We start from the raw sequence: 72089 nt of genomic DNA on the forward strand, positions 1-72089 counted from the left end.
AATCATAGTCCTTAATCAGTTCCAACCACCTTCTTTGTCTCATGTTTAAATCCTTTTGGGTGAATATATACTTTAAGCTTTTATGATCCGTATAGATATCAAATTTCTCTCCGTACAAGTAATGATGCCATAACTTCAAAGCAAACACTATAGCTGCCAACTCAAGATCATGAACTGGATATTTCTGCTCATGGGGCTTTAACTGCCTAGACGCATACGCGATAACCTTATCATGTTGCATTAGCACACAACCTAATCCTTTGAGAGAAACATCACTATAGATTATGAAATTCCCTGTTTCATCTGGTAACGCTAACACTAGTGTTGTCACTAGCCTCTTTTTCAACTCTTGGAAACTTTCTTCACATTTTTCAGTCCAAATCAATCTCTCATTCTTCCGGGTCAGCTTGGTCAACGGGGTTGCAATCTTGGCAAAGTCCTTCACAATTTTCGGTAATAGCCTGCTAATCCAAGAAAACTTCTAATTTCCGTCGGGGTCTTCGGTTGCTCCCATCTGGATACCGCTTCAATCTTCGCAGGGTCTGTCTTAATACCATCCTTACCCATTATATGACCTAAAAACTGAACTTCCTCCAACCAAAATTCACATTTTGAGAACTTAGTGTATAGCTGTTTTTCTCTCAACCTTTGCAAAGCAATCCTTCGATGTTTGGCATGGTCGTCTTTGGTCTTTGAGTAGATGAGAATGTCATCAATAAATACAATAACAAACTTATCCAGATACTCCTTATACACCCGGTTCATTAAATCCATAAAAGCTATTGGCGCATTAGTCAATCTGAATGACATCACTAGGAACTCATAATGGCCATACCTGGTTCGAAAGGTAGTCTTTGGTATATCTTCAGGCTTGATCTTCAACTGATGATAGCCTGATCTTAAGTCGATCTTGGAAAAATAACATGCTCCCTTAAGTTGATCAAACAAATCATCAATCCTAGGTAGGGGATACTTATTCTTGATGGTTAACTTATTCAATTCTCGATAGTCAATACACAATCTCATGCTTCCGTCCTTTTTTTTCACAAATAACACTGGCGCGCCCCACGGGGATACACTTGGTCTAATAACCCCTTTATCCAAAAGTTCCTGAAGTTGTTTAGCTAGCTCTTTCATTTCTACTGGGGCCATATGGTAGGGTGCCTTTGAAACTGGTTCTGCTCCCGGAATTAGATCAATAGAAAACTCAATCTCCCGATCGGGGGGTAATTTTGGTAACTCTTCTGGAAACACATCTGAAAATTCACTAACTACTGAAATCTACTCCAACTTAGGTACCTTCTTCTCAGTGTCCACGATATAGGCTAAGTACGCTTCACATCCTTGTCTTAACAACTTCTTTGCTTTCAGTATCGGAAGAAATTTCTTTTCCTGCTTCTGTCCTTGATAAATTATCCTTTTATTATCTTCTGTATATAACAAAACTTTCTTTTTCCTGCAATCAATATTTGCCTTATGCTGGGACAACCAATCCATTCCTAGAATCACATCAAAGTCTACTAACTGAAAGGGTATTAAATCCACTGAAAAGAAATGCCCACAAATTTCTAGTTGACACCTAGGACAAATCTGGTTTAATGAAACTTTATTCTGATTATCCACTTCTATAGACAAGGGCTCATTTAGATCCTCTAACATCAAATCCATATTACTTACACATTCTTTAGATATAAAAGACTTAGACGCTCCTGAGTCAAATAAAACTTTAACAGGCATGTAATTTAGAGAAAGCGTACCTGCAACCACATCTGAATCCTGAGCATTAGATCTCTTGGTCATCTTAAACGTTCTGGATCTTGCTGTGCTAGTTGCTGGTCCTTGAGATTCACTCCCTCCTACACTGCCTTGAGTAGCCATGTTGCAGTTTCTAGAGATGTGCCCAACCTTACCACACTTAAAGCAGGTGACTCCGAAGTTTCCTGTGTTACACTCTGACGCATAATGACCCTTTTTATCACATATAAAGCACTGGACATCCTTCCGGCACTGACCACTATACTTTTTACCACATAACTTACAATCCACAACTGGTCTGGTTGACTAAACTGGGGCAGAGGCAACTGAGGTGATACCGGAACTCATCTGATCCATGCCTTGCCTTCTAAATTTCTTATTCCTATTCCGGCCAAACTTCCTTGGGAACTTCTGACGAGATTCCTCCGGGTCTGCATTACCTATACCACCTTCAAACTTTCTCTTCCTATCACTCCTTTCCTTGGAGGCCAACTTCTGATCACTCTCAATTACCAGGGCGGCTTGAACTACAGAGGTATACGTCTTAAGCTGTAGAGCCACCACTCCACTACGAACTTCCGACTTCAGTCCTTGCTGAAATCTCCTAGCTTTCTGAATTTCAGTTTTCACATATCCAGGGGCTAGTCGGGCCAACTCCGTAAACTTGGCCTCATACTCAGCCACACTCTTCTCTCCTTGCTTCAATTCCAAAAATTCTACTTCCAACTGACTCTGCAAGCAATCCGGAAAATACTTCTCTAGAAACAACTCTGCAAATCTGGCCCAAGAGACAGGGCCTTCTCCTTCTAAGGCACGCGCAGATTCCCACCAAAAACTTGCTTCACCTTTGAGAAAGTAACTGGCATAATCCGACTTAGAATCATCACTGACCTGAATAAGGGTGAAGGCTTTCTCCATTTCCTTAAGCCAAATTCTAACAGCAACCAGATCTACCTCGCCCCTTAAACTCTGGGGGTTTAACTGACTGAAAAGAATTGAAGCTAACAGTCTGATTTGACTCTCCTGGCTGGGGTTGCTGTTGGAGCTGCAGCTGTTGTTGGATTTGTTGGTGTTGTTATTGTATAAATTGCTGCTGTTGTTCTGCTATTGCAGGAATTGTTGTTGCTGCTGCTGGAATTGTTCTTGCTGCTGGGCCATCTGATTAGACTGTTGGCGCAGCAAATCTAGTAATTCATCCATGACTTGGCCCCCTTCAGAGTTCCGGCTGAAGGAATTGGACGGGAAATTTTTCTTGGGAGATATTCTCCTGAAACATGACAAAAAGGTTTTATATGAAAATTGTGCCCCCGGGTAGCAACAGTTTTATGCATCAGGAGAATGCGGTCACAATTAAATATTTCCTTCCTTGTTCATTTGGGGTCCACCCATGATGCATAACTAAATTTAACAAAATCCAGCAACAAATAAAACAATAACAGTAACAACAATAACAAGAGTGCAATATGATAAAACCAACAACAGTAATACCATAAAAGAACGATAGTGCAACAACAGTACAAATCCATCTAACAACTACAGTACAACACTCAAAATATACTAGATACACAACAAAATTGGTTGTCATAGCAACCCCGCCTAATACAAACTACAATACATAATAAACATACATAGGAAAAACATCTACAGAACTCCTATAACTAACTCCAAGCTCTGTATCTCACTGCAGCAACTCTGATCTAGCCACTACCACCGATGGATCCTAACTCAAATACCAACCAATTCACGAGATCCCGGTACTGAACAACTCTATACTCGGAGCTAATGAGACGGTCAATGGTCCAGGCTCTTTCTACAGCAGCCTGAGTCAAGGATCACACTCTCTCCTGCACATCTGGTAAAGGGGCAGGGATGCCCTAGAAAGGCCCGATTGGAATCTGGTCAAGCTGTGCTGCTAACCCCGGGCTCTGCTCTCTAATCAATGACTGGTTCATCGCTCGGTGAACATGGTAAGGGATCGGGGAAGATGCACCTGAAAGAACGGATGGAGGAACAGGTAGTCTCGAGGTGGAGGAACTGGGACCACATCATGGAGGGAAATCCCTAATAGCCGACACTGACCTTCGTACCCAGTGAGGACGGGCACTAGGTCCTGTCACACCTCCTGGTGCAATTGGAGAAATGGGTGGGGGAGGCATGGGAGTCTCCCCAGCTACAACATCCAAAGTCCGCTCAGAATCTGAATCATCTGAATCTGACTGGTTCCCCCGAGAAGGAGAACTAGAGATCACTATGGGCCACTGTCATTCATATCAATATACAAGGAAGATACAACAAGGTTAAGGCAAGCCTATTAAAGTATTAATAGATGCCAGGGTAACGCCGTCAGAACCCTCAATTCACACTTAAGGTTGCTCCTCGATATGAGTTGCTGACTCACACTTTAGGACACACTTCCTACACCTTGTTGACTCAACTCTTAACCTAAATCAGGGACTTGAACCTGTGGCTCTGATACCAACTGTGACGGCCTCAACCCCGGGGTCAGGGGCTGACGTCACCAAAATATAATAAACTACAACATAAACTACTAAATAAACTTTATTATAACACACGACCCCAAACCAGGAGCCGATGCAGGTTCAAGTATTATTTAGGTTACAAAACAACAAAAACTTATTCAAGATCCAACATCCTAACTTATTACAGCAACTCATCAGACCTCAGGGTCTGATACAAACTACCTCAGAGGAGCCGGGACCGGAGGGGGCTGATATTCTACGTTGACCTGGTCTTCTAAACATCTGCAATAAATAAGTACAAAACAAGCTGCAAGGATAAGCAATCCATTGCTCAACAGTACCTCTATATGAATAACCAGTAAAACAGGATATATAAGAACAGTATAGTAAACAGATATCAAAACTAGTTTATGAAAAAGCCGTAAAATAGGTATAAAATGGATATCAAAACTAGCATGCTCTGCAAAATAATATCATCTGTAGTGTGCTGTGTCAAAATACCAGAGTCCAATTTTAGCATGCTATTTTCTTTCCAAAATCACTGTCCATTACTGGACCCATAAATCATCTGTCCCGTTACGGGGACCATAAACCATTTGTTCCGTTATGGGAACCATTAGCCAAAGTCAGATATAGAAGTGGATAAATTCTAGGGACATCTGATCAGTCTATCCCACCACAAATTGTTCCGGAACTCAAAGACTAGCTAGGTCTCTGTTATGCTGGACTAAGCGGCCTACCAGTGCGCGAATCCGACTTAGCCTCTTACGCAACCATGCTGGGCCGTTACCTAATAACGGGCCTCTTACGCCACTGACCATCCAATATCTGATTCATTTTTATCCAGTTTCCAAAATCATTCACACCTATCTGTTAGGTTACACACACTGTAGAGGGGGTGAATATAGTGTAAAGTACAATCAAATCGAACTTTAATATCTCAAGTAACAGAAAACAAACTTTATTGAAACAATAAACTCTGTTATAGTATGGAACTGTTACCTCTCAGTGATGAACAAATATCACGAGAGCTGCTAGGGTTACTACGAATAATCTTCTCGAATATGATAACACTTATAGTGTAAACCCTATGTCTGTGTTTATATACTACACAGTTACAAGATAATCACTAATTGATATGGAATATAATTCTGCTTCCTAAAATATATCAATCAGATATCTTTTCTTCCAAGTATTCTATTCTTCATAGAATTCCTTCTTCATGCATCTCTTCTTATGTTTATCTCGATCTTCTTTCCTTTAATCAGCTACTGTCCTTATCTGAATGTACTTCAGCACTTAAGTTCTGATATCCATCTTCTGATGATTATCTCCTGATAATATAAATACTGATATCCTTAAGTCCTGACTTCTAGTAAGTACTGATTTATCCTGTTTAAGTAAGATCTGAAAACTAAACATAAATCATATTGGCCATGACATTATCAAATATATCCAACAATCTCCCCCAACTTGTAAATTAGCATAATATACAAGTTTAACAGATATTTGATGATGTCAAAAACATTAAGTACAAATGCATGAGAATTAGACTAGATAACTATAACTTACAGTCCTTAAAGCTTTACCAATATTTAACTTCTGATAACAGCTTCAGTCTGTACAAATATCAGAATTTAATCAGTTGTTCTTGACTTGGCTTCATCTTCTGATCTCTCTGATGTCAGGAGTTGTTTTGAGGTAGTTCTTCAACAAACATCTCTCAGCATATCTAAGTTCATCAATCATTCTCCTTTTAGCATCTTTAAGCTCTGTATTATCTTCACCAATTTGAAAGATTGCAGCCCTGAGATCATTAATCTTTGCTTTTCTTATATCCTGATCCAGTCTGATCAAATAAGCTTTATCAGACTCAAGATTGAATTCCACAGCCCTGTAACCCAAAAAGGTAGTTATAATTTTAGCAGTATTGGGCTTCATTTCAACTATATCATCCTTGTGATCTCTGTACTTTGGAACATATGTGTTGTCAGACTTAATAAAATAAAGCCTTTTCTGTCTCTGAATCTGATCCTTCAAATAGTTTGCAGCACTTCCTGTCAATCTATCATCCACTTGAAGTAAGAATAGTACATGCTCCAATTCTTCAAAATACTTCAATGGAATGGCATTTTGCCTTATATGATAAACCCTACCATCTGTCATGAAGTACAGCAAGATGTGTTCTTTCAAGTAGGTATGGTAAACCATTTGTACAGATTCCAGTTGATCCAATCTCTCAGGAGTTGCTCCAATACCTGGTTCACTCAAGGAAGTTGGATCATTGGTAGTGTTCTGTATTCTTCTTTCATCAATACTTCCCAATCCAGTTTTATCTCGTGCTTCCTTTCCAGTAACTACTCTTGCTTCAAAACCACTTGCAGCAGCCTTTAAAGGTTGAGTCTGTTTTGCTTTAGTGAATTCTGGTAGGAGTGTCTTTGGTCTAACTTCTGATATCAAGTTAACTTGAGCTATGTCAGAGGTTACTTGCTTCTTTGGAATATCAGAACTTACTGTCTCTTGACTCTGAACAACTTGAGCCATGTCAGAGGTTGTTTTAAGAACTTTTCTTGAAGTCAGAGCAAGATCATCCTTTTCATCAGTGATTTCTTCATTCTCAGGAGGCACATAAACCTTGATAGGTTCACCAACCTTTTCTTTACCCTTGGATCTTGGATCTATCTGCGGTTGTGATTTAGTCAATGTTGCTTCAGTATTTGTCCTTTCTTTTATCACAATGCCTTTGACTTTTGGAAGTGTCTTTTTACCAGAAGCTTCAGATTTAGATGTGACTTTTTCTGATTTAAGTATGGCTTCTTCTTCCATTAAACTCTCCATGTCTATTCCTGGATTTTCCTGAAGAAATAACTGTCTTGACATTTCTTCATCAAGATCTAAAAGTTTATCAGAACTTATCCTTTTACCAGTAGCAGAACTAATTCTTTTCCCAGTATCAGAACTTGTCCTGTGACTTGTGATTTCAGCTTTTCTTGATGAGAAACCTCTACCTTGACTATGACCTCTACCCATTCCAGAGTTTCCTTGATCATCCTTTTCATCATCCTTCCCTTTCAGTGTCTTGCCAGTATTGCATTTGGACTTAATTACTTTCTCCCCCTTTTTGGCATCAGCAGGTAGTAGAAGAGAGACAAGCAATTCCACTGAGGCTTGGATTTCAGTAAGTTGAGATTGCTGAGAAGCTTGATTTTTCAGAATATCATCAATCTGAGCTTGTTGTTTCTCTTGAATCTTCTCAATATAAGCAATCCTGTCAAAGGTAGGTTGGAAGAACTTTTTCTTGTCAATTTTCTGAATTTGGTCCTGTTTGATGAATTCTTCCTGAATCTTGTGTAGCTCTGCATGAGTAGTTGAATGGAGACCTTGTAGATGTTTAGTACTCAATACAGTGACTCTAAGCTGGGTTTTGAAATCATCAGAAATTAACATTTCATCAGCTTTTGTCAAGTGCTCAGCAAGATGCTTTGCATTTGGAACACAGGAAACTGAGTTCCATTCCTTAGTCCACTCATGTCCTGCAGGAGTTTCACTCCAAGGCACTGGTGCTTCTCTGGTAACAAACTTCTTAACAAGTTCAGATTTAAGAATAGTTTGTTGAGGAGCATGTCCTGAAGGACCTGCTTCATCAGCATCTGTATTTGGAGCAGCATCACCAGTATCTCCAGCATTTGCAGCATCAGAACTTACAGAATCAGTATCTTCTGATAAAACAACAGTGTGAGTTGTAATGGAGGCTTCAGCATCCTCTAAGTGCTGATCTGGTTCTAAGTTCTGATCAACAGCCATATCCTAATGCTCACCTATATTCAGATCATCAGTATCGAGATGCAGAGAAGGTGTAGAAGAGAAGTCTGAATTTTGAGCAGCATCAGTAACATGTGTTGTTGATGGATTAGTTGATGTTGGAGCTTCTAGGAAAATTACTTCAGGCACAACCAGGTTCTGAACATCAATTTCAGTACTGGTGCCTGTATTAACAGGAGATACAGACTTTTGAACAGGAGACACAGATGGTGTGTTTGCCTGTTCAGGAACAGCGTCCTGAGTTGGAGTTGATGGAGAAGTAGTGACTTTAGCAAATTCCTTTTCTTATAAGATCAGAGATTCCTGATCTCCTTCCTTAGCTGCTGCTTCTTCATCATCTGAAACTGGCCTTTTTGCCCTCTGTTTCTTGTATCTCTTTGTAGATATGGATTCCTTGGGAGTTTCAGGAACAATCATTCTTCTAAGCCTCTTGAGAAGCCTAGATCCCCCAATTTCAGAATCCTTCTGAGAAGTCACTGTCTCAGCTTCTTGGACAACAGGTTCTGATGCAGAAACCTGTTCCTCACTGTCAGACTCATCTCTCAAAGCAATCTTCCTTCTCTTTTGAGGTGTTTAGGAACATTCTTTGTCCTCTTAGGTTTGGAAGATGAAGGCTTCACAGTAGGTGCTGAGGATGAGGGTTGAGCTGTCTGTGAAGTGGAGAGATAGTATTTGATATATTGCCTAAGGGTTGGTTGAGTAGTATGGGTGGTAGATGCTGATGGTTGTTGTGGTGTGAGGGAGGTGTTTGTTGGTTGGACATCAGGATAAACAGATCTATAGGAATCAGGATCAGCATTTACTAAGATCTGTTTCACAGACTGAGGAATCTGTAAAGGTCTAACCACTGGTTTCCTAGTGTCAGCATTTACCAGGTCATTAAAGTAACGTTTTGCAACTTTAAAAGGTGAAGTTAAGGTACTGGTTAGTCGAGGTTCATCAGTACAAAATGTATATATAAGTTGACAGAATCTAGCAAAGTAAACAACATTCCTATCCTCTGTCATCCTATCCCCAATAAAACCTATTATAGCCGTTGCAAAATCAAAATGAGTTTGGTTTATAATGGCATACCCGATGTGCTGACTCATTATGGGGATGGCATCAAAATTCGAACACTTGTTCCCAAAAGCTTTAGTGATGCAGTCGAAGAAGAAGCTCCATTCCCTTCTGATATGAGCCCGTTTCAACTGCCCAAGCTTTGCCAAACTCTGTTCATACCCCAAACTGGCCATTAACTCCTGAAGAGCTGATTCCTCTGGAATTGAAAAAGTACATCCTTCTGGGAGATGTAGAGCCTTGCGTATTGTACCAGGAGTGACTGCATATGAAGAATCACCCACTTCGAAAACAATACCAGGAGTACCATTTGGACCACCATTATCAAAGTGTCCAGTCCTCCAAAGTGTCAGAACTTGTTGGCTTGAGAAGATGGAAGGTTGGGTCAATGCATACCCGATGTCACTGTGTGCAAGAAGATCTTGCATAAAATGCAATTCAGACGGAGCTTCAGCATTATCAAGAATTGCAGCATAGTTGTTTGGAACAAATTTAGCTCCATCAATGATCAAATCCTTAGGTGCCATGAAAATAATCGAGATGTAAAAGTGCCTGTTAGGTGTTTGATAGAATGTCTATATGAAAAACCAACGTTAGAAGAGAAAAGAGGGTAAAAGCAAATAGAGAGAATAAGTATGAAAGGAAATAAAAGATTAAAAAATCCTCTCTCTATCTTACTTGTACTTTTGAAAAAAAAAATAACCGTTGGACACCTGTCAGACATGCAGTAAAAACAAATAGTTAATGGGCACGAGAAAACAGTAATCATTACTTTCCCACTTGCAGTTTTTCGAGGAAAAAAACCGTTCCACTTACCCAGTTATTCCATTAATCAAGGTGAATCAGTTTTAATTCAAAATTGAAACTGTTCCCACTTATTTAATTATTTTTCACTGCAACATCAATATTCTGAAAAAAAAATCCAGTGAAAATGACCATAATAAATCGGACGAGCAAGTACTGATAAAATAAAATCAGAACTTAAGTTAAAACATAATTTATATGGTCATCAGAATATGAATTTGTATCAGGATTTATCAATGCATTACAAAATATCTCAGAGACAAGATCTTGAAACAAAAACAAATTTCATTAATATATCAAGAGAATACATTCATGAAATTTAAATTACATCAGAACTTGTACAAGATTTCCCTAAGTTGTTAAACCTAACATCAACAGCGAATGTCCTAAGCTAAGAAGCCTGACAAAGCCGATGATGAAGAAGAACAGGAAGAAGACAAGAAATTATTTCGTCTTCCTACTCTCGACAAAGAGAATAGCAAGTCGTATTATTTGTTCCTGCTTTCGAAGGCGACGAAGGTTAAGTTCTCTTCGAACTGCCACCAGATCACGTTTAATAGCCTCTGGAAATTGAATCCAGAGATTGTGAGGGATGTTGGCGATAGGGTATGGAGTTGGAATCCCATTTAAAAAGACATGTACAGTCTCATCGCCATAGTTGTAGAACCAGCCAAATGCAGCCATTAGTGGTGGATATAAAACGAGAGGGAGTTTGTGATAAAAAAGTTGATGTGTAAGCTGATGTGAAGTGGTTGATTTTATAGGCAAAAGAATGCCAGGAGACGCAAAGAAATTTAATGCTGACAGGTAGAATTAATTCTACCTCGTCTCCCCAGACTTGGAAGAAGAAAAACAGTCATTGGAAGTGTAAGTCAGGGTTAATGCGCACAACTAACAAGAAAAATACTGTATGGGTATGTGAACCACTATCCCTAATGATATTGACTGTTAATATTCTACCCAAACATAGTCAGATTTAAACTGAAACTGTTTTTAGATTTTAAGCACAAATAAGTCAAGTAAAGAATCAGAATTGAATATCAGAACTTAGACTTATATCAGAACTTAACAGTTACCAGAACATAATTTCTTAACTCGAAAAATGAATGCCTATTTTAGTAAGTCCTCACACAAATTTTGATTTATATTCTTCAGAACTTAATCATCAGAATATGCAATCAGAACTTGTCCTCAGAATTTGTGAAATGTGACACAATGACTGTTCATCTAAAACAACATAGATCCCCACAGTGATTTTCATCATTCATATGGAGTGGTTAGTGTGTGCATTAAGCTAAATATCAGACAAAGAGAAAAGTCTGATTCACTTCAGTACATCTTAGAAATAAGGCATAACTAAAACTTTACTAAAAACCTGTCAATATTCTGAAACCTACTATTGAATGAATTCATGCATGAGTCCACCTCAACTATTTTGTGCTAATTTTGTGCATCTTTTTAAAATCTATTTTACAGTGGCTTCTCAGTGTAAGTGAGTCACGACTGCTTATCAGAATTTATGCTATTATCAGAGTATTTCTCCAGTAATCATAGAGTGTGAAAAGTCACCAAGAAAATATTTTATTTGCTTTTCTGATGCATATTGCTTAATACCAGCAATGCACTTGGGTCTTCCTTTCCACATTTTTACTCTAGATCTCAAAGGAGTACATGATTTTTAATCCTTGTTACTCTTTCTTTTTCTTTTGATAAGTGAGGTTTATCAGCACTTAGTACATTCAACAGATTTACTAGCATCAGAACTTAACGGATGAGTAGCATTATTCTAGTTTGTGACTTAGTAATAAGATAGACAAAGTAAACTCAACTAAGCTCAATTATCAAAATTTGCTTGTGTCAATAGATTTCCACAAAAATAATTACTTCTTACATGGGATCCCTTGTTTATTGAAGACTACTAGGTCAGCATCTAGCACAGTTATCCTCATAGGATTGAATAGTTACCTAAACAGACATATCACTATCAAAGTTTAGAAACATTGATCAGATAACAGTCAGTACTTAAACATATTTTTCAATTAAGCACAGAATACACAAAGAGATTAAATTCTGTAAATACTGATCATAAAGTCTGATGCAACTGAACAAAACTAAGCAGATTTAGAGAAAGAACCTGAAACCATTCCAAGTTCATTTACCAATCTTGTAAAAGTAGCTTCACACAATGGTTTTGTGAAGATATCTGCTAGTTGTTGATCTGTTGGAACAAAGTGCAATTCCACTGTACCTTCATCTACATGTTCCCTGATGAAGTGGTACCTGATGCTGATGTGCTTTGTTATAGAGTGTTGAACTGAATTACATGTCATAGCAATAGCACTTTGATTATCACAGTAAATAGAGATTTTGAAATATGTTAACCCATAATCCAGTAACTGATTCTTCATCCAAAGAATCTGTGCACAACAGCTTCCTGCAGCAATATATTCTGCTTCTGCAGTTGATGTGGAAATTGACTTTTGTTTCTTGCTAAACCAAGAAACCAATCTGCCTCCAAGAAATTGGCAGCTTCCGCTTGTGCTTTTCCTGTCAATTTTGCAACCTGCAAAATCTGTATTTGAGTAACCTATTAGTTTAAAATCTGATTCTCTGGGATACCACAATCCCAGATCAGCTGTTCCCTTAAGATACTTGAAAATTCTTTTCACAGCTGTTAAGTGAGGTTCTCTTGGATCTGCTTAAAATCTTGCACAAAGACAGGTAGCATACATGATATCAGGTCTACTAGCAGTTAGATAGAGTAGAGAGTCAATCATAACTCTATAATCAGTAATATCTACTGATTTACCAGTATCCTTATCCAGTTTTGTTACAGTGGCCATGGGAGTGGATGCACTTGAACAATCTTGCATTCCAAATTTCTTCAGCAAGTTTCTAGTGTACTTAGTTTGACAAATAAAAGTGCCTTCTTCATTTTGCTTGACTTGAAGGCCCAGAAAATAGCTAAGGTCCCCCATCATACTCATCTGATACCTTGACTGCATCAGTTTGGCAAACTTCTTGCAAAGTCTGTTATTTGTAGACCCAAAAATGATATCATCAACATAAATCTGGACCAGAAGTAAGTCCTTTCCATAATTGAGGTAGAACAGTATTTTGTCTATTGTTCCTCTGTTGAATCCACTTTCCAGAAGAAACTGAGCTAAAGTCTCATACCATGCTCTAGGAGCTTGCTTAAGTCCATAAAGTGCTTTATCAAGCCTGTAGCCATAATCTGGATGTTTGGAATCTACAAAGCCTGGAGGTTTTTCAACATATACTTCCTCCTCCAATTCTCCATTGAGAAAAGCACTTTTCACATCCATTTGAAAGACAGTAAACTTTTTGTGAGCAGCATAAGCCAAAAATATCCTTATGGCTTCTAACCTAGCAACTGGTGCAAATGTTTCATCATAATCAATTCCCTCCTGTTGAGAATATCCTTTTGCAACCAGCCTTGCCTTATTCCTTGTAATTATGCCATCACTGTCAGTTTTGTTTCTGAATACCCACTTTGTACCAACAATAGATCTATTCTTTGGTCTTGGCACTAGGGTCTAGACTTTGTTTCTTTCAAATTCATTTAACTCTTCCTGCATTGCTTGCACCCAATCAGCATCTTGAAGAGCTTCTTCCACTTTCTTTGGCTCAGTCTGAGAGAGAAAAGAATTGTAAAGACATTCGTTTGAAGTACCTGTTCTAGTTCTGACACCTGCATCAGGATTTCCAATTATCAAATCAGGTTTATGTGATTTAGTCCACTTCCTTGCAAATGGAAGGTTTTCTCTAGAACTGGATGCTCCCCCATGATCCATGTTGTCTTCATTTTCATTTTCTGATGCTCCCCCTGAAACTATGCTCTCTCAGTTGGATTCTTCAGAATTTAGATTTTCAGAACTATCAGAATTTGGCTTATCAGAACTTGACGAGCCAGATGTATGTTCTGATGCTTCTTGAGATGTGATATGTTCTTGAGTATGCTCCCCCTACATAGGCGCATCTTCCTTTGGCGTAGTCACCACAGTTTCAATAATATCAGAGTTTAATCCATCAGAGTTTACAGTATCTGAACTTAGACTGTCAGGATTTTCAGTATCAGAATTTGAGTCTTCATTTTCAAATCTCAGCTGATCATGATCAATAAAATCTTCAAGACCAGTAATCTTCTTGTCATCAAAAGAGACATTGATAGATTCCATGACCACTCTTGTTCTCAAATTATAGACTCTGAAGGCTTTTGTGGAAAGTGGATATCCAACAAAGATTCCTTCATCAGCTTTTAGATCAAACTTGGATAGCTGTTCAGGATGAGTCTTGAGAACAAAACACTTGCATCCAAATACATGAAAGTACTTCAGATTTGGCTTCTTTTTCTTCACCATTTCATATGGTGTTTTTCCTTGCTTGTTAATGAGTGTTGCATTTTGAGTAAAACAAGCAGTCTGCACAGCTTCAGCCCAGAAATAGGTTGGAAGCTTTGCTTCTTCAAGCATTGTACGTGCAGCTTCAAAGAGAGTTCTATTCTTCCTTTCAACAACTCCATTTTGCTGTGGAGTTCCAGGAGCAGAAAATTCCTGCTTAATTCCATGGTTTTTGCAGAACTCTTCCATTATCAAATTCTTGAACTCAGTGCCATTATCACTCCTTATGGTTTTCACAGAATCTTTGACCAATTTATCCAGATGTTTGACATGATCAATCAAGATAGATGCAGTTTCACTTTTTGTGTGCAAGAAATACACCCATGTGTATCTGGTGAACTCATCCACTATGACCAACGCATATTTCTTCTTTGCAATAGACATGACATTCACTGGACCAAATAGATCAACATGTAGTAGATGATAAGGCTCAAGAATTGATGATTCAGTCTTGCTCTTGAATGAAGATTTTCTTTGTTTGGCCTTCTGACAAGAATCACAAAGGCCATCAGGAGCAAATACTGACTTTGGCAGTCCTCTCACAAGATCTTTCTTGACTAGTTCATTTATATTGTTGAAATTTAAATGAGAGAGTTTCTTGTGTCAATTCCAGCTTTCTTCAATTGATGCTCTACTCATCAGACATATTGCAGAACCATCAGTACTTGTTGAAAGCTTAGCTTCATAAATGTTACCATGCCTGTATTCTTTCAGAACAACTTTGCCTTTAGCTTTACTCACAACTTCACAGTGTTCTTCAAAGAAATCAACATAATAACCTCTGTCACAGATTTGACTTATACTCAGCAAATTGTGTTTAAGTCCTGAGACCAGAGCTACTTCTTTAATGATGACATTCCCAAGATTGATATTGCCATATCCCAATGTTTTTCCAATGTTGCCATCTCCTTAAGAAACACTTGGGCCAGCTTTCTCCACAAAGTCTGATAGCAGGGCCTTATTTCCAGTCATATGTCCTGAACATCCACTGTCCAGAACTAGGATATTTTTTCTATTGCCCTGCAATCACAAAGACCACTAATGATTAGTTTTAAGGACCCATACTTGCTTGGATCCTTTGGCCTTATCAAGTTTGTTAACATTTGCAGCGGATTTAACATCAGAGTTTATGTTAACAATTTTCTTATCAGAACTTACACTATCAGACTTTGAATCAGAATTTACACTAGAAGGAACAATGGAAACTTTCTTCAAAGAAGGTTTTATTTGATAATAATCATAGTACAAACTATGATATTCCTTACAAGTATAAATGGAATGCCATTAACTACCACAATGAAAACAAGGATTTTGTGGTTTGTATCTAACAGACTGACTCTTAACTCCTGACTTTGAAGGTAAGGAGTCTATGTTCTTATTCTTCCTGCAACAAGAAGCCAGATGGTTAGAACTTCCACAGTTATGACACGTTTTCCTAGGAGCTTTAGGAACAGGCTTGTAATTATTGCTTTTATTCACACCTTCCTTTCCATTCCTATTTTTCCTAGGTGATTTTACCTTGTTTGCATTCTTAACATCTTTCAGCTTATGCTTAAGCTGCTTCTTAATCATTAAGCCTATGTTTACTTCAGCTGTCTTTTCTGTTTTAGTTTGTCAGAAGTTAATTCCACTTTAACTTCTGATTTCTCATTATCAGACTTTACAGTTACAAACTTAACAGGTTTTAACTTTGATTTTTGCTTGACAACAACTAGCTTAATTTCTACATTTCCTTTATCATTCTTATCATCTCCATAACCTAAGCCCTCTTTCCAATTTTCACTACTTAGCAAATTTTGAGTTGTTCTGCCAGAGTTAGTCCAAGTCCTGATAATCTCTCTTTCCTTTTCTAACTCAGTTTTTAGAGATTCATTCATTTTTAGCACTTCATCCCTAACATAAAAAGCATCATCTCTATCCTTCTGAGTTTGATGGAACATAACTAACTCTTTTTCTAAGAAATCATTTCTTTTCTTAAAAGCAAGATTTTCAGAAGTTAATCTTTCACATGTTAAAGTTTGATCTCTATAACTAACAAACATGGTTTTAAGATATCTTCTCAACTCATTAATATCATCAGTATGAAAAGCATAAGTAGTCTGAGGTACCTTTGTTTCAGCAGCTTCAGAACTGCTCTCAGCACTTTCTTTATCAGCATTTGCCATCAAAGCATAGTTCTCCTCACTTTCAGAGTTTGAGGTGTCTGTCCAGCTTTTCTTCTTTATGACCAGAGCCTTTCCTTTGTCACCCTTCACTTTCTTGCAATCAGGAGATATGTGGCCTTTCTCACCACAGTTATAGCATTTGACATTGGTATAATCTCCTCTATCAAACTTTCCTCCTCTGCCCTCAGATCTTCTGAAATTCTTTTTATCAGAACTTGTGCCTTTCCTGGAAAACTTCTTTCCCTTCCTGAACTTCCTATATGCAATCTTTGTGATCCCTTTCACCATAAGAGCACACAGCTTCATCATCTCCTCATCAGCATCAGTCTCAGGCAAGCTTTCAGAATCTGAGTCATCATCACTTTCAGAACTTGATGACTCAGTATCAGACTTTGTGAAAAGAGCTTTACCCTTGTCTTTCCTTGAGGTAGCTGCCTTGGGAGATTCTTCATCAGCCTTAAGAGTAACTGTCCTTGACTTTCCTCCTTTCCTCTTGCTTCTTTGTTCCATCTCAAGTTCATGAGTTTTGATCATTCCATAAATTTCATCAAGAGTTGTTTCATCAAGATTGTAGTTGTCTCTTATTGTTGTTGCCTTCAAATCCCAGCATTCAGGAAGAGCTAACAGGAATTTAAGGTTTGAATCTTCAAGATCATACTCCTTATCAACCAATGACAAATCATTCAAGAGTTTGACAAATCTATCATATAAATCAGTCAATGACTCATTAGCCTTTGAGTCAAAGTGTTCATACTCTTGAGTGAGTATTGTCTTCCTGTTCTTCTTAATTGTATCGGTTCCCTGACGCCTTGTTTCCAGAGCATCCCATATCTCCTTAGCAGTCTTGCAGTTAATTACCCTGTTTGACATTACATTATCAATGGCACTATGCAGTAAGTGTCGTACCTTAGCATCCTTCACAATTGATGTTATATCTTCAGCAGTATAATCACTCTTCTCCTTTGGTACGGTCTTTGCTGCTTCACCTGCAACTGCAACAGCGAGCTTGGTTGGTTTGTGAGGCCCTTCATTTATTCTATCAAGATATTCTGGATCTGTTGCTTCCAGGAATATGGTCATCCTCACCTTCCATATGGGATATTCAGATGGTCTCAGTATGGGAACTCTGATGGTCTCATACCGACTTTGAATTTGTGTCTTTGGTGGTTCTTCAGTTTTGGTAGGCTTAGTTGGAGTTTCTGTGTCATACATGATTGTGTTTGGATCTTTAACTGTATGTGCGTTAACAGATAGGCTCTGATACCACTTGTTAGGTCACACACACTGTAGAGGGGGTGAATACAGTGTAAAGTACAATCAAATCGAACTTTAATATCTCAAGTAACAGAAAACAAACTTTATTGAAACAATAAACTATGTTACAGTATGGAACTGTTACCTCTCAGTGATGAACAAATATCACGAGAGCTGCTAGGGTTACTACGAATAATCTTCTCGAATATGATAACACTTATAGTGTAAACCCTATGTCTGTGTTTATATACTACACAGTTACAAGATAATCACTAATTGATATGGAATATAATTCCGCTTCCTAAAATATATCAATCAGATATCTTTTCTTCCAAGTATTCTATTCTTCATAGAATTCCTTCTTCATGCATCTCTTCTTATGTTTATCTCGATCTTCTTTCCTTTAATCAGCTACTGTCCTTATCTGAATGTACTTCAGCACTTAAGTTCTGATATCCATCTTCTGATGATTATCTCCTGATAATATAAGTACTGATATCCTTAAGTCCTGACTTCCAGTAAGTACTGATTTATCCTGTTTAAGTAAGATCTGAAAACTAAACATAAATCATATTAGCCATGACATTATCAAATATATCCAACACTATCTCTTTTTAAACGATTACAACACACATTCTAAAAATCCTTTTTTAATTTTAATCACAATCTAGAGATAGGAATTTTCAGAAGTTACTTTTTCCCCAAAACATCAGTTAATAAAACATATTTAAATACGGGGAATATATAACTTAAAACGTTCTGTTCCAGTACGTAATTTAAATCAACAAATATTCATATATACTGAACTGTAAAAGATTCGTTCAGGGGTACTTGCCTTGCAAAGCTTTGTAATAACACTGGATTGACTCTACTTGACTTCAACTACGGGGTCCTTCGACTCGAACTTACGAAATTGAAACAACCTAGTTTAAACGACCGATTATGCTTGACTTTTCCTCACTAACTAATTCAACGATACAGTTCCCGACTCGTATGCGTTCAAATAATAATAATATACGCGCAATAATAGTGTACATAGAAACCAGGGTTCAATTTGTATTAAACGAGATATATACACTTGATTCATAATTAAAGGTAATTTTTAGAAAAAGTTGGACAGCGACTCCTCTGTTTATAGACCTACCCGTCGAAACATCAATCGACGTCAATTCCCAACCAAACCAATTCGAATCGTCACATAAATAAATTTTTAGTCCCGAAAATAATTTATACGAGTTATTTATTTATTTAAAATATTTAGGACTCAAAACAGGGTCATCACCGTCCACCGCGCGCTCGTAAAAGAATTCATCGCGCGCGGCGGCAAAATTTATTGGTGTCCGAGAATATACGGGTGTCCGAATAAATTTCACCGATTATTAAAATTGTTTTCCCACGCAAATTATTAGTAATATCATGAACATTAATCAAATAATTCCTGCAGAAAATCGAAAGAAAATCGAAAAATAATAATTAAAAGTCGAGAGTGAACAGAACAGGGCACCCGCGCGTGGGTAACACGTGGCACCATCACAACCACGCCAAAACACTGACCGGCCGGGAACCATCCCGGAAAACACACCACACAACATAATACTCACACACACAATAGATACACATACATACACATATATTTCCGAATATGACTGAATCAAGCCGATACTCAGAACAAGATGAAAGAAAATGGTCGGATTAATTACCGGAAAAAGAAGCAACTGGAGGAACAGTGCCGGAAAACAAGAAACGGAAAGAACAGAAGAGGCGAGGGAAAGAAGGAGGAGAGAAAGAGGAGAATAAGAGAAAGAGAGATGAGAGAATTTAGAGAGGAAGAGAGAGTAGAGAGATGTGAGACGAGAGAGAGAGATGATGCAACCCAACTGCTGCTACACTTCTGGTTACCAAGCCGCGTGTCCAAATAAAAGGGACACGTGGCTATTCTTGAATCAAGCCCGATTTATAACACCGAAATGTACCAATAACGATTCATATCGCACGCAAGAACCCCCTCGAAATATATATTCAAAATAATTCCAAAATTTTATAAATATTCTAAAATTAATAAAGCATAAATTTTGAAATTTTCAGATGAGTTTTGAAAAGCGATTTATATCCGCACTTAACGATTAAGCGAGACCGCGGATACGCAAGATTAATCCTGTAAATTACCAAAAATAATTCTAAAATTCTCGGGATATTATAAAGGTAATAAAATATGAGTCTCGTAATTTTTGAAGAATCACGGAATTTAAATATGGATTTTACAATTACATGCAATTAGAAAATTATTTAAAAATAAATAATTAATAGAATATTGAGTTGTAAATTTCATAAAATCCCAAAAATAATCATTGAAATTATAAAATCATAAAAATAATTTTAGAGACAACCCAAATAATTTTTGAAAATAAGATTGTCATAAAATCACTTTTTAAAAGTGAAATAAAAATAAAATGGTGCAACAGTTACTCATAAAAACACACCACGCAATCCAACGATCACATATAAGCACTAATAAGTCAGAACAGGGACCATAATTAATACAAAATTCCTTATTTAATTATTTACACAATAATTATATATTTAAATATTATAAAAAATGTATGAGTCGTTATATCTGTGATGCTGATGGTAATGTTATTGGATGATATGTGTTGATGTTCTTGCTACTGAATGATTAAGTGTCTTGCTGTGTTGCTGCTTCTGCACCCTTTTTGATGATCTAATACTGATCTGTTGTATTTCTTTTGGTGTAATTTAAATTAAACCTTTTGATTTCTGATGTGATGTTTGTAACCTTAACTCTGTTGTAATTTGGTTGAACCTACTGGAGTGTATGTACTTCTAATGCTTTGTAATTTGTAAGACAGGTACAGAACTTTGTTCTATTTAATCAGTGAACCACACTGATTGATATGAACACTTTTGTTCAATGTAATATAATCTGCATTCTACTACATCTGGTGTTGCATACACTATCATACTTGTACTATAATTTTTGCTCTTAAATTCACTAATAAATCTCTGTAGGAACACAGTCAATTCTGACTTTAAAATTCTCTGGGTCTTGGTATTAGAATATAAATTTGTGTTTACTGTTGGTGATGCATTATAGCTTAGTGTCATGTTCTATGATGTTGCCTAATCAGCTCTATCACTAATCTGTGAAGTTGATTATTTTCTAAAAACTGTCTTTAAATTACTCTGTCAGTTTAATCTTATCTACCAAATTGACTGTCAAATTAACTTTCTATAAATGTTTGCTCCTGTCTCTTTCAGATCAGTTGAAAGTTAAGCAATTTGGTAACTGGTATATGTGTATATTATCTAACTTATATGCAGGCTAACCAGACGCATGCACAGCTCAAAACTGATCAAGCTTAGCTTATGGAAACATTATGTCAATATCATCAAGTCTCATTCTGCTAAGGTATGACAGGTATATATTCTTAACCTATAATAATCCTATTTCCACCTACACATCAGGCTGTTGTATTAAGTCCCAGTATTAAACCAATCCAACTGAATCTTTTGTGGTAAGTGAATGAGTAAAAGATATTGAGTTTTATTGTATGTGTAATAAATTGTTTCGAAATGTCCAGCTCCTTAGAATGTATTAGCTTTCCAAAATGTATAATCTACTACTTGGCTCTGAAATAGAAATAGAATGTATTAGTAATTAGATGTTGTAATATGACAGTAGCTGGAAAAGTCGATTTGATCGAATAGAATGTTTTAGATCTCAGACCTTGTAATATGAACATTGTTTGCATTAGTGACAGTTTTTGTAAATTGTGATTGAAAATTATGTATGCTAGAATGTCAATCAGTAAGGAAGTATTTACATGAATTATGGTCTTTAAAGATTGAACAAAATTAAAGATTGGCTTAAATCCAATTTGTCTAAAGCTACATGAATTCTATCAAACTGAAAAGAACTTGCTAAAACTAAATTGACTGATCATGGATTTAAGTATAGTTCTATCAAACGACTAAGTCACACCATCATACTTATCAAAACTATTTTTAAACTGCAATCTTTGGTAATCAATAATAGTGAAAAAGGACTCATCATAAATAGATATAATCAAACACTGGATTTTGTACAAATAATATGCTATCTTTTCAGTCAAACCATGCATGTATACTTCCTAATGCTAAACTACGTGTATTATATCTCAAAGGTATTGTTTTAACTGCTTTCTTTCCATACATACAAAAACAGACCAAACTTACCATGCATATCATTTTATTAATTTCTACATGCTCAAATACATGTATTTGACTAGAAATATTAATCAAAATGCCATGTTTTCTAAACGTTAATGTTTTTTAGATAAAATTCTACATATTCCTTTTGGCATGTACCAAACAAAAGGGGAAGAGAAATTGGACCCCTTAATGCCTTAATGTTCAAATTTCTTTGTCAAAATTTTTGAATATTGATATCTTTTTAATATACAAGGATCTATATCTGTGCTTCTATTATTGTATGATACATCTAACAAAGTATTTTACAGGATCCCAAGAAAGAGATTTAATCTCTAAGTACATCAATGCTTTATGTGCAAAATATTTTTCAAAAATTCATGCATACACCAAGGGGAAGCACACACTATTAATTTTATGTTTGTTTGGCAAATACCAAAAAGGGGAAGATTGAAAGAATATCTTAGATATATTATTTATTTTGGTATTTGTATGATTAAACATAAAATTAAGAACACATAGATCCTCTGCATTAGGACATGAATTTAATTGATCCAAATCAGAGTCAAAAAGTCAAACTAGCAAAATCATGTCTTTTAAACAGATAAAAGAGATATTCCATTTTTACAAAATATCAAAACTATATCTTTATGGAGTATATATCTAAGGCAATATGATCAAAGAAGAAACATAAATATATGATATTTCTTAGATCTGTGTTGCAACAGGAATATAGCAACAAGATCGAATAAGGAATATTGCAGAAATATTCTTTAGAGATCTCATGCTATATCAAAAATATTTAACTTTTCACTCCAAAATATATCTCTACATATATTATAAGAGTTTTTATTCGAAGATTATTAAATTCGAGGTTGGAATATTAATATCCAGTTCTGCAACTCATTTATGAATACTTACAGTAATTTTCTCCCGTTTCGTAAAATCAGCATTTCTCGGAGAAAATTATTCAAAAATACTCAAACACATTTCCTATCATCCAAATATATTTTATATATTAAGAAATATATTTTAAGTATTTATACAAGTCAAAACTTTGGTCAAAAGATCCATCTCCTTTATTTCAAGACCAGCGATATTTTTATTCGGAAGAAAGACTAACAAAACAGTTTCATTTTTTATATAAAATACTTCCACATGCTATAATGACTTGAAATTTGGTATGGATCATATAAATGATATTTTCTAAGTATGGTAAAAATTTCGTAGCATTCAGAGAATTTTTGTCTAGGCACAAAAATCGAGGCAATTGGTCCCACAGTTGACCACGTTTGACCTAGTTACCATTGACTAAAGTTGACCAAAACTTATCATTTTATAATATTTAGGTAATTATCATATTTTTTATGATATTTATTTAAGAGTTTTTGGGTGGTCATCATTAATGGTGCTTAATCCTTAATTAAAGTAATTAAAGAATGATTAAAAGAAAAGGAAAATATATATTTAATATATATATATATATCAGCTGAGATTTGAATGAATACTAGCTTGTGCTTCCTTCCCACTTGCAAAGAAACACAACCTACTTGCCATGTCATCAATCAATGTGATACACTCCATCCACCATTCATTCCTTCTCAAATCTCTACCATTCAATCCACCCAACTTCTCCTATAAATAAACCCCCACCTCAACCCATTTTCTTAAGTTAAAGAGCCACAAAGTTGCTAGGATTTTTTCAAGAAGTGCTTCTCTTCATCTCTTTCAAATTCTATACATAAACTTCTTCTCAAAAACCTTCTCTCTCTTTTATATACTTACATATATACAAGGTTCTTGAAACCCAAGCTTATCTTCACCCAACCAAGATTTATCCCAACAAGTGAGCTCATCCACTACCACTTCCCGGCCTCCCGAAGGGCTGCCCAAGTTCTACCAAAGTGCCAAAATCCGGCCGAACCTCCGACGAATTTTTTCGGCAAACTTTTCTGACCGTTTTTCAAAAGTGGTTAGTTTTAGCTTCTTATTTGAGTTCTTTGTATTTAAGCTTTGTACTTAACTTCTCTTCTTAAGCTCTAATACAAGTTCTCTTATAAAGGAAGTTCTCGAGGAGAACTTAGATTCAAACTCGGAATTCGAATAAGTACTTGATCTTCATAAAAATCATTCCAACGAGAAGATCTAAAAAGAAAAGTACTTTATCTCCAAGGGGAGATTATATTTGACACAAGTACGAGTTATCCAATTATTTCTTGCACTTTAATTGGATCTTGGCTAAGACTCATTCGTGCTCATAAAATAATTATGAAGTTTCAGTATAATCCCTTCTAGCATCTTTAGTGCTCTCCGGGGGATTATTACTTGTCTCATATAAATACTTCGTAATTTGTCAAATTTTAAAATGGATCGTACGAGTTAGACAATTACTTAACGCTCTTTAATTGGATCTTGTCTAACTAATAACGTACATATAAAATATTACAAAGTAAAAGTGTAATCCCTTCTAACATCTTTAGTGTTCCGTGGGATTATAGCTTGTTTCATATAAACTACTTCGTAATCATCCGTTATTTAAAGATGAATCAAATCCATGAGTTAGCCAATTATTTTAAAGCTCTTTAATTGGATCTTGGCTAACACATATCGTGTATATAAACAATTACGAGACATATCGTATAAGCCCCTTCTAACATATTTCAGTGTTCCTTGGGGTTATTATTCGATATATATAAATTACTCGTAATTATTCGTCTAAACTTCAAAAGCACGATCTTACACCAATTACTTGCACTTCTATTATATGGATCTTGGCTAAGAATCATAAAACTTATACAAGTTCTTGAAGTTAAAAGTATACTTTGACCACATAAGTGTCGAAATATAAGTATACTAAAATCCTTAAGCCTACGAGCGTAAAGGATAAGTTACAATTCCGAGATTGTAACTAAAGTATTCTTCGATTTATAAATACGTAATCGAAAGAAGAAGAATACTAAAGAAGTCATAAGCTATACGTGCTTTATATAAAAGACTTCTCGTATTACTCCACAACTTCATTAAATTTATAAAGGAGTAATTATAAAAATACTTGGACTGCCATTTATTATTCTAAGTCAAGTATTCTTTTTCAGTTTTAATATTCTTATTTGAATATTATATTATTTGTGAGCTAGTACAGTAACATACCAGTTCAAACCATATTTTCTATACTTGGTTTGTTTCGTGGATTGTCTTGTTAGTTTTGTAGTGAGGTGAAGTGACGTGAGGTGATTCTCGTTCTAAGACCCAAGTCCTAGACATATTAACGGGGAGTTAGTAGTCTTCGTACCGTGAAGAAGAGGAAAGACCCAAGACCGGATCACTAAGATCCAAGACCGATAAAAGCTAAGGAAGCCAAGTCCACACAAAGGCTCTACAACAACTTTGATGAAATAACAGGGAGTTATTGTCTAAGATAAGTTATGTAGGTATTATATTTATTTTGAGGTGGTGACCCTTGTGTTACGCACCAAGATAAATATTTGTAAAGGGTGTAAAGGCTTCTCCACCTACTAAAGGAGCGAGTTTATTATAAGGTCAAATCCCGAGTCCGGGAGAGGAGCTCGGGGACTGGAGTAGAGGTGAGCGAATCTATTAGAGGTTACACCATCGCGAACCAGGATAAAATTATCGTGTGGTATTTTCTTTCCTTGCACTTTATCTTCCGTACATATAAACTGCATAACCACTCGGTAAAGTTTTAAAAAGAGATAAAATATTTTTAAAACGCCACAACAATTTTTAAAGTATTAATTAAGCTATTCAACCCCCTTTCTAGCTTAAAATAGCCCTCTTACGGGACCTTACAATATGTTACGAGTATACGAGTTCTTGAATCTCATAGTGTCAACATCCTCAAAGTCATAGACCCAAAACTACTTTCCCTTTGGCACGAAAGACTCGGTCATGCAGGAGTATCTATGATGCGTCGTATCGTTGAAAATTCTGTGGGACATCCTCTTAAAACTCAAAAGATAATATCCCAAGATGAACTTCATTGTTCAGCATGTTCCTTAGAAAAACTGATTGTCCGACCATCCCCAGTTAAGCTTCAAACTGAGTCCCCAAAATTCTTTGAAAGAATTCAAGGTGACATTTGTGATCCTAATCATCCATCTTCTGGTCCATTTAGGTACTTTATGGTTTTAATTGATGCGTCAACTCGATGGTCTCATGTATGCCTACTTACAACCCGAAATACAACCTTTGTCAAATTACTTGCCCAAATAATTAAACTTTGACCTCAATTTTCTGACCATCCCATTAAATCAATCTGATAAGATAATGTTGCTAAATTTACATCTGCAATTTTTAGTGATTATTGTATATCAGTAGGAATCTCAGTTGAACACCCGGTAGCTCACGTACATACACAAAATGGTTTAGCAGAATCCTTAATTAAAAGACTTCAACTTATTGCCCGTCCCTTACTTCTAAGAGCAAAATTACCTATATCTTTTTGGGGTCATGCAATACTTCATGCTGCAAATATAATTAGAGTAAGGCCTTCTGCTTACCACAAACAATCCCCTCAAGAATTGGTTCTTGGTCAAGTACCTATTATATCTCATTTAAAAGTATTTGGTTGCGCTGCCTATGTTCCTATATCACCACCACAAAGAACTAAAATGGGACCTTAAAGAAGAATTAGTATATATGTTAGTTTTGATTTTCCGTCTATTATAAGGCATCTGGAACCATTAACTGGTGATGTTTTTACTGCTCGGTATGCTGATTGTCCTTTTGATGAATCTATGTTCCCTACATTAGGGGGAGATAAAATTTTGCATAAATTAAATTCAGAAATATCATGGAATGCCTTAGGATTAAATGCTATTGATCCGCGTACTAAACAATGTGAATCTGAGGTTCAAAGAATCATACATATGCAAAATATTGCTAATCAAATGCCAAATGCATTTAATGATTCTAGGAATATAGTGAAATCAAAAATATCTGCTGTTAATGCTCCGACCACGATTGAAATCACTGGCAATAAATAAATTTTAGCGGAATTTATTGGTGATTCAAAGCCACGCCAAAAGCGTGGTAGACCTATTGATGCAAAAGATATTGTACCACGAAAACAGAAATTGATTGGAATTGCCCCAGAAGTGGCAAAAGTTTCAGAAAATACCCCAGAAGTGGTATTGCCTCCTGAAGAGGTTCAAGCCCCTGAAGTGGCTGTAACAAAACTCCCAGACGTGGGATTGCCTCCAGAAGAGAATGTTTCCCAAGAAGTGGCAAATGCTTCCACAGAAGCAAAGGTACCTGAAAACTATGAGATCTCATTGAATTATGTCCATAACGCGAAATTACTGGATCGTGGGAGTATTGAGGTTGATGATGTATATGCTTTTTCCGTGGCATCTGAAATTATTATAAACTCCGATCCTGAACCACAAATTGTGGAAGAGTGTGGACACCGAGATGATTGGCCAAAATGGAAAATTCAAGAAAAGCAGAAAAAGCAGAAAAATACAAAAATACATTCACCCCCTGTTTAATTCATTTTCTAACATATGTAATTGATCAAAAGAAAATCATGGAGAGAACAGATGTGACTTTTGATGATGACAAGTGTCCAGGCTTGGAATGCATTGATGATAATGAAGCTGAAGCCCTTGCATTTGAAAATCTCAACATTGACAGTGATTCTGATGAAGAGACTGAAGTCAATGCACAACAGATGAAGTATGAAGAGACTGTTGAACAGGAAAATCATGAAAATAGAAGCTCATCTCATACACCTGAATTTGATAGCACAAACTCGGGGGGGGGAAGAGAAGAAGGATCTACTAGTCGTACAAATAATGAGGAAAATGATGAAGGCACCAGTCAACAAACTCATACCAGAAAATGGGATAGGAGTCACAATCAAAATGCAATAATTGGTGATCCTATTGATGGTGTAAGGACTAGAAGTGCAACTGCTAATGAGTGCCTACATGTATGCTTTCTGTCTCAGGTAGAGCCTAAGAAAACTGAAGAATCTCTAATGGATCCTGATTGGATATCTGCCATGCAAGAAGAGCTAAATCAGTTTGAAAGAAACAAAGTTTAGAAGTTAGTTCATGCACTAAAGAACAGAAGTGTAATTGGAACTAAATGGGTATTCAGGAACAAGATGGATGATAATGGTATAGTTACCAGAAACAAGGCAAGGTTGGTTGCAAAAGGCTATTCACAAGAAGAAGAAATTGATTATGATGAAACTTTTGCTCCAGTTGGAAGACTTGAAGCAATAAGAATTTTTCTAGCATTTGCGGCACATTCAAATTTCAAAGTGTATCAAATGGATGTCAAGAGTGTCTTCCTAAATGGTAAGTTAAAAGAAGAAGTTTATGTGCAACAGCCACCCGAAATTCTTAGAAAGAATTCAAGTTGACATTTGTGGTCCTAATCATCCATCTTCTGGTCCATTTAGGTACTTTATGGTTTTAATTGATGCGTCAACTCGATGGTCTCATGTATGTCTACTTACAACCCGAAATACAGCCTTTGCCAAATTACTTGCCCAAATCATTAAACTCCGAGCTCAATTTTCTGACCATCCCAATAAATCAATCCGACTAGATAATGCTGCTGAATTTACATCTGCAATTTTTAATGATTATTGTATGTCAGTAGGAATCTCAGTTGAACACCCGGTAACTCACGTACATACACAAAATGGTTTAGCAGAATCCTTAATTAAAAGACTTCAACTTATTGCCCTTCCCTTACTCCTAAGAGCAAAATTACCTATATCTGTTTGGGGTCATACAATATTTCATGCTGCAAATATAATTAGATTAAAGCCTTCTGCTTACCACAAACAATCCCCTCAAGAATTGGTTCTTGGTCAAGTACCTAATATATCTCATTTAAAAGTATTTGGTTGCGCTGCGTATGTTCCTATATCACCACCACAAAGAACTAAAATGGGACCTCAAAGAAGAATTGGTACATATGTTGGTTTTGATTATCCGTCTATTATAAGGCATCTGGAACCATTAACTGATGATGTTTTTACTGCTTGGTATGCTGATTGTCATTTTAATGAATCTATGTTCCCTACATTAGGGGGAGATAAAATTTTACATAAATTAAATTCAGAAATATCATGGAATGCCTTAGGATTAAATGCTATTGATCCGCGTACTAAAAATATAAATATGAGGTTAAAAGAATTATACATATGCAAAATATTGCTAATCAAATGCCAGATGCATTTAATGATTCTAGAAATATTGTGAAATCATATATACCTGCTGTTAATGCTCCGGCCAGGATTGAAATCACTGGCAATAAATCAATTTTAGCGGAATTGATTGGTGATTCAAAGCCACGCCAAAAATGTGGTAGACCTATTGGTGCAAAAGATATTGTACCACGAAAACGGAAATTGATTGGAATTTCCCCAGAAGTGGCAAAAGTTTCAGAAAATACCCCAGAAGTGGTATTGCCTCCTGAAGAGGTTCAAGCCCCTGAAGTGGCTGTAACAAAACTCCCAGTCGTAGGATTACCTCGAGAAGAAAATGTTGCCCCATAAGTGGCAAATGCTTCCACATAAGCAAATGTACCTGAAAACTATGAGACCTCAATGAATTATGTCCATAACGTGAAATTACTGGATCGTGGGAGTATTGAGGTTGATGATGTATATGCTTTTTCCGTGGCATCTGATATTATTATAAACTCTGATCCTGAACCATAAATTATGGAAGTGTGTCGACACCGAGATGATTGGCCAAAATGGAAAATTGCGATTCAAGAAGAATTGCAATCCTTGAGTAAGAGAAATGTATTTGGACCTGCAGTCCGAACACCAGCTGGTATAGTCCCTGTCGGGAATAGATGGATGTTTATACGAAAACGAAATGAGAAAAATAAAATTGCGAGATATAAGGCCCGGCTAGTAGCCCAGGGATTCTCTCAAAGACCTGGTTTTGATTACCGGGAAACATACTCTCCTGTGATGGATGGAGTTACTTTCCGTTTTCTAATGGGTATGGCTTGTATGGAAAAACTGGAAATACGTTTGAAGGACGTTGTGACAACATACTTATATGGATCACTTGATAGTGATATTTATATGAAAATTCCTGAAGGATTAAATATTTAGGACACTAAGCCTCGACATTTATATTCTGTTAAATTATAATGATCATTATATGTTTTGAAACAATCTGGTCGTATGTGGTACAACAGGCTTAGTGAATACTTATTAAATAATGGATATGTTAATAATCAAGTGTGTCCTTGTATTTTCATTAAACGATCATCAACTGGTTTTGTTATTATTGCTGTATATGTGGTTGATTTGAATATTTTCGATACTATTGAAGATATTACTAATGCTGCTAACTATTTGAAAAATGAGTTTGAAATGAAAGATCTTGGAAGGACAGAATTTTGTTTAGGTATACAGGTGGGGAGCACTTATCTTCAGGTATATTTGTTCATCAATTAAACTACACTGAAAAGATTCTTGATCGGTTCTACATGGACAAAGCTCATCCACTAACTACACCAATGGTTGTTCGATCACTCGAGGTTGAAAAAGATCCTTTCCATCATAGAAAGCAAGATGAAGAGGCTCTTGGACCTGAAGTTCCATATCTCAGTGCAATTGGCGCTCTCATGTATCTTACAAATAACACATGACCTGGTATTGCATTTGCAGTGAACTTGTTGGCAAGATTTAGTTCTGACCCTACGAAAAGACATTGGGATGAAATCAAACATATATTCAGATATCTTCGAGGGACAATCGATCTTGGACTATTCTTCCCAAACAATTCAAGATCACGGCTAGTTGGATATGCAGATGCTGGATACATGTCAGATCCTCACTTTAGGCGATCACAAACATGTTACCTATTTACATATTATGATACTGCTATCTCTTGAAAGTCTACAAAACAGACTATGACTGCAACTTCATCAAACCACGCAGAGTTACTAGCAATTCATGAAGCAAGCATAGAATGTATTTGGCTAAGGCCGGTCATTCAACATATTCGAGAATCATTCATGTGGATTATCAAGTATTTCAGACAGTCCTACAGTTTTATTCGAGGATAACTCGTCCTGCATCAAACAACTTAAGGAAGGATATATTAAAGGGGATCGAACAAAATATATATTTCCAAAATTAATCTACACTCATGAACTTCAAGAAAATGGCGATATTGATGTCCAACAAGTTCACTCATGAGATAATCTGGCTGATATACTTACAAAGTCACTACCTACATCAACATTTGAGAAGCTGAGAAATAATATGGATATGCGGCGGTTAAAAAGTTTGCTACATCAAAATGTCAAAATGTGAGATATTTTATTCAAGGGGAGGTTGTACTCTTTTTCCTTCGTCAAGGTTTTTATCCCACTGGGTTTTTATTGCAAGGTTTTAACGAGGCAATCAATATTTGCAATAACTCGTATTTGACAATAAGGGGGAGTGTTAAAATATTTGAATAAATATAAAGTGATTGTCAAAACGTATCGAGGAAGTCTCTCAAATCTTGCTGAGGAAGACTTGCACAGTTTCTTAAGAAAGAAACTTAATCAGGAAGACTTGTAAAGCTTATCGAGGAAGACTTGTAAAGCTTATCGAGGAAGTTTTGTAATACTTAATGAAGAAGATTTGAATAGCTTACTTAGTAAGACTTGTAACCAACTACTATAAATCGCTCATTTAGCTAATGAAATGAGATACAACTTTCTCTCCATATCTTTTCTATTCTCCTATACTTTCTCTACATTAAACATATCTAATATTTTCAGCCAAGGTTTATAACAATAAATAAATATTATAAATATTATTTAAAAAATTATCAACTTCAATAGTGCATTTCTATTAACTAAATTTTTAGTCAACTATATTAGCTATACTAACTTAAAACCCGTGCGATGCATAGATTATTTGTTTAATAGAGAATAACGGTTAACCTTAGGAAAATTTTCAAACGTAATAGTTGATTTGAGTGTATTATTATATTTGTTATCCAATTGCTTACTTTCCTAATTCGAAGACATGCAAAATACGTGGTAAGTAAATATTTATTAATAAATGATTATGATTACTTGTTTAAATGTATTTTGGGTTTAAATGTATTTTGGGTGACCTTAGGAAAAGTATCCTAAATTTAACTTTAGGCACCATATTTTCTTTTTAATATTATGCAATTATTTAAAAATATTTAATTTGAATTGAAATCTTACATTTGATCATTTATTTTTTTTAAATGATATGATTTCATGATACATATATTAATACCCGTATATGCTCATGATTTTTTAATAAGAGATATTTGAAATAGACAATAATATTTATTGAACGATATAATTTTATTGATATTACTACATATTTTTACTAAAGAAAGGATTATATTTTAATTAAAAATTAAGTTTTAGTTTGAATCGATGATATATGAATTATATTTAGTTTGACATAAATTTTATTTATCCTGAATCAATAGTTTACAACTGACAAAATTCATTTAAATTTTAATTGTTTTGATTTTAATTTTTAAATCCTGTTCAATATAATAATCTCGTTTTAACTCAGACAAATAGTATATATGATTTTGATAATTTAACTTTTCATAGTATAAGATATCCATATATAATATATATATATATATAATAACTAAATTGTTTGTTATCGTAGAGATTGTTACATAAATTAATTAAATTAATATTAAATTAAAAAATAAGTTAATTTCGATATCAATTTAAATAATTTAAACGTGTAAAAGAATTTAAGAACCTGATGAGGGTAATGCGAGAACGGTCGGAGTCTCGGAGAGGGATTCTAATTAGGTTGTAGAGAATTGTACATAGAATTGGTATTTAATTATTTTTAAATATAGGGTAATTATTTATAATTAGGGGTATGCATGTAAAATCTATTTTAAGGGTAAATCGGTAAATCAAGTATCAAAAAATAGGTACCGACGACCAAACTTCTAATGATTCGCCTATTATATAATAGTATAAATTTATCGAACATGTAGGGACATGCAGTAAGATTACACATCATTGATTACGATATCAAAATAATACATTTCATTTATAATAATTTAAAATAGTAGTTACATATTATTTTTAATATAGTCAATTATTATAGTCAATTTTGTCGAAGTAAATAACTGCTTTACAAAATTCGTTAATTTTTATATAATTATTATTTCATATAATTTTAGTTAATCATCTTAGGTAACACCATTCGAGATAATGTTACCTAAAAGAGAGGTGTTTGGTTTTATTTTTGACCGTGATAAAGTTAAAGCTTATTTTTATTTTATTTTTGGATATGGAGTTAAAGCTTAATTGAATGTAGGTTTTGCTCAATTAGTTGAATATTTGACTAAATTATTAAAGCTGTGTGTGCAATGTATATGCAATTCAAATTTTGTCCACAAGTCAATTATTGTACAATTTGTCAAGTATAAAGGTAATGCCGGTGACATAATTTATTAGCTTCTATTATTCTAAGGTCTAATCTCGGATTTTCATGTCTGTTAATTTATCGACTATGATATCACTACTTCAAAACATATTTTTATACAAATACTATTATAAATGTAACTGTGCGAAACTTAGTTTGAAATATTATATGCACAAACATAATAACGTGACATGCATATCTCAAGTACTATAATTAAGTATATTTTTGAGATAAATTAAACTCACGTCAGTCATCTCATAACACCTAATTACAAAATTGATCATTCGGACCTTTCAATTTATAGATGTAGATCTTGAACCTATGAATTGAACCTATGAATGAAGATATTTCCGATACTCACAAAGAAAAAAGGAAGTGAGTTAGATAAAAAGAAAAACAATTTGGACAAAAAAAGAAGTGACTTGAACAATATTTCAATTTCGCTCTCCATGACCAACTACTTATATCCGCACGTTCATTTAAAATGAAACATATAACTTTGAGGCGGTAAATACCTAAAATCCTGATCTCAACCAACATCTCAATCAAGTTAAATTAACTGGGATGACACAATTATGATAAGCTGCACATATTAATTTGTAAATATAAATTTGATTCCATTTAACAATATTTTTAGGCTATGATGAGTTAAGCATCAAATTGCAGTTAGATGAAATTTTAATTGCTACAACGTATAGTTAGAACAATATTCAATATTTTTATGAGTTTAAAATGACAGAGAAATTTTTCGACAATAAAGAAATGGTAGAGAAATTTTAATAATAAGTTGATAATTTGAGTTAAGAAATTTTTTTATTAATATGATAGAGAAATTTTAGGAGAAAAATAAGATGATAATTTGTGTTAAGAAAAAAGATTATCGGAAAATTCAAAAAAAAAAATCCTTCAAAACAAATTACCATAAAAAAAGCGTAATCTAGAAAAATTGTTTCAATGTCACAGATAATTCTGAGCCTGCTGTTAACAATTTAGAAGCATCTCGAACTATAGAAAAACATGAAAAGGAGATCCGTATCTGTGCTCGAGTATACTTGACCCAGCCAGCAGATCCCAGTGCAGATGTGTGGTCTGGGCTTCCTGGACTTGGACTGTAAACTTAAACAGCCCAGCATTAGAATCTATAAAGTCCCAAGACAAACAAATCCAATCCATAAATGGACTCAAATATGTGAATATGCGATAAGATTAAACAAATCAACTTTAACAACATTAATATAATAAATACTCTATGTGATCTGTGGATCATGGCACGGACACTGGGTCGGGATGTTCGGAAGCGAGGCTCTGTACGATTTGAGTTCAGAATAAAAGGTTTGAGAAGACAGCTTAACTAATATGAACAGACCCACTTAAACAATAAACATTTGCTTCTAAAAATATTTGGGCACAGGTTTAGAGTAGCAATTATCATCCTTTCTGATAATTTATCGAGATAAATAATAAAATATAGAGTAAATTGCACTTTGCACCCTATTATTATGTTTCAAAAACAAATTTGTACCAGAAAATTCAGTTTGCACCCTTATACTTCAACTTTGGGATTCATTATCTACCCCTTTCCAGAATTTTGTTCAATTGGATATGGCAAAACCGGAAATTCAACAAAAATATTAAGTAAATTAATTTTATATCTTTTAAAATAATGTTAAAAATTGAATTTTGATACAAAATTGTAAATTTTTAATTTTTTAAATGATAATAGTAATTTGAGTTTTGATTTCATTTTATATTATTAATTCTAGTATTTTGTAATTCTACAAAAAAATATTTTAACAATTAATTTTGATTATATAACTAAATTTAATTAAGTAGAGTAATAAAAATTTTGAAATTGATATTAAAAAAATGATAATCGAATGTAAAATTAATAGTGTTATTTAAAAATTAAAAATTTATTATTTTATAGTTGCTATAAAATAATATACAATTTTTAATAATATTTGAACAAGCTAAATTTTATTTTGATTAAGTATATTGTTGAATTTCCGGTTTTACCCCTACCCAATTCAACAAAATTCTGAAAAAAGGTGCATAATGAATCCCTAAATTGAAGTATGAGGGTGCAAACTGAATTTCTTAAAGTTCTGGTACAAATTTGTTTTTGAAACATTGTAGTAGGGTGTAAAGTGCAATTAATCCTAAAATATATACCCGAGTTTCATATAATTAAAAAGTTAAGAATTCAATTTCTAATGGTTACAAAATTGATACTCATAATGAGTTAGTCACATAAAATGATGTAGACGTTAAGAATCCATATTTTTTTTGTCCAGATGGCAAGAGCTCAATGAGATTACTCCATATTATTTTATCGAGATGGCAAGAGCTGATACCGTACCAACCTTATGTTGAGAAAAAATAACATATTTTGGTAATAATATTTTAATTATTATGTTGTTTTAATGCATAATGTGAAAAACAGTAGTACTAGATAGGTAGGTGGTCAGGTCAGGAAATGGAAATCATCAAGTTGGGTGTATGTAAAGATAGAAACGGAGAGATCAATCACCTTCTGGTTTTCCCTTTCCTTGCCCACTTGAAAGGCAAATGCAGAATGCTTATCAATTCACATTTGCGTGTCAACCACTTAGTGGCCTCACTATGTATATGTATAAGATTCCACCCCTTTCCCTTGCCATGATCATGATTGACACTCCTTGCCTTTTTGCTTCACATCTTATTATTGGTATGCCAAATATGTTCTGGACGAGTTTTATCGTATTTATCACCTCCCCCTCCGCATTTAAAAGTTTATTATTTCCCGGTACATTTATCTATTTATACTAAAACAAAGTAAACACCCGATAACTCAGCTGATTGAGACCAGAAATTTATAAACTTATATCCTCAAAACTTGAATTCACAAATTTAAGTAGAACGTCACGACAGTGGGACATTATCCTGGACTCTTCCCCAATTAGTTGAGGTAAGATGGCCTGATTTAACTTATCAGCCGATGTTATCAGAGTGACATGCGGGTTTCAGATTTTAAGAAGGGGCACTGGAGTGTAGAGTAGACGGTGGCAGATGGGAAATTAAAATTGTAGTTTGTCCCCATTCTTTTATTACATAACAGTTTCAGACATCTACCACACCGTATAGTAATAGTACCATCCTCGAAATAATTGGAAGCCGACTCTGCAGTGGACCCCACCCTATCACATATACTAGTATTATTCACGTCAGATTTCCAAACATCACCATTCACCTCCCTGCTTAAATGTTCTCCTCCTCCCCTTGTTTATCCCACTACAGTTGAGGTTCTAAAAGATTACTCCTATAAAGGAGTAGGAAAGCTTGGCAAATATAAAGAGAGAGAGATTCACTGAATATCTAAAGAGTGTCTTCTTTGAGAAGCTACATACATGGGTGAAGTAAGTGCACAACTTCTATTTCTCATATTTAGTTCATGCATGTGTGCCTCGTACCATTCATTTCGAACTGTTTTCATGGAGGACAAAGAGCTCGTGTTACTTCATTATTTTTGCATCACAAAATTTGGTTTCTTCGGAAATGGAACGAATGTTACTAATTTGCACATATGTTATAAGTTGATTATCTTAAATGAATTGTGAATATAGTTTATATATGCATGCATATCAATTAGTAGCGACTCTTCCATTCAAAAAGTTTTTGTGTATATTCATGCGTAAAATGTTTCTTAACAATCTCATGAGTCGAAAAACCAAATTTAAGGACTGAAATGCGGATCTACTGCACACTGAATTATTCTTGTGTTTTCTGCCAGTATTATTCGGGAAGTCCTTGGTTTTCAAATTAATTTATTGAGGATATCAGAGTTCTCAGGTTAAATTTGAGAGCTCTGGTAGTACTAGTGTTAGTTGCTAGCTCTTCTGCAATTTAAAGTGTTTAACTACAGTTAGTCTATGTTTCCGGGAGTTATATATGTTTTACTTATAAATTTTGTATTTTAAGGAGAAGAAAGAGGAAGAGAAAAAGGAGGAAGAAAAGAAAGAAGAGGCAAGTAGCGATGCTGGAGAAGAGAAGAAAGAAGATGAAAAGAAGGAAGAAGAGCCTCTTGTCCTCAAGGTGGAAATGCATTGCGAAGCTTGTGCAAAAAAAGTTGCAAAATCTTTGAAAGGATTTCAAGGTATTTTCTCTTTCTACTCCACAAAGTTAATATGTTGCAGTTGTGTTACAACTTGCAACTTAAAAAAGTGTGCATGAAACTTAATTACAAGATTGTATTATTGAACAATAATGCAAACAGGTGTGGAGGAAGTGATGGCAGATTGCAAGGGGAGTAAAGTGGTAGTGAAGGGCAAGGCAGTAGACCCAATTAAAGTGTGTGAGAGGATTCAGAAGAAAAGTGGCCGCAAAGTGGAGATAATCTCCCCCTTGCCAAAACCCCCAGAAGAGAACAAGGACTCGGAAACTAAACCAGAAGAGCCACCAAAAGAAGACAAGAAAGATGAGGTAAACTTCTATTAATCAATTCATGCATTGTATAAATTATTGGTTGATAAGTTGAATTACATAGGAGTTTTCCAGTTTAGACGTTGCCCTTAAAGGCAAGTGAAGGTACATTAGTGTTGCTCCATAGGAATAGATCTTGTTTCTCTCTTATTGACAATTGTGCAGTGTGCCAACATGTGAGTGCTAAGTATTTTGTAATGGTTGGCATGAGTGAGAGCTACAGAACACAGTAGAGGTGAAAGTAAAATCCAAAATCCAAAAAGATTTCACACTAGGTGGACGGTGGTGGACACATTTTACGAGAAAATTTAATATTATCAAAGAAATACGAGTGTCTCATATCATACATACATTCTCCTTATTATAATATGTATCATATTATTCTCCTAGGGTGAGAAACACTTCAATGCTGTTTGGTTAATATATTTATAAGGTTAATATATTTATAAACTGAGAAATTATTAATTGATGACCCCATGCTAGCAACATCAAAGTATATTAGCCTATAGTGACATGTTGACTTAGGTGCAGAATGCATATCGAGGTCTTCCCGGTGTTTGAAACTAGATAAACTTGTTGTTCATATCGAGAGGTTTATTGACAATAATTTCTTCAAATTTACAATATAATTTAACGGATAAATGTCAGGTAATATGTAGCGAAACATTGCAAAAGGAAAAACGGAATACAAAATTTCAGAGATTACTAGACATTACTGAGTTAAGATAACTCTTCAATTCATTTTATTATTTCACACATTTGGCTGTCTTTCCTTGCACCCTTGGTCACACTAACACATGTTACATTTCACACTCTTATTTATAGGCCCACAAAAGAGCTACTTATAATTCTAAATAGTTTTTTTAACTTCATAAACAATTTATAATTTTTTACTGCTCTCTGTATGGTTCTAAAGCTATGACATGGCTTAATTTGTTCCTTAGTTTCTTTTAACACTTTCTAAGAGGTTGAAATTTTCCAAATATCTAGTAGAATTTTTGTGTGTTAATAATGACTTTAATCGCACCACTGTTGAGGAAGAAGAGCACAATACCTGTAGAGCTGTAAATCAGCAAAAATTTACAAAATCATAATAAACTAGTGTTTAGTGGAATTACATAAAAGTCTGTTGTCTTGCAAGTTTAACTCAATAATGTTTTGTTTTTGTAGCATGATTGGTTTAAGGTAACAACTAAATGTGCCTGCAGTAACACTGCCTTGTAAATGTGCCTTGGTTACCTATTATCCATACCAGATAAAATGCTACTACTTCTGGGCAACGAAGAACGAAAGTATATATAACATTAGCAGAAACTAGAAAGTGCCGCAACAAAATTATGCAGTCCTAGTAAAGAATTTTTTTAAAGAAGTAGTATTAGCTATATATAGTTTACCATATTACAAGTTTATGTTTACAAGTTTTAAAACTTATGCAGTTCAACTAAATCATTTATGTTTCTTTGCAGCCTCCTCCAGTTATAACCTTAGTGCTAAAAATAGGAATGCATTGTGAAGCATGTGCTCAACTTTTGCAGAAGCGAATTCGGAAGATTAAAGGTATTTCAACTAGTAAATTGTTCTTTCTCTTGAAAGTATAATGCACTCCTCCTTTATTAGTTTAACAAAGTGTGTAAATTTTTCTTGAAAAGGTGTTGAGTCAGTCACGACGGACTTAGCAAATGATCAAGTAACTGTGAAAGGTGTACTCGATCCGGAAAAGTTAGTGAATGATGTGTACAAGAAAACCAGAAAGCAAGCAACTGTGGTGAAGGATGAAGAGAAAAAGGAAGAAGAGAAGAAAGAAGAAGAAAAGAAAGAAGAATCTAAAGAAGACGAGAAGAAAGAAGAAGAAGCCAAGGAAGATGAAGATAATAAAGCAATGGAAATGAGAAGGAATGAATATTATGGTCCCAAGTACTACAGCGAGTATTATTCTGCCCCTGAAATGTTCAGTGATGAGAATCCAAATGCGTGCTCTGTTATGTAGCCAATGTGATGGCAATTTTTCCATGTACTTATAATTAATAATAAGATTTATGTCTGTGACATTTGAGACTTAATGCAATCTTGTAGTTTGCGTATTTGAGAGCAAATTTCACTAACCTCTTCACAATGTTCATATTCATGTTCAAATGAGCTTGTTCTGTTGGATAACCAAACCAACCATGCTCGTATGTCCTACACGGAAGTAGAAACTGTGAGGAGTAAGATGTATGTTATCTTTTATACATTCACTCCGGCTTCTCGTTTGTTCCACCTAAAATGCAGGATCATGTGTAAATTATGCTTGTAATTGTAATTTGTAAGTGTGGATATCATAAAGATGCGCATAACCTTAAATCACTATTTCTATTCTACTTCTGGTATAAACCATGAAGGCATTCTTGATAAGAGCGAGTTACAACCTTTGAGGGCTAAAGTTCGAATCTGTCAGATATTACAGAGTGTGATGGTGGGTTTGGATTAGTGGAGGGTTGAATTTAAGATTCCTTAGCCAATTTTAGAGCAGCAGCACGCCAGCACCGGAAAAACTTTGGATTCAATTTTTATGTTTCTATCATGAAAGGATATGAATTGTAATTCACACTTAGGCATTCTATATGCCTCTTGTACATCATTAGGTCGCTCTCGTGGTCCATTTTTTTTTCTTTATAAAGCCAAGTCGAATAATCGTTCAGCATCCATTAAATAGAAAGACATGCACGGGCATACTGTATGCTAAAGATTGTGAGATTTGTACATACAAAGCTTTCATCTGTTACTTTCTGATGTCTGAATTTCGTATTGCTAAGGAGGAATAACAAGAAGATATTTTTGAAGAAAAAAGATGAGGAAGGCATCTCATTGTATTCAAACAAAAACATGATTCCGAACGCTTTTCGGAACCCATTAGTAGAATTTTTCTGGCCTATTGGGAATTATATTGCTCAGCAAAAAGTTTGGAATATGCAAGTTACAGAAGAATGCTTTTATAAAGGACAAAGTAGGGATGTAAAGTTGATTTATTGCATAATGCTTTCAGAATTTCAACTTATTGCTTCACCTTATTCGTTACAGCTTTTCTCTCCAATTGGTTAAAGAACTCATACTTATAATGAATTTCAAGTCATGGACTACACCAATGATTTCGTCTATTACATATTAGTACAGAGTGTGTTAAAAGAATGAGCAGTCATTAAGCCACTAGTAATTGGATTATGACCAGAGAACCGAACTGTCAATTTAAAACTCCAATTCTAGTGTTATTTGTTGTGTGAATCTTACGGAGTTATTGAACTTATTTGAGGTGGCTTGGAGCAAGTACAAGTAAGAAAAAAATGATAAAAATAGCTATATTTTTAAAAATGATTAACCAAAATAAATATTCTGAAAAATAATTATATATATATAATTATTGAATATTTGAGGTGTATCTCATATATATATATATATATTATATATATTGAATACTTCACTTACATTTAAGACCCAACTGTCCGGTATCTTATAGGCTAAAGTTGGTCAATTTTCGGGAAAAAAAATTATTCTTGTTAATTTTATACAAAAAATAGGCTAAACTTGTCATTCACCCTCCAAGTAGAGGTGGCCAAAAGGGCGGGTCGGCTCGGCCCGACTCACCTTGACTCGCCTTTGAACTCGTATAAAATTGGCTCATTTCGGGCCGGTTCAAACTCGGCACGACCCTGAAATAATGGATGCGGAGTTCACGAGTTTATATAAGTTCACGAGGCTCCAAGTGATTCCTTAAATAAGGTTCTTATGTTAAAATTTAGGTTATTTGACAAAAATTTATCGATCCAATGATATCTTAATGATGTCGACATCCTCTTCAAGCCTTATTGTTAAGTCGTATCTCTCCTTGCCTTATTTTTTATACTTCCTCAGTCCCACCTAATTATTATTGTTAATTATTATTGTTTCAGAGAGAGTGTCTGAAACGCATTTTAATATGAATTTAAAGTATAGTTCTATAATTTTTTTTAAAAATTTTCTTTTTCTAAACAAAAATTGAATGCTTAAAATTTTTATTCAGAAAAAGATTCTTTTTTTAAAGTTATAGAACTATACTTTCTATTCATCTTAAAATGTGTGCCGAACACTCTTTTATAAATGATAACAATTGGGAGGGACGGATGGAGTATTATATAATAAATTATCTTACACACCCTATTTCTATTTCTATCTCTACTATATATTATATTTAAATGATGAAAAACAACCTTTAAGAATAATATATTAAATATACAGCGAGAAGGCACATTTTTGAAATTAAAATTAGTTAAATATGTTATAAGTTAATCTCCAAAGAGACTTCTTATTTCTATTTTAAACATGTTATAAAATACTAGCGCCCAGAGATTTAATAATGGATATTGTTAACGGAGGAATTTGGTTAACAAAGATTTGAGGTTCGCGGCCGTAATCAAGATCTGCAGCGGTGGTCCTTCGCCGTAAAAGTCATCGGAGTAGGGTGATTCTGACGAATAGGGGGCTGAGATCGCAAGGGTCTTTGATGGTGGCGTATAGAGCTCTCGCTTCCAACCTCTTACAATGTGCCTACGTACCTCCTTTTATAGAGGATCAAGCCCTACGAAGTTCTTGGAGAATATGAAACCTAGATGGACTTGACTTCTCATTCTGTGGCTCAATAGGAGTTGTCGAACCAACTTCCTATTATAACTAGAATATTGATTTGTTTTAGGAGTACCCAACGATGTGGCCTAGTCCCAAAGACCGAAGGCTCGATTATGACTTCAAAACTTTACAGAGAAGGAACCTCCCTGACCAGTGGATATCCCATCCGCTACTGTTATCGTCATCGATCGTAATCGCGGGTATAATCATGACTTACCATAAATTCTCAAGCACATTCTTGCCCCCGATAAGGATAACCTATCAGACTACAGGACAAGTGATCTCAAACGTGTAAGTGGAAAGTGCAAGATAACCCCAAAGTCTCCCCACGAGGGCAACCCATCGAGTGCAAGGCCAGGGCTTCCAAAGCACATACTAAGTTTTAACGATCTTTCCCCTACGAGGATAACCCGCAAGACTATAGAATGATGCCTTCAATATATTTTTTGAGACGACGGACTCCCGGAGGCTTGGAGCAAGTTTTGTAGTTCTCCAGAGGCCCCCCATATGCCTAGGGACGCCCTAGGCATGAGAGAGCTCCTCCTCTTCATTTGTATATTTCTTATGTTTTATTCACTCCCCATTTTAATTTTGGGAGCAACCTCCTTGTTAATCTTTTATAATTATCCATCTTGCATTGCAGAGCGACCAACCCGTGCAATACATTGCACGGGGCACGCCCCAAGGGCTTAGGGACTCTTGCCCGGAGCCCGGATCATTCTTGCTTCTTGATAATTTTATCCTTTATATTTTAACTTTCAAACACCTTTAGTGGATTCCTTAATAAATACTTGTTATTCGTCGTCATCATAACAGTCGTCGTAACATCCTTGTTGTAGCTGCCATCATAACATCGTTGTCGTAGCGATCATCATACACCTTCTTTATTATAATTGTTGTAAGCTTCCGTCATAATGACCGTTATAAATTTCGTGTAGAACTTAATCAATAATCGTTGCAACTTCTCATCGTTGATAGTGGTCACAAATGACCGCCATTCAAGGCTAGCCCTGTATAGCGCGTCCCAGGGGCTCCAAAGTCGCGTTCTTCGGAGCTCGTCCTTCTTCTTCCTTAACGATGATCCGACCCATTTTTTCGAAGATACGATAAAATAACCATGAAGATTTTGTGGTATAACAACTACCCCCGATTTTCTAGTTTATTAAAAATAAAGTAGAAAATCTTCTTTACTTTTTTCGATCTTCCGTGAGTAATTCTAGTCTTGTTTTTCATAAAATTTGCACTTCATCCTTTGCAAATAAGCTTCCCTCCGTAAATATGCTTAAACTTGTTCTTCCGTTAAAAAACGTCTAGTTGATAAGGTTTTTCGTAAAATTTTCTTCTAAATTTCCATGACAAGTACTTCAATTTTTATTCCACAAAATTTTCCGTAAATATTATCTACAAATATCTTCCGCAAATATCTTTCTTAAATATTTTTCGTAATTTTTTTTTCCACCCCATTGTCGAAGTCACACGAGGCACGCCCTACTGCCCCGGGGTTCAAAATTCAACCAATTTTTAAATTTTCCTTCTAGGTATACATCTCTTCATCTTCATATATTTTCCCATGGACTTGCATGTTAAATATGTATTACTTGTAGATCTTGTAGAATTTTCGTATTGAACTCCAATTGTGTTAGGATAGTAGATTGGAATTATGAAGTAGCATCAAACTTGCATATATTCCACACCTAGAGTGCGTCTAAGGCTCACCACGGAGTTCTCGGATCGCGAGCTTCTTCCTTTCCCACACACGGGGCGTGCTCGGAGGCTCCAGAGCATCTGTGAGTGAAATTTTTATCTTTTGTATCTATTTTAAACAAAGTTGATATTTTCTTTTCATAAAAATACTCATAGAATTTTTTCTTCCACGTGGTTAAAAATCGTTATCGTGGCACCCGGGGATGTTGGCGCGCCCAAGGCTGCTACGGCGACTGGTGATGTCACGGAAATGTGCCTTATGTTAAAAAATATGTTTATTTTTACTGCTTGTCCTTACTTCTTGGTTCCTTTTTTTTCTCAGGTGAATGACTATTCTTTTTCGTCCTTACTCTTCTTGACTAGTTTAGCCTTTGGTAGGGACTTTTCACTTTTCCACTTCTTTCATCATCTCCTCTTATGAGTTGTCAGGAGACATTTGAATGAAGTTACAACTGGAGTATATTTTCAGAGTAATCCGTTTCGACTGGAGGATTAGTCTGAGGATCATGTTCTGGACTTGAGAGTGAGAGTTAAGGGAAATAGCCATATCACTGCTTCCAATGGGGAGAGCAAGTTCCCTTCACATAAGCTTTCTCGTCGAGTGCTTAGAAATGAATCAAAGTTCTTCTTTCCGTCAAATATTGAGTTTTTGTAACTCTCACGAAATCTCTGAAGCCTTCGGAAGTACCATAATAGATTGGGTTGTGCCAGCATGACATCGAGAGTGTCAGATGCTCAAATTGGTTATTGTAATATTCCGTAATATTTAGAATTATATTACTACTAGAATTAAAAGGATTAAAATTAGAAGACGATGAGGATTTAAAATTGAATTAGATTAATGAGCCTAAAATTTGGATCAGATTCTAATATGAATAACTTGTATGTTAAGATATAGGATTTTGTATCGTTATAAATACATCTTATTCGTCTTCATCATCTTTTAATTTAAAATTCGTAGGTCTTTTCCTCTCAAAATCATCAAAATCAACAGTCTTGTAAAATTCGTAGAAAATTCATCGTAAGTCGGAATTCAGTGATTCTAGACTTTTCAGAAAGATCTTTTCATTCTCTATATTTTTCGTGGTTCGTATTTTCCAATAAAATGTCGTTTAGAGGATCAAAAAGAGTAAATTCAGATCTGGTCAGGTTTTGATGTATATTTTCGATCGATCTTGCTAGTGTTTTCAAAATTTTAAGTCATGCGTTTATATTTGATTATCAAAATATGAGCTAAGTGATGATATATTTGAAATTATTATGTGTTATAGAAAATGTATCGACGTACATGTGTGGTGTCTAGACGATAATTTGAGATCTCTGATTTGTGCCATGGTTTGTGAAAATATCGAATAAGAACTTAGGACCGTAGTAACCGGATTGTAGTGACTGTTTTCTGAAAATTTAGGACCGTTATAACCGGGTTATAGTAGTCATAGCATGGATTATGGATTTTGAATTATTTTTGTTTATGTGGTATGTGTATTGTTTGAATCGAATAATAATAAGAATGTGTATCGTATGTATGGAATAAGAATATGAAGGTTATCGAAAGTGTGTGATTCGTATATTGTATAGAATGTCATACTTTGTCATATGCTTATATGTTGTTTGGCCCAACTAGTTGGATCGATTGGTTTCTTGCTGGGCTTCACAACTTATTTTTTTAATTTTAGGTTTCGTTTAAGATTCGAGTTGGATAACATTGGAGTAGATTGACTTTTGGACTTCCGCCTTTAGCTGTCATTTTTAATAGACACCTTCTTAATAGATTTTTGATTAGTAAATTGTATCTTATTTTAGTTTTCGGTTTAGAATTAATAGTCCGAAAGTGCGGGCTGTTACAGTTATGCTATGGAGGACACATGATAGAGGTCAAATGGACTCATCCACTTTCATTCATGAGATGTCACCTATTTAACTATGGAGAGAACTCCTGGATTCCTTGAATGGTTATCTCCTTAAGTTTGGTCGAGCTTGGCTTTGGTGCATCTCTTCATCCTTTATTCACGTGTATCTTGGATTGGTTCGATGTGGCGCCTCTCCAGTTGTCTCTCAATAGTTGGAAGTAGGGGTGAGCAAAACCAAACTGAAACCGAAAAACTGAACCGAACCGTATAATTTTGGTTCAGTTTGGTTTGAGCTTTTTCAAAAATTTTGGTTAATTCAATTTTTCGGTATTAACCGAAATAATATTGGTTCAGTTCGGTGAATCTAAAAATTAATTCGGTTTAACCGAAATAACCGAAATCTAAATATATATATTTTTGAATTATTTTTTTATATATAATATAGTATAGTATATATAAACAAAAAAAAGACTGTATATATCTTCAATTGGTTAGAATGTATGTATCTTCAATTTTTTACATATATAATATAATATTATATGTATTCTTTTAACATTTTAAATTATTTTTGTTTCCATTTTAAATTATTTTGACAAAAATTTCAAAAATTTCGGTTTTCAGAAATCAAACCGAATTAACCGAAATAATTCGGTTCAGTTTTCGATTCTGTTTGTGCATAAGTTTGGTTCGGTTCGGTTACGAAAAAATTATCATTTCGGTTTTCAATAAATTCGTTCGGTTCGATTTCTGACCGAACCGACCGAATGCTCAACCCTAGTTGGAAGCTAGAGTTATCTTTGTTCGTGTTGTATGATCTCCATAAGCTTGGTGTTCTGACTACGATGAAGATTGCATATTTTTCCAGTCTTAATCCTCATCACAAATTGTCAATTTAAATTGGATGTTCGTACATATCTCTAACTTGTCTTCCATTGGCGTCGTATTAATATTTCTTTCTTTTTATGATTTTGTCTCCTTTTCTTCAATATATATGATAAGAGGGTGAAGAAGTCAAGTAGTGCGACTGCGGAGAGAGCGGTGCTATACTTCTTCTTCCCCATGAGGACTTTAGTTCTGATACTCTTGTTATGGAAGACAATTTTAGCAAGAGTGGAGTTCTCCATCCCGATGTGGGTTTATAGTGCGAGAAATGAGTTTTCGTTAAAAAAATGAATGATGTAGCTTCCTCAAAGGACCTTTCCCTCCTCATGCGGTAGGTGCTAGGCGCACCCTAGGGGGTGCACACTCTTGTGGTGTCCCTCATAGGAATAAAAGCCTTTGATTTTTGTTCTGGCATTCCTTGCTTTTCCATCTTTAGTTGTGTTTTTATATATGAACGCTTGTCATGCCCCATGCCTTTTTCACTTGCATCTTCATGCTATGTATATGCTCTCATCCCGTGTTTTCTTTATCCACATTGATAGACATGCATCTCTACCTTGTGTGCTTTATTCCATGTCTGACATGCCATGTACTACTTAATCTTTCTCCTAAAAAAGATGTTTGATCTTAGCTTGGACACCATGGTTGATGCAGGCATGGTGGAGAAGTGTAAGCTTTAAGCTTAAATCATTAAGGAGATTCTTGGCGAACGATCCCAATTATGACTTCAGTTACTTTGATGCAGAAATATTCCCATATGTCAACAACCTCAAGGTGGACAATGCCAAGGCTATCGTTACTAGGAGGATCTCCTTAGGAGTTGCCACTGCCATGTTCAGACCTCAGGCATGCTTGTTACAGTAGAAAGCATGGTAGAAGTTGTCACACCCCAACACACACTCTAAATAAAAGAGAATCATAATTATTACAAACTTATAAGTCCAAAGGACGATAATGATCTATTACAACCCAACCAAAATAATAACAATTCCAAGATCTTTACAAGTTCAGAGTTTGGAACAATCTTTCTAACTAATACCACGATTACATACTGGCGGATTCCGCCTAAACTATATATATTCTACCTGCGCCCTCAAATGGTCTTCACCCTGCCTAGCGGTTGACTTACAGGCGGTCTGCTTGGTACGAACCATGATTGCTACTGTAGAACAGGGTTAAACACAAGAGAATGAGCTAATCATTCTACTAAGCAACACATTATCTTAAAATCACGAGTTCATAAATCAAGGGGGAATATGGATACTTGTGAGAATGACAATAAGAAACATGAAGTTATAAAATAAAGACATGGTAGAATTATAGTAATTGAAACAGGGTATATGGAATCATGATATCGGGCAATATGCTATAGTATAAAGACGTGGTAGAATCATAATAATCGAAACATGGCATATGGTATCATGGCATCGGGCAATCATGTTATAATTATCAAATCATCAAAATCATTTTAGGATGCTACGGATTACAGCCGGTGATCAGCCGCGAAGAAATCCTGAACCGCGCTGGGTTCTCAAATATAATGGGATCCCTAGGCTATATGTGAGCCTATCAATAACGTGAAAAGGACTTGCGTCTGGGTCCAATCCACTAGGATAAGAAAACATTTATTTTTATTGATTTATAACATGGATGCCGGGGAAAGATTGGGTATCAATATAATTGAATTAGATTCAAGGGAAGAACATTTGAAAGGTAAAGTACAAATCAAGCTAAGAGTCATTAACAGAAGTATTATAAATAATTATGGTCATGGGGTTGTTATAACTAAGCATTCATGGGAAATGTATGTATGTGCAACGATTATAAGAATAAAGAGGTAAGTAACTTGCCAACAATTATAAGCATAAGAAACTAGTAACTTGCCAACAATTATAAGCATAAGAAATTAGTAACTTTCCAACAATTATAAGCATAATAAATTAGTAACTTGCCTTCCAAAAGTTCTAAGATTATTCGATCTTGATGACACGAGTCTTCCCCTTCGCTTCAGAACCTACACATTATATTAATTTCATTATTATTCACCCTTTATCGACTTATAAGCCTATAAGCTTCTAGACTAACTTTTAACCCTATTATAATTACAATTACACAAACTTATGATTATACATAACTTAATCACATACAATCCAAGTAATCCACATAGTCACATAATCATATAACGGCATGGCATATACTACTAGTTATTTATACTATAATATCATCTAAACACCTAAGAACATAAACAAGTAACACATAAGAACTATCATTGACCTTAACCCTAAAGATGATGTTCAACACTCGGACTCTTCACTTCTGAGTCCCAAACACAACAAATACCACTAAAGCTTCCTAATGCCACTCGAAAGGGTGCTCTCGGGTTTCTTGGTGGAAATGGGGTGTCTCCACCTTGGGCCTTCACTTCAAATCACTTCCTACAGGTTTTTAGGACTTTAAACTAACTTCTAAAGTTGGTGAGACTCAAAGGCCTCACTCCTAAAGGTTTACAAAGGTCAAGACTTTCACCGAAGTCCCCTGTGAGCAACAGTTTGCACGTCCTGTGCTCTTTAGCCGATATCTCAACTTCTACGCGGGGCATTCTAACAGAACTACTTCCCAAAGATTCTTAAGACCTATACCTAACTCTCAGACTTGATTTCAGGCCAAGTACTCACCTAGGCCTCTCTAGGCTTCTGCCCAAAGTTGACTCTGTCCAGCCCCCACTAGAATTCAAACTGCTCTAATTTTACTTACCTAAAACCCAATTTTCTCATTTAATTTTTAATTCTAAAGGTTTTTTAAGATTCCTAGGGATGCATTATACTTATTTAATCCAAGGCCCCATGAAGGCCTAGCCTAAGCATGGTTATAATCGACCAAAGTTCAAGTTTACCCAGCCCTACCGTGTTCTGAGTTGCTCTCAGTTATGAGGGTGTGCACCTACCTAAATGCAAGTTTCTTGTTGAATCAAGGCTACTGGACTGAAGTATAACTCAAGTAATATCTCCAGTGAACTTGGGCCTAGCAAGGCCTCACCAAAACTCACCTAAAATAGCCTATACTTAGGGTGAAAAAATCTGCTACTTAGTGCCTAGTGTACCTCCTTCCACCTTAACTCCAAAATCAACACCAAAGCCAGCATGCAAGCCCACAAATCTATCCTAAATTGTACACAAACCTACTAACTATCATTCTATGGAAAAATACGAGCATAAACATAGCCATAATAGTCATTTACCGAGGCAAAAATATAGAGCATAGCAGAGCAGATTTTACATGTGAACTTCTATGCAAATTTTCGAACCAAAAACACAAAGTAACAACTTGATGGCTACAAGATTTAATCATAAATCATTAAGGCACATAACATACTAGCATTTTAAAGGAAAAAACGTAGCATGCAATGCACAAAATCTCAAATTCAAGTCACATAACACATTTGTTCAAAATATCACTTATACTACGACATGCAATCATTAACTTCAAATTTTAGTGTAAAAATCATAGCATGCAAGGATAGTAACTTTGTAAATATAAATTTTAAAATATCATAGGTTCTTTAAAAGTCACATGCAAAGATTCTTTCTTTTTGAAATCAAATAAAACTAACACACAAAGCACAAAAACCCATTCGGCTCCTTGGAGTCATTGCCGAATGCTTGAAGCCAAGATCATGGCTTGAAAGTAGAAGCATAACACTTCATCAAGACCATCTCTTACTCAAGTATTATAAGACACATTTAGTTCAACTCTAGATTCACAAGAATCAAAGTTAAACCCTTGGCTTTAACTACATGCAACTAAGAAAACTCACCTTAAATGATGATATAGAACCAAGTGAAATTGTCCTTTGCTTAGAGGGGTTGAAAGATGCAAGAGGATGAAGAAATGAAAAAGGAAAAAATGAGAGGGGAGGGGATTGAAGGCGCGACCGAGAGAGAGGGAAAGAGAGGGAAGAGAGTTAAGTGATGTTGGTGGAAAAGAAATAATGTGAGTGGAGTGTATACATTTGTTTTTATCTCACTAAAATGGTAGTGGAGTTTGAACTTACTCTTTTGTCCTTCATCCACTATTAGCCAACTATTGCATGCAAGGTTTTATTGGTCTTTTGCTTGGTCAAAAGGAGTTAGTGGGGAGTGAAAGGACAGTCCTACCCTTGGTCTCTATTTGAGTGGAAATTGCATGCAAGGGTATGCTTGTAATTCAATAACTAATAAAAGTATAATTTGAAAGAATGATATTTAGTAATTAAAATACAAATCCATAAATCACCAAATAAATACCATAAATACTATGAGATTTTAGAAATTTAATAAAATTATTTTAAAAAATTTCGAACAAAATTTTATATTAAAATAAATTTTCACATATTATTATACTAACAAATAAATCATGAAAATTACACTTAACACATTATAAATTACACAAATAATTGCATGTAAATTGATTATATTCCACAATACTACAATAAAAATTTATCACCTAATCACATATAATCAAATATTACTAACTTGCGAGAAATCTCTATTATTACTAATCGCGTACCGAAAATCTTACTCGCGTACGGAATTTACACGCTTAAAATATTCCGGCAACACTCGCAATGCCAAACGACAAAATTATACACAATATATAACGAATTTACATAATCGGCCTTATAACACAGATTATTTAGGAATATATATATCACACTTATAAAAATAACTCCAATATTTACCGTTGTCACATGCTCTCCCCCTTATAGGATTTTGTCCTCAGAATCTGGGAGAATAATTGAGGATATCGATTTCGAATTTCAGATTCTAATTCCCACATTTCTTCTTCGACTTTAGGATTCCTCCATAATACTTTCACCATATTTACTGATTTATTTCTAATAATTTTCTCTTGTCGATCCAACATCTGCACAGGTTGTTCTTCATACGATAAATCAGCCTGAATTTCCACTTGTTCAATTTCTATCACATGGTTGGCGTCTGGATTATACTTCTATGGCAATGAGACATGAAATACATTATGCACGTGCTGATATTATGGCGGTAAGGCTAACTCATAAGCAACTTTCCCTACTTGGTTCAAGTTTTCAAAAGGTCCAATATATCTGGGCGCTAACTTCCCTTTCTTACCGAATGGGGTTAAACCCTTCCACGGTGATACTTTTAGTAACACAGCTTCTCCAATTTCAAATTTCACATCTTTTCGGGCGGGGTCCGCGTACTTCCTTTGTCTATCCTGAGCAACAATGAGTCTCTTCTTGATCACAGTGACAGTATCCTTCATTTGCGGAATCAATTCAGGTCCATAAATCTTTCCTTCTCCAACTTCATCCCAACTCGTCGGTGTTCTACACTTTTGTCCATATAACGCTTCGTATGGTGGCATGCCAATACTGGAATGGTAGCTATTGTTATACGAGAATTCTACGAGTGGTAGATGATCGTCCCAACTGAAGGGTTTTTAGCACATAAATGCAACAAAAAAACATAAATTTAAATCTTAAACATCGAAACCCTCCGCAGAATCCATGCGAAAAACAATATTTAATTCGTAGTTCAGTATGTTTACCTTAAGAAGCTTTACGTTAATGGAAAGATGGAGGTCTTGAATGATCACCACGTAGCCCGTCGCCGGAACGATCTACGCCTTGAAGGTATCCACAGGAATGATCGCCCGGAGGATGAGTGTGTACTAGCACGTTCTTGAGGCCGCCTTCTTGCTCTCTCTATGTCTCTTCAAGCTGCTAGGGTTTATGTTTTATCAAATAAAATGTGTAACCCTAATTCTATTAGAAAAGATATTATATAGGCAAGAACTAATGGGCCTCCAACCCTAAACTGAATTTTAGAGTTATTATTATTTTTAAATTCAAAATTCTAATTATTGTATTATTAAGTCTCACTTAATCATCCAATAACTTAATTTTGGATTTAAAATTAAATTCGAATTTCCTATTTAATTAATTAATTAAGTCACACTTAATTAATAACAAATAATTCGAATTACTTACATTTAATTTAAATCCGAATTTAAATTAAATAATCCTCCAATCATTCTTTGTGCGACCCTTTAGGTTATTATTATGTTGGCAACAATTTTAAATCTAATTTAAAATCATAAAAAATGAGCGGCATCTAGTAATACATCATTGTTACCCGAGTAATAATAATTAAATCGGTGATCAATTAAACCTTTCGTGAATAATGTACAATATAATATAATCCCTTTACCCTTATATTATAGATCAAACTCGAGGCATGCATTGTGTCATCCTCTGTTAACGTTCAATCCTTCTTTCCTTGATCAATGAGTAAACTATTAAACAAATCAGTATTTGAGCACGACCATGCATTTTATAGTCTTACTCAATCAAGAGGCCAATAATATCACTCCTTTAATAAAGGAGGGCTAAATCCCATCTAGATCATTCATATTTCTCATACGATTCATAATGTACCCAATGTCTACTTTTATTATTACCCGGTCAATGATAACTTTTAATAGTATCAAAGTGTATTAATTCTCGTATAAAAATATAATGATTTCAGGTCAAAGGATGTTAGATATATTTGTGATGTCATGTCTAATAATGATTTATGTTTAGTTTTCAGATCTTGACTAACGGGACAAATCAGGACTTAACTGGAAATCAATACTTATACTGAAGTTAGAACTTAAGATATTAGAACTTAAGTTATCAGAACTTAAGATATCAGAAGATATTTATCAGAAGATAATATCAGGACTTAAGAAGACATTCAGATAAGGAAGGCGGCTGATTGGAAGGAAAGAAGATCAAGACTAAAACAAGAAGAGATATGCATGGAGAAGAATTCTATGAAGAATAGGATACTTGGAGGAAAAGATAACTAATTGATATATTTTAGGATACAAAATCATATTCGATATCAATTAGAAGATTATCTTGTAACTGTGTGTCTATATAAACACAGCATAGGGTTTACACTACAAGTGTTATCTTAATCGAGAATATTATTCATTGTAACCCTAGCAGCTCTCGTGATACAGTTTTATTAATAAGATTATTCTGTGTTTCATACTTGTGTTCTTAATTCGATTTGATTGTAGTATATGTTGGGAACCACGAACTTAGGGTGTTACTACGTTTTACGATAAAGATTACGAAAAGAGGATTACCTTGTTAATGGTTGATTCCACGCTCTTCTATTGTATTCCCAAATTCCCTTGAGCGAAGTGTGGCCTCCGTCTTCTCAAGTTATCCTCTCTTCTTGCTCCTTGGTGGCTACAATATGTTTTCACACAATTGCCAAGCAAGAAGAGAATAAGAATATATATAGGCTACAATAGGGACCATGGATAATTAGGTTGGGCCTTCTAATTACATCTTGAGCCTAGCCCAATGTAATTAAATATTAATTCAATCCACTAAAGAATTAATATTTGCACTACCTTTCCTAATACCGTAATTTAATTAATTCGGTTCCAATATTATTTGCTTATTAAATTCCCCATGTTTAAAATATCATATGTCCATTAATTAAATAAATTACTGATAATTTATTTAATTAATATCTTTTATCCTTGATCATCCACTCAACCTTTATTTAATTATGCCAGAATAAATTCCACCTGCAGGGTTTCACATAATTAAATCTTTTTGAGCTTTCAAGGGGACATCATTAACCCGAATATTATCAGGACATGGATTCCTTCAATAAATAATATCCACCATGTATATAATTCCATCACCCAAAATATAATGATATAATTCAAAAGAATTATTTCATATATAAATCAAAGCATGTAAATAATATACATGTGTCAATTACTATTTCCGGATTAAGAACCTAAGCATTAATAATAACATAGAATCTTAGTTCTCCTTCTTAATCAGTATTAAGGGAACAATTCTAAATTTGATCCTGTTCAATATACACAAAGTATACTAGCATTATTTATTAGTCAATATAAACTAATCTAAATAATACTACAGCCATACCAGTGGATTGTCCAACACCACCTGTGCTGTGAACCTTATTTATATAACCGTATTTAACAATCTAATATTCTGTATCCCATTTGATACTAGATTGTTCACAATATATAATATTAGACAACATGTAAACATTCAAATGATTCTCAATTAAACTGGCCATAAATAAATGTATATACTTCAAATAAATATTTTCAGTATACACTAACTGTATACACTGTATTCAACCCCCTTCTACAGTGTGTGCGACCTAACAAGTGCTATCAGAGCAATCTGTTAACACATATACAGTAAATATCCAAAACAATCATGTTTGAAGAAGAACAAACTCCAACCAAGCCCACCAAAACTGAAGAAACTCCAAAAACTCAAATTCATAATCGATATGAGACTATTAGGGTTCCCATACTGAAACCTTCTTAGTATCCCATATGGAAAGTAAGGATGACTATGTTTCTGGAAGCTACAGATCCATAATACCTTGACAGAATTAATGAAGGACCGCATAATCCAACCAAGCTCTTTGTTGTAGTTGCAGATCAGCCAGCAATTACTGTACCAAAGGAGAAAAATGAATATAAAGCTGAAGATATCTCATTTATTGCCAATGATGCAAAGGTAAGGCATTTGCTGCATAGTGCCATTGATAATGTCATGTCAAATAGGGTAATAAACTGCAAGACTGCAAAGGAGATATAGAATGCCTTGGAGACAAGATGCCAGGGAACTGATGCAATTAAAAAGAACAGGAGGACTATACTCACTCAAGAGTATGAGCACTTTGACTCAAAACCTGATGAGTCATTAACTGGTTTATATGACAGATTTGTCAAACTCTTGAATGATCTGTCACTGGTGGATAAGGAATATGATCTTGAAGATACTAATCTTAAATTCCTTTTAGCTCTTCCTGAAAGTTGAGATTTGAAGGCAACTACTATAAGAGACAACTATGCTCTTGATGAAACTACACTTGATAAAATTTATGGTATACTCAAAACTCATGAACTTGAGATGGATCAAAGAAGCAAGAGACATGGGAGAAAGTCAAGAATAATTGCTCTTAAGGCTGAGGAGAAATCCCCCAAAATGGTTGCCTCAAAGAAAGGCAAAGGAAAGGCTCTCATCACAAAGTCTAATTCAGATTCATCAAGTTCTGATGATGATGAGGATTCAGAAACTAAAAGTCTATCTGAGATGGATGCTGATGAAGAGATGATGAAATTGTGTGCTCTTATGGTGAAGGGTATCACAAAAATAGCCTACAGGAAATTCAGAAAGGGAAGGAAGTTTTCCAGGAAAAGTGGAAGTTCTGATAAAAGGGATTCAGAAAATCTGAAGGCAAAGCAGGAAAGTCTGACAGAGGAGATTACTCAAATGTCAAATGCTACAATTGTGGTGAGAAAGGCCACATATCTCCTGATTGCAATAAAGGAAAAGGTGACAAAGGCAAGGCACTTGTCACAAAGAAGAAAAGCTGGACAGACACTTCAGATTCTGAAAATGAGGTGAACTATGCCTTGATGGCAAATGCTGATAGTAGTTATGATGCTGCTGAGTTAAAGGTACCTCAAACAACTTATGCTTTTCATACTGATGATATTACTGAGTTGAGATCTTATCTTAAAACCATATGCATTAGCTATAGAGATCAGACTTTAACATGTGATAGGTTAACTTCTGAAAATCTGGCTTTTAAGAAAAGGAATGACTATCTAGAAAAGGAGTTAGTTATGTTCCATCAAACTCAGAAAGAAAGAGATGAAGATGAAGCGTTAAAATTGAATCAATCTCTAAAAACTGATTTAGAAAAGGAAAGAGAGATTATTAGGACTTGGACTAACTCTGGCAGAACAACTCAGAATTTACTAAGTAGTGGAAACTGGAAAGAGGGCTTAGGTTATGGAGATGATAAAAGTGAAACAAGAACTGAACAAATTAAGCCAATTATTGTTAAACAGACTACTAAGCCAAAGGTAAATCCTTTTAAGTTTGTAGCTAAAACTGTAAAGTCTGATTCTGAAAAGATGAAAGATATTGATACAGAAGTTAAGGCAGAGTCAACGTCTGAAAAATTAAAACAGGATAAACCATCTGAAGTTAACATAGGCTTAATGACAAAGAAGCAACTTAAGTATAAGCTGAAAGAGATTAAGAATTTAAACAAGGTAAAGCCACCTAGGAAAAATAGGAATGGAAAGGAAGGTGCGAATACAAGCAATAATTATATGACTGTTCCTAATGCTCCTAGAAAGAAATGCTATAATTGTGGAAATTCTAACCATCTGGCTTCTTTTTGCAGGAAGAATAAGAATATAAACTCCTTACCTTCTAAGTCAGGAGTTAAGAGTCAGTCTGTTAGGTTTAAGCCACAAAATCCTTGTTTCCATTATGGTAGTTTATGACATTCCATTTATACTTGTAAGGAATATCATAGTTTGTACTATGATTATTATCAAATAAAACCTTCTTTAAAGAAAGTTAGCATTATTACTTAGTGTAAGTTCTGATGCAAAGTCTGATACTGTAAATTCTGATAAGAAAAATGTTGACATAAACTTTAATGTTAAATCCACTGCAAATGTTAACAAACTTAATAAGGCCAAAGGATCCAAGCAAGTCTGGGTCCTTAAAACTAATCATTAATGGTCTTTGTGATTGCAGGGCAACATGAAGAACATCCTAGTTCTTGATAGTGGATGTTCAGGACATATGACTGGAAATAAAGCCCTGCTATCAGACTTTGTGGAGAAAGCTGGCCCATGAGTTTCTTATGGAGATGGCAACATGGGAAAAACTCTGGGATATGGCAATATCAATCTTGGGAATGTCATCATTGAAAAAGTAGCTCTAGTCTCAGGACTTAAACACAATCTGCTGAGTGTTAGTCAAATCTGTGACAGAGGTTATCATGTGGATTTCTTTGAAGAACACTGTAAAGTTGTAAGCAAATCTATAGGCAAAGTTGTTCTGAATGGATACAGGCATGGTAAAATTTATGTAGCCAAGCTTTTAACAAGTTCTGATGGTTCTGCAATCTGTCTGTTAAGCAGAACATCAATTGAAGAAAGATGGGATTGGCACAAGAAACTCTCTCATTTAAATTTCAACAATATAAATGAACTAGTCAAGAAAGATCTTGTGAGAGGACTGCCAAAATCAATATTTGCTCCTGATGGCCTTTATGATTCATGTTAAAAGGCAAAACAAAGAAAATCTTCATTCAAGAGCAAGACTAAATCTTCAATTCTTGAGCCTTATCACCTACTACATGTTGATCTATTTGGTCCAGTGAATGTCATGTCTATTGTAAAGAAGAAATATACTATGGTCATAGTAGATGAGTTTACCAGATACACATGGGTGTATTTATTGCACACAAAAAGTGAAACTGCATCTATCTTGATTGATCATGTCAAACAACTGGATAAATTGGTCAAAGACTCTATGAAAATCATAAGAAGTGATAATGGCACTGAGTTCAAGAATATGATAATGGAAGAGTTCTGCAAAGACCATGAAATAAAGCAGGAATTCTCTGCTCCTGGAACTCCACAGCAAAATGGAGTTGTTGAAAGAAAGAATAGAACTCTTATTGAAGCTGCACGAACTATGCTTGATGAAGCAATGTTACCAACCTACTTTTGGGCTGAAACTGTGTAGACTGCTTGTTTTACTCAGAATGTAACATTTATCAACAAGCATGGAAAGACACCATATGAGATGGTGAAGAAAAAGAAGCCAAATCTGAAGTACTTTCATGTATTTGGATGCAAGTGTTTTGTTCTTAAGACTCATCCTGAACAGCTATCCAAATTTGATCTAAAAGCTGATGAAGGAATTTTTGTTGGATATCCACTTTCCACAAAAGCCTTCAGAGTCTACAATTTAAGAACAAGGGTTGTCATAGAATCTATCAATGTCTCTTTTGATGATAAGAAAATTACTGGACTTGAAGATTTCAATGATCATGATCAGCTGAGATTTGAGAATGAAGTTTTAAATTCTGATTCTGTAAATTCTGATAGTCTAAATCCTGATACTACAAACTCTGATGGGTTAAACTCTGATGTTATTGAAACTGTGGTGACTACGCCAAAGGAAACTAGAACAGGCTCTTCAAGTTCTGATATATCAAGTTCTGATGGGCCAAGTTCTGATAATTCTGGAAACTCAAATTCTGATTCATCAAGTTCTGATAATTCTGGAAACTTAAATTCTGAAGAATCCAATTGAGGGAGCAAAATTTCAGAGGGAGCATCAGAAAATGTTGATGGAGACAACATGGATCATGGGGGAGCATCCAGTTTTAGAGATAACCTTCCATCTGCAAGGAAGTGGACTAAAGCACATACACCTGACTTGATTATTGGAAATCCTGAAGCAGGTGTCAGAACTAGAACAACAACATCAAATGAATGTCTCTATCATTCTTTTCTTTCTCAGGCTGAACCAAAGAAAGTGGAAGAAGCTCTTCAAGATGCTGACTGGGTGCAAGCAATGCAGGAAGAGTTGAATGAATTTGAAACAAATAAAGTATGGACCCTAGTGCCAAGACCAAAGAATAGATCAGTTGTTGGTACAAAATGGGTGTTCAGAAATAAAACTGATAGTGATGGCATAATTACAAGAAATAAAGCAAGGCTAGTTGTAAAAGGATATTCTCAACATGAGGGAATTGATTATGATGAAACATTTGCACCAGTTGCTAGATTGGAAGCCATTAGGATATTTCTGGCTTATGCTGCTCACAAAAAGTTTACAGTCTTTCAAATGGATGTAAAAAGTGCCTTTATTAATGGAGAATTGGAAGAAGAAGTATATGTCGAACAACCTCCGGGTTTTGTAGATTCAAAATTTCTTCATCATGTCTACAGACTTGATATAGCACTTTATGGCCTTAAGCAAGCTCCAAGAGCATGGTATGAGACATTAGCTCAGTTTCTTCTGGAAACACAAAACTTTATTCTATCTCAACCATGGAAAGGACTTACTTTTGGTGCAGATATATGTTGATGATATCATTTTTGGTTCTACAAATGACAGACTTTGTAAAAGGTTTGCCAAGCTTATGCAGTCAAGATATTAAATGAGTATGATGGGAGAACTTAGCTATTTTATGGGCCTTCAAGTCAAGCAGAATGAAGAAGGAACTTTTATTTGTCAATCTAAGTACACCAGAAATTTGTTGAAAAAATTTGAAATGCAAGACTGTTCAAGTGCATCCACTCCTATGGCCACTGCAACAAAATTGGATAAGGATACTAGTACATCAGTAGATATTATTGATTACAGAGGTATGATTGGATCACTACTCTATCTAACTGCAAGTAGACCTGATATTATGCATGCTACCTGTCTTTGTGAAAGATTTCAAGCAGATCCAAGAGAGCCTCACTTAATAGATGTGAAAAGAATTTTCAAGTACCTTAAGGGTACAGCTGATCTGGGATTGTGGTATCCTAGGGAATCAGACTTTAAGCTACTAGGTTACTCAGATGCAGATTTTGCAGGGTGCAAAATTGACAGGAAAAGCACAAGTGGAAGCTGCCAATTTCTTGGAGGCAGATTAGTTTCTTGGTTTAGCAAGAAACAAAAGTCAATTTCCACATTAACTGCAGAGGCAGAGTACATTGCTGCAGGAAGCTGTTGTGCAAAAATTCTTTGTATGAAGAATCAGCTACTGGATTATGGGTTAGAATTTTCTAAAATCCCTATTTACTGTGATAATCAAAGTGCTATTGCTATGACAGGTAATCCATTTCAACACTCAATGACAAAGCACATCAATATTAGGTACCACTTCATAAGGGAACATGTGATGGAAGGTACAGTGGAATTGCATTTTGTTCCAATAGATCAACCACTAGCAGATATCTTCACAAAACCACTATGTGAAGCTACTTTTACAAGATTGGTAAATGAACTTGGAATGGTTTCAGGTTCTTTCTCTAAATCTGCTTCATTTATGTTCTGATACATCAGACTTTATGATCAGTATTTATAGATATTACTATCTTTATGTAATCTGTGTTTAATTGAAATTTACTTAAGTGCTGATTGTTATCTAATGTGAATTTCTAAACTCTGATAGTGATATGAATGTTTCTGTGACTATTCAATCCAATGAGGATGACTGTGCTAGATGCTGACCTAGTGGTCTCTAATATACTAAAGATCCCATGTTTGAAGTAATTGTTTTATGTGGAAATCTTTTAACACAAGCAAATTCTGATATTGATCTTGGTTAGGTTTACTTTGTGTATCTTATTACTAAGTCACAAACTAGAATAGTGCTTCTTATCTGTTAAGTTCTGATGTTGGTAAATCTGATGGATATACTAAGTGCTGATAAGCCTCACTTATCAAAAGAAAAAGAAAAGAAAAAAATATCAGGTACTCCTTTGAGATCTAGAGAAAAATATATGTGGAAGGGAAGACCTAAGTGCATTGCTGGTATTAAGTAATATGCATTAGAAAAGCAAAATAAAAATTTTCTTGGTGACTTTTCACATTCTCTGATTACTGGAGAAATACTCTGATAACAGCATAAATTCTGATAAGCAGTCATGACTCACTTATACTGAGAAGCCACTGTAAAAAGGAATTTCAAAAGATGCATAAAATGAGCACAAAATAGTTGAGATGGACTCATGCATGAACTCATTCTATAGTAGACTTCAGACTAATGACAGATTTTGAGCAAAGTTCTTAGTTATGCCTTATTTCTAAGATGTACTGAAGTGAATCAGACTTTACTTTTTGTCTGATATTTAGCTTAAAGCATACACTTACACTCCATATGAATGATGAAAATTACTGTAATGATCAATGTTATTTTAGACGAACAGTTTAAGTGTTAGTTGCATAAATTCTGAGGACAAGTTCTGATGGAAGTTCTGATGATTAAGTTATGAGGAAACCATATTAGTATTTGTGTGAAGAATTAAAGAAATAAACATTCACTTTTTAAGTGCAGGAGCCATATTCTGATGACCTTTAAATTCTGATAATAATCAAGTTCTGATGCTTACGTGGCAGTATTTATTTACTTGATTTATTTTTGGTCAATACTTGAACGGTTATATTTTATCAGAATATTGGTTTAAGTGAGATAAAGACAGTAATAATCATTTGTTTAGTGGGAACAATTTTTTTTAAAAAAACTGCATGTGCATAGTAATCATTACTTATTTCCCGTGCCCATTAACTTTTGTCTTAACTGCTGCATGGCTGACAGGTGTAACGTCTGTTCCACTTCTCAATAACTGCTATCAAGTGGAGTGTATAAGTAAAAGAGATAAAAGATTTTAAAATCTTTTATTTATATTTCTTTCTATCCTCTCTCTCTTTTCTCTTACTCTATCTCTGACGGTTTTCTATACAGACATTTTATCAAACAACTTTCAGGCGCTCTTCTTTCTCACTTATTTCTCAATGGCACCCAAGGATATAATCTTTAATGGAGCAAAGTTCATTCCCAACAACTATGCTGCCATTTTCACTAAGAGTGAAGCTCCTTCGGAACTTTATTTTATTCGGGATTTCTTATCTCATAGTGAAATTGAGTTCGCTTTGGCTCAGCCATCTTATTTATCTAGAACTCAAGTTCTGACGTTCTGGAGAACAGGACTTTATGATGATGGTAATAAGGATGAGACTCCAAGCATCGTGTTTACAGCAAAGGAGGTTGAGTATGTTGTTACTCCGGCAACAGTTCAAAAAGCTCTACACCTACCTGAAAACTGTCAAATCAGTTCTACTGTTGAGGAGCCATTGCTACAATAAATGATGGCTAATCTTGGGTATGAACAAACTTTGGCTAAGTTGGGTCAACTCAAACGCCCATATATTCGAAAGGAATGGATATTCTTCTTCGATTGCATCACGAAGACGTTTTCCAACAAGTGCTCAAATTTTGATGCCATTCCCATTCTGACACAACAAATTGGGTATGCACTCTTAAACCAGTCTCATTTTAATTATGCAAAGACTGTGTTATGTTTTATAGGAGATAGAATGAAAGAGGACAGGAATGTAATTTACTTTGCTGGGTTCTGTCAGTTAATCTACAGTCATTGTACTTCAGATGAACCACAACTAGCAAGTGAACTCATAGAACCTTTTAGGTTAGCAAAAAGGGCTTTTACTGATCTTTTAACTGCTGACAACAAGAAGGGAGTTTTGAGACCCCTTAGAATTCTTTTATCAGTAAAGCAAGCTCTTGTAATATTGATTATGAAACCTGTTCATTGCTATATCCTGATGTTCAACCCACCAACACACAACATTCATCAGAACCAACCACCACCCAAACACAGCAACCACAAACATCAGCATATACCAATCAACCATCAACACCTACTGTGAAGCCTTCTTCTTCTAGAGCAAAGAGGACAAAGACTGTACCTCAGACACAACAAAAGAGAAGGAAGATGATTCTGAGAGATGAATCTGATGATGAGGCACATGTTCAACCATCAGAACCTGTTGCTGAAGCAGCTGAGGAAGTGTCTCATCAGAAAACAAAGGAAACTGGGAGTTCTAGGCCCCTCAAAAGGCTTAGAAAGATAAATTCTGATGACAAAGCTCCCAAAATCTCTCCACCCTTGAAGAGATTGAAGAAACAAAGAGCTAACAGGGACATAGTTGAGTCAGATTCATTGGATGTGGAAGCAACAACTAAGGAAGGGGATCGGAAATCTCTGATCCTAAAGGAGCCAAGTATGATTAAATCCCTTCCATCTACACAACTAGAATTTGTTGAAGCCACTGAATCTACACCTCCACTGTCGCCAATTCGAGCTGAAGAAACTGCTCAAGACAGAGTGCCTACACCTTCTATGTCTCCACTTAATGATCCATTACATACAGATGCACCAGGTACAAGTACTGAAGTTGATATCCACAATCTAAATGTACCTGCAGTTATGTACTTGGAAGCTCCAACCATTTCTCAACACACTCCACCAACAACTCCTCTGCTAGATGCTGATGTCCATGCAGATGAATATTCTATTGCTTCACATACAATTATTCTATCACAAGATGCTGATACTGAAGATTCTGCAAGTTCTGTTGCAGTAAATGCTGATAATACTGGTGAAGCTGCTACAAATGTAAATGCTGATGCAGCTGGTCCTTCAGGACATGCACCTCCACAAACAGTTTGTAAAGCTGATTTGATTAAAAAGTTTTTGAGAGAGGATGCACCAGTACCTTGGAGTGAAACCTCTATAGGAAGAGAATGGATCAAGGTATGAAACAAAGTTGATTTTGTTCCTACTGTAAATATTCTTGCTGAGCACCTGGCTAAAGCTGATGAGATGCTGGTGAATGATGACTTCAAAGCACAGCTCAGAGTTACTGCATTGAGTACAAGGAACCTTCAAGGTCAACACTCAATAACTCAAGCCAAGGTGAACAAAATTCAAGAAACATTGATTCAGCAAGACATGAACTTTAAACTGGATAAGAACAGATTTTTCAAGCCTGCCTTTAACAGAGTTGAGGCTATTGAGAAAGCTCAGGAGAAACAGCAAGCTCAGATTGCTGAAGTACTAAAGAATCAAGCTTCTCAACAAGTTCAACTTAATGAAATCCAATCTTTAGTGGAACTACTTCTCTCTCTCTTCTACTACCCGATGATGCCAAAAAGGGGGAGAAGGTGGTTAAGTCCAAATGCTCTACTGATTTAGCACTGAAGAAAAAGGATGATGGAAATGATGACCAGGGAAACTCTAAAAAGGGTAGAGGTCATGGTCAAGGAAAAGGCTCTTCATCTGGAAAAGCAGGAACTTCTACACAGAGATCAAGCTCTAATGCTGATAGAAGAATAAGTTCTGATAAACAAGTTCTGACTAAGCCTGATGTTCTGATATAAGGTGAAAGTCAAAAATCACAGAAGTTTATGTAGACACTGAAGCTCAAGGGGAAGGAAACAACAGTCTACTATCAAGACCCCAAGATACAGAAGTTAGATGAAGAAATTTCAAAAAGACTATTTCTCAAAGACAATCCAGGGATGGACTTTGAAAGTCTGAAGGAAGAAGAAGCCAGACTTAAAGCAGAAAATGTCAAATCCAAGTCTAAAGATTCTATTACTGCAAAGAAACCTCCAAAGCCTAAGGGCACTGTGATTAAAGAGAAGACAACCTCTGAGGCAACCAAATTCGAATCCAAAGCCAAATCACAAGTAGAGGTAGATCCAAGGTTCAAGGGCAAATCTAAAGTTGATGATTCTATAAAAATCTATCTGCCAACCATGGATGAACAAGTAAATTCTGATGAAGATACTAGTCTGATTTTGAAGAAGAAGAAGAATATTCAAACAACCTCTGATAGAGCTCATGTTGTTCAAGATCAGGACTTAGTAAATTCTGATATTAAAATGAAGCAAACTCTGACAGAGCTCAAGTTTTCTTGATATCAGAAGATAAAGGAAAGGAAACCTTTGACATTGCTCATGTTAAACCTTCAAAAATTCTACTACCTGGGTTTACTAAAGCTCAACAATCTGCTCAACCAATGAAGACTTCATTAAATGTTTTTAAGGGTAGATTGCTTCAAGGAAAGGAAGCTAGAGATAAAACAGGACTGGGTAATGCTGATGAGAGAAGAGTAAACAATTCTACCTTAGATCCTACATCTCCTTCTGAACCAGGAGTAGGGACAACTCCAGAAAGACTAAATCAATTGGAGTCTATACAAATGGTCTACCATTCTGTGCTAAAAGAAGATATCATGCTATACTTCATGACAGATGAGAGGGTATTCCAGATAAGAAAGGATGCTATTCATTTGAAGTACTTTGAAGCATTGCAACATATGCTATTTCTACTTCAAGTGAAGAACAGATCAACAAATGGTGCTGCCAGTTACTTAAAATCTAATATTCAAAGGCAGAAGAAACTTTACTCTGTAAAGTCTGACAGACCATACTATCCTAAGTACAGAGCTCACAATGGAGAACTAGTTGAGATGAAGCCTAATACTGCCAAAATCACTACATTTCTTGGTATTAAGGGACTTGAATTCAATCTAGAGTCTGATAAAGCCTATGTCATCAGACTGGATCAGGAGATAAGGAAAGCAAAGATTAATGATCTCAGGGTTGCTATCTTTCAGACAGGAGAAGATACAGCTGAACTTAAAGATGCAAAAAGGAGGATGCAGAATGAACTTGAAGATGCAGAGAGAACTCTTTTGAAAAACTATCTCAGAACAACACCTGACATTCGAGAGATCACACACTGAAGCCAAGTCAAGGACTACAACTGTTAAATTCTGAAGGATATACAGGCTAAAGCTGGTATCAAACTTTAAGGATGGTAAAAGCTACAAGGACTGTGAGTTATAGTTATCTAGTCAAATTCTTATATGCATTTGTACTTAATGTTTTTGACATCATCAAATATCTATTAAACTTATATATTATGCTAATTTATAAGTTGGGGGAGATTGTTAGATATATTTGTGATGTCATGTCTAATAGTGATTTGTATTTAGTTTTCAGATCTTGACTAACAGGATAAATCAGGACTTAACTAGAAATCAGTACTTATACTAAAGTCAGAACTTAAGATATCAGAACTTAAGTTATCAGAACTTAAGATATCAGAAGATATCTATCAGAAGATAATATCAGGACTTAAGAAGACATTCAGATAAAGAAGGCAGCTGATTGGAAGGAAAGAAGATCAAGACTAAAACAAGAAGAGATATGCATGGAGAAGAATTCTATGAAGAATAGAAGACTTGGAGGAAAAGATAACTAATTGATATATCTTAGGATACAGAATCATATTCGATATCAATTAGAAGATTATCTTGTAACTGTGTGTCTATATAAACACAACATAGGGTTTACACTACAAGTGTTATCTTAATCAAGAAGATTATTCATTATAACCCTAGCAGCTCTCGTGATATTTGTTCAACACTGAGAGAGAACGGTTCCACTGCAATACTGTTTTATTAATAAGATTATTCTGTGTTTCATACTTGTATTCTTAATTCGATTTAATTGTAGTATACATTGTATTCAACCCCCTTCTACAGTGTGTGTGACCTAACAAAGGACCAATACATCATTATCACTGTGAGATTAAGTTATGACACTATAAACATGAAATATCTCACAACGGATCAATCCAGCACCATGTATTTAATACATGTGCCTGTGTTTTGACTTTAGTATTACTATACCTATGATCAATGAGATATGATCATCAGCCAACAAACACACTAGTCTCAATGTATTTATTATTGTCCCTTAACAATAATACTTGACTAGGGATCTTTAGGAATATCAATACTATTATCATAATCTCATTTCTATGTCACGTACTTAAAGATATAGATTTACATATCATATTCCAAGGACATTTATTAATCTAACCTCTTATCACAGAAAATAAAGATATAATAAATTACTAAAGAATAATCCATATAATCATAATTAATAATCCAAATGTTTCATAATATAAACATAATAGTGTTGTCTCTAGGGCACAAACACTAACACCAACTTCCCGAAAAATCAATTGCACAGCTTCGCAACATATCTTCAATGGTTTGGATTGTTCGTTCGCTTTGGCCATCGATTTGTGGATGATGTGCCGTACTCATGTCTAATTTTGTCCCAAGGTTTTCTTGAAATTGCCTCTAGAATCTCGAGTTGAATCGCGGGTCTCGATCCGAAACTATTGATATAGGTACACCATGGTGTAACACGATTTCGCGTACATACATATGAACTAGTCTGTCTAATGAAGACTTCTCATTAATTGGAAGAAAATAAGCCGATTTAAGGCGGTCAACTATCACCCAAATCACGTCGTGTCTAGAACGTGTTCGTGGTAAACCCACTACAAAATCCATGGAAATATTTTCCCACTTCCATTCTGGAATCTTCAATGGTTGAATCAAACCACTTGGTTTCTGATGTTTTGCTTTCACTATTTGGCATGTGTCACAGTTTGAAATCCACTCCGCAATCTCCCTTTTCATGTTCGACCACCAAAAACTCTTTTTCAAATCATGGTACATTTTGTTACTTCCTGGGTGAATCGAAAATCTTGAGTTGTGTGCTTCTTTCAAAATATCATTATTCAATTCAGTCACATTTGGGATCAAAATTCTTGTTGAAAATCTCAACACACCTTATTCGTCTTTTTGGGTACATATCTCTTCTCCTGTCAACTGATTATTCTCTTGAGTCATTACTTCATCTTGGCATTTCTTTATCCTTTCTAGAATTACCGGTTGAAAAGTAATGGCATGACACATTTCTTCCGCTCTTCCATGATCACAAAGCTCTAATTGCAATTTTTCAACTTCATCAAATAATTCCTTCGACATTGTTATCATATTTAACCTTTCCTTTCTACTCAAAGCGTCTGCTACTACGTTGGCCTTTCCCGGATGATACTGTATCGAACAATCATAGTCTTTGATCAATTCCAACCATCGCCGTTGTCTCATATTCAGCTCCTTCTGAGTAAAGAGGTACTTCAGACTCTTATGATCTATGTATATCTCACACTTTCCCCATATAAGTAGTGTCTCCATAGCTTCAAGGCAAATACTATTACAGCTAACTCTAAGTCGTGAGTCGGGTACTTCTGTTCATGTGGTTTAAGTTGTCTTGAAGCATACGCTATCACTTTCCTATGTTGCATCAATACGCATCCAAGTCCTTTGTAAGAGGCATCACTGTATATCACAAAATCTCCCTTGTCGCCTTGTAATGCTAAAACCGGAGCAGTTACCAATCTTTGCTTTAACTCTTGAAAACTATTTTCGCACTTCTCCGTCAATTCAAACTTTTCATTCTTCCTTGTCAATTTGGTCAGTGGTAAGACAATCTTCAAAAAATCCTTTACAAATCTCTTGTAATATCCCGCTAGTCCCATAAAACTTCTCACTTCTATTGGCGTCTTCGGTCTCTTCCAATTCATTACCGCTTCGATCTTTTCAGGATCTACTCTAATTCCTTCTCTTCCAATATTGTGTCCTAGAAATCTTACTTCAACTAACCAAAACTCGCACTTCGAGAACTTGGCATACAATCTCTCCTTCCGCAGCACTTCCAAAACTATTTTTAGATGTTCTACGTGATCAGCTTCTGTCTTTGAATATACCAGAATATCATCACTGAAAACTATGACAAACTTGTCAAAATACTCCTTAAATACTCGATTCATTAAATCCATGAAAGCAGCCGGTGCATTCATCAACCCAAAAGCCATAACGAGAAATTCGTAATGTCCACATCTAGTTCAAAAAGCTGTTTTCTGTATGTTTTCAGACTTAATCTTTAATTGGTGGTATCCCGATCACAGATCAATCTTCGAAAAACAAGAGGCTCCCTTGAGTTGGTCAAACAGATCATCAATTCTAGGAAAAGGGTATCTATTCTTAATTGTCAATTTGTTCAATTCTCGATAATCTATACAAAGTCACATGCTTCCATCCTTCTTCTTCACAAACAACACTGGCGCACCCCACGGTGAAACACTTGGTCTTATAAATCCCTTGTCTAGTAATTCTTGTATTTTCTTTGCCAATTCCTTCATCTCCGTTGGTGCCATCCTATATGGAGCTTTCAAAACGGGTTCTGTACCGGGTGCAAGATCTATTGTAAACTCATTTTGTCGGTCCGGGGGTAAGCCAGGAAGTTCTTCAGGAAAAATGTCCAGAAAATCTCTTACCACCGGAATGTCTTCCGGATTAGAAACTGCTCTACCTTTATCAACTACATACGCCAAATACGCCTCACATCCTTTTCAAATCAACTTCTTTGCTTGCATCGAGGTGAGAAATGTCTGAGTTTGCTTTTGGCCCTTGAACGTTACTTTCTTACCTTGAGGTGTACTTAATACTACTCTTTTATTCTTACATTTTATTTGAGCACTGAAACTTGTCATCCAATCCATTCCTAAGATCACGTCGAATTCGCCTAATTGGAAAGGAATAAGGTTCGCAGGAAAAACATGGCCGACTATCTCTATTGAATAATGAGGGAAAATACGATTTACAGATACTCTAACTTGATTAGCTAAGATAATGGATAAGGGTTCATACATCAATTGGGTTTCACAATTCAACTTATTAACAAAAGATTTCGAAATAAATGATCTGGTGGCTCCCGAATTAATCAATAGTTTAGCACTAGCGGCATTCACAGAAAGCATACCTGACACCACATCGGAACTTTGAATTGTATCCTTCACGTTTATGTTGAAAGTTCTTGCTTAAGCTGGATAAGTCAAAGTTGGGCGATTTGAAGATGATGCTATCTGAGGTTGATTGAAAGATATTGGATATGATGGGGTTGGCATAGGAGTTACTTGATTCACATGGTAGGGTACAATAGTCAGTTGCATCAATTGGTTGTTACCCACACCTTTGCATTCTTGTGAGACATGTCCTGGTTTCCCACACTTATAACACGTGATGTTGGCCTTCTGATTCTTACATTCATGAGCATAATGGCCCTTCGTATGACACTTGAGGCAAACTATATTCGCCTTATTACAGATTCCCGTATGTCACCTATTACAAATCTTACATTCCGGAATTGATCCTTGCGGGGGTTTCTGTCCACTGGTTGATCGAGATCTCATTTCTTGTGACTTATTCCCAAATTCTTTCTTCTTAAAGTTTTCGGGTCCACTTTGAGGTTTAAACCTTTGATTAGTCCTCTGATTCTGGCCCTTGTAACTTGAGCCTTCTTCTCTAGTTTCAAATCTTCTCTTCTTGTTTCCTTTCTCCTTTTTATTTTGCTCACTCTCGCCTTCAATTACCATGGCCTTCTGAACCGCTTCAGCGTAAGTAGTCAACTCAAAAGCTGCCACACGACTCCTTATCCAAGGCTTCAATCCCTGTTGGAACATAATTTTCCCTTTTCTCTTCAAAATCAACATACTCTCCCATAAACCTAGAAAGTTCTGTAAACTTCTTCTCATATTCTCCAACTGTCATGTTCTCTTGCTTTAACTCAAAGAATTTCATCTCTATTTGTATTTGCAAATAGCGAGGAAAATACTTATCCAAAAACATCCTCTTAAATCTATCCCAAGTAATAACTTCAACAGTTTCTAAAGCTTTTGCTGTCTCCCACCAATAGTTTGATTCACCTTTAAAAAAGTAAGTGGCATACTCCACCTTCTAATTATCTCCAACACTCGTTAAGGAAAAGGCCTTTTCTATTTCCTTAAGCCAAGTATGAGCTTCTACCGGGTCTTGTGTTCCTTTGAATTCTGGGGGTTTTACAGATTGAAATGTTTTGAAAGTAGTGACACCTTCTGGGGGTGGTTGAGGGGGTTGCATTTATTGAAGAAGTTGTTGTTGTTGGGCTATGGTAGCAGTTTGTTGGCGTACGAACTGCATAAGTTGTGATATATCAGGGTTTTGGTTTTCTCCGTCATTTTCTTGGTTATTTGTAGGTCTTCCTCGGGCTCTTCTAGGTGCCATTCTCTGAAATAAGAGTTATACAGTTTGAGTGATACAGAATTAGGGTATTATTTTGCAGTCATCATGGTATACAGTTTTCAAACAATAATGGCGATGCATGGTGATAAGCAAGAAATTTTAAAGGAGCAATTATAGGAATCAAAGAAAGTGCATAACTGAATTTAACATGGTTCAAGTCGAAAGGTACGAATCACAAGGTATAAATACGATTATAGATCCGAATTAAAATAGTACGAGAGTCTAGAAATGGAAACAAATGACATGGTAATAAAAGGAACAGCCTAATCCAAGCAACTAAATGTCAAGTCTCCTAAAGCTCGTCTTAAGCCTCCTCCTTGGACTCCTCCTCAGGTTCCTCCTTGGACTCCTCCTCACGGGTCCTCGCAATGTCGGGGGGTAGTGTCTGTTGGATTTTAATCGCAGCGGGGGCATGGAAAAATACTTTTGCACATATAAAATCCAAATAAAAGCATACAGATCATGAATAAAAATTCGAGGGATCGAATCTAACCTTTAAAATAATTCGGAGACAATGATCAGAGATCCTTACAGTTGCTACTCAAGTGTGAAGCACTCCACCGGTATCCACCAAGAAAACGATGTTAAGGAGGAGGAAGGAGGTGGAGAGAATTGGGTTTTTCCCAACTTTTTGGGTTTTGGGGTTCGAATAAAAATAGGGTCTATAATAGTGTATTTATAG

At 35.3% G+C, this 72089-nt stretch overlaps 1 protein-coding gene across 1 annotated transcript; it reads left to right on the forward strand.

Moving 5' to 3' along the window:
* The first annotated feature begins 36616 nt into the window (after positions 1–36616).
* On the forward strand, positions 36617–39948 carry LOC141684872 (heavy metal-associated isoprenylated plant protein 7-like). The gene is made up of 5 exons (XM_074490010.1): positions 36617–36804; positions 37367–37541; positions 37662–37867; positions 39334–39424; positions 39517–39948. The coding sequence occupies exons 1-5, from the start codon at positions 36796–36798 to the stop codon at positions 39852–39854; spliced, it is 819 nt and encodes a 272-aa protein (XP_074346111.1). The 5' UTR covers positions 36617–36795; the 3' UTR covers positions 39855–39948.
* The last annotated feature ends 32141 nt before the right edge of the window (positions 39949–72089 follow it).

This window comes from Apium graveolens, chromosome 9 (genome assembly GCF_009905375.1).
Source record: "Apium graveolens cultivar Ventura chromosome 9, ASM990537v1, whole genome shotgun sequence".
Classification (NCBI taxonomy): domain Eukaryota; kingdom Viridiplantae; phylum Streptophyta; class Magnoliopsida; order Apiales; family Apiaceae; genus Apium; species Apium graveolens.

Bases quoted from the DNA above. Each gene is read 5' to 3' on its own strand.
- LOC141684872 (XM_074490010.1), top strand. The intron at 37,542-37,661 runs GTATTTTCTCTT...TAATGCAAACAG, and splicing joins ATCTTTGAAAGGATTTCAAG to GTGTGGAGGAAGTGATGGCA. The intron at 37,868-39,333 runs GTAAACTTCTAT...GTTTCTTTGCAG, and splicing joins AAGAAGACAAGAAAGATGAG to CCTCCTCCAGTTATAACCTT.